The sequence below is a fragment of the Artemia sp. Qi Xiang Cuo genome, chromosome 21 (assembly GCF_049724085.1).
Source record: "Artemia sp. Qi Xiang Cuo chromosome 21, ASM4972408v1, whole genome shotgun sequence".
NCBI classification, from domain to species: domain Eukaryota; kingdom Metazoa; phylum Arthropoda; class Branchiopoda; order Anostraca; family Artemiidae; genus Artemia; species Artemia sp. Qi Xiang Cuo.
In genome coordinates this window covers 44,028,638-44,100,726 of record NC_142814.1, presented here as the reverse complement: position 1 = coordinate 44,100,726, position 72,089 = coordinate 44,028,638, and positions in this window count along the sequence as shown.

Here is a 72,089-nt window from a genome sequence, read left to right as displayed (position 1 = left end):
GGACAACCCCCCCCCCCCCCAACAAAATGTGCATACTTCCCCATAACAAATACTACGTGTAAATAATGGACGAATTTCATAACTTACAGGCCTCTCCTTACGGATTATGGGGGTCATCTTACAGCTAAAGATATATGATAGTTGTTTGATCTTTCAAATATACTGAACAAAATGGCTATCTCAAAATTTTGATCAGATAATTTTGGGGGAAAATGAGCGTGGGAGGGAGTCCAGGTCCTCTCCAATATTTTTGGTCACTTAGGGCACTAGAACTTTTAACATCCGTTCGAGTGAGCCCCGGTAAATATTTACCAAATCATATTATTGAATTACAACTAAAGTGAATATACCACATGATGCCTTTTTTTATGCTATATTAAAATATATTAATAAATTTTTTCTTATTTTGTTTATAGCCCCCATCCATATATATATATATATACCACTAAAGGGTATATTTATGATCAGTATGGGGGGGGGGGGAATTTTATTTCTGATGTAAATGAGAGGTAAGTTTAAACTTCCCCCCACCCCCTAATGTGCAAATATATACCGTGAATTGGTATATATCGGGGTGGGGGCTAAAATTCATTACCGACAAAAACGATTATTATATTCGTAAAGAGAATAAAAAAGCCATCAAATGGTATATTCACTTTAGTCGTAACTCAATAATATGATATGGTAAATATTTACCTGAGCCCCCTCCGAATATTATAGGACCTAGCACTGTAAATCTGATTAGCCTACTCTAATAGAAACTTCTTGAATCTAATGATGCAAGAATTTGCTTATTATAGTACATAGGCTAGTCCAGGATTAGTAATCTATAAGCTTGTTACACAATTAGCCTATGTTTGATTACAGAAGCGGTACTTATGCATTATAACTAAACACCAAAGAAGTCAAGTTTGGTTAATGCTAATGAAATAAAATAGGATGAGTATATAATAGCTTAGAAACAAAGGTAAAATTCTACTTTAGTTACTTTTGGCTATCTTGGAAAGGGGTTGGGTTAGGAAAATGAAACATTATGGTAAACTGTAAAACAACAGGGAATTTACTTCAGACAGTGAAATTTGTTTAGACCTTAAAACTATTTTGGCTCTATATACAACAGCCGTCCACAGCGACCTACGTATATAAGCTAAATAAAACCTACAATTAAATGGGATCTTTAAAACTGAAATTGAAAAATTAAAACAGTCCTAAGTTTGTTGATTCTATGATCGAAAAGCAATCTGTTCTTCGACGTTATTTAAAGATTGTGGATGTGTGTCGTATTTTTATTGTTTCCCTCAGGGATGATCATATCAAACCAAGGATCCTAGAAGATCGGGAGAGTGCTTGTTCGAACAAAAACTAAAAATTTAAGCGACCAATCAGGATGGGGGCAACTAGAACCTTTCCCTTGTCCCTTTTCCCCTGAAGATAATCCGGATGAAATTCTGGATTAGTCATTTGGTTCATACTAAAAAACTTAAAAAAAAAACGTATCCAAATCTCAAATTGATATTTAATCTCTTTTGATTTCTGGGAATATTTCCGGTCAACAGTGTTTTTATGAAAGTAAACAGTAACATTAAATTATAAAACGAGCAAAATTTATTCCGTGTGGAAGGGGGACTGTCCCTTCCTAATCCCCACCTCCACCTCGTGGTCGCGGAAACTTAGGAGGGTGCTCATTACATGAGAAACTGAGACTTCTAGTCCTTTTGTCGCATGTCAGAAGTATTGGAGACCAAACAGCTGTGAGGGAGGGGCGGGGGGTAAAATTCTACTTTAGCTATTTTTGTCTTTCTTGGAAAGGGGTTAGGTTAGGAAAATGAAACTGTCATGGATCGGTGTACAGGCCAAAGTATGTCACGGGAAGGTGTTTCGAAGTACCCGCCTCCCCTCCTTCTCCCTCTAGGGCGTACTGAAATTTGACCATGTGACATCTGTATTACTTATTTAAATTTTGACAAAACAACATTCTACCTTAATTTTTAGGTATTAGTTTCTTTTTCGCTGGCTTTAGTAATGAAAATACATTTCCTGTTTTTTGAGCAGAATTTTAAACCATATCAATGTTGCGTTTTTTTTTCAAAACTTAGGAAATGTTTTTGCATATCTTTCAAACCTTATAAATTGGGATTGAGCGAAGTTGCGAAGCCGAAAACAATTTTGTTGTACTTCATTTAAGCAGAAGATCTATTTTTCAAGGTTTCACTTTTATAACACACATATTTTTAAAGGTCATCAAAGGTCAGGTCCCTCTAGGGGGAGAAGGATAGGAGGTATGTACTTCAAAATACCTCCCCGCAACATACTTTAGCCTGTAGACCCATCCCTGCAAGTTTTAATTTCCTAACCTAACCCCTTTCCAAGATAGCCAAAGTAGCTAAAGTAGAATTTTACCAGGAGGGGTGTATATCAGGGATTAAACTATGGATTCCATCTATTGATATCAAATTTCGTTTTTAGAGTTTTGGTTGCTATTGAGCCGCGAGGCGGCTTATTTACAGATCTCTACAACCAACTCTTTTAAAAACAAGTTTTGAACTAGCTAAAAACCAAATAATAATAAACGATATTATAATACGAAAGTTTCGTAGCAACGACAGCAGAAAGGTAATGAAAACATACTCAACTAGATCCAAAACTAGAATCTTTTCCCAAAACATGTTATATTACCTGGTACTTGAAACGTAGGTTATGCAAAATAACAGTTTTCCAAAATTTGCTTGGCAAAACGGCAAAACCAACTAATTGAAAAATTTCATAGATGCAAGGTTTGGTTTAAGAAGTGAACACAATTGACAGGTGACCCAGATAAACGGTGTATATAGTTCCTCTTCACGGAAATGAATTTGAATTTTGTCCTGACAAACTAATCTACAGCATTACCCTGAGGGAAAACCCTCACTTCATTTTGTCATGATCAAAAGGTTCCTGGAACTAACTGTAATTAAGGAGCGAAACGGTTCAATAGTGATTGAAACTCTAAAAAATATAATTTTGGTATCAATAGATATATCAAAAGAATCGACTTGTTATGCTAATTCCAGATATAGAAGATTACTTAAGTTTTTGATATTTTTATCTTAAACTTTCCTTGATCATAATGATACATGTCGAAATCGGCCCACTTTTTCTGTATTGATTATTCTCTAATCCCCCGCACCATAACATTTTATAACTTGGCGACTCTTTAAGTGAAACCTATGATTCTATTTATAAGCAGATGAAGATTTGCTAGATGTTTTCCAGAGAAATTACTTAAGGATTGTTCTGGGTACCCGGCTGACTGACCATATTTCAAACAATAGGCTATACGGAAAATGTGGTTCAATACCGTTCTCTAGGACTATAAGCCGCCAACCGTCTAGGGCTAAATGGAAAGCAGGTCATCCTCGTTTGGGGTGGGATGAAGTCATAAAAGAAAGATTTAAAGGACATTGGAACTTCGTGGGCAGATGTAAAAAGGGAGGCTTTGAATAAATTGGACTGGAGGAGGAGCATGCGTAGCTGTGTTGGCCTCAGGCGACTTGGTGCTGCGGTGAGTTGTTAATAGTAGTAGTAGTAGTAGTAGTATGATTTTATTTGACCTATGTCATCTCTATAATTCTCTGTAAACTTACATATCTGTGAGCATTTTGCATGATATCATCACACCGTATAGAACGTCGCACAGATTACAACATGAAATAGTTCCAAAAATTACCAAAAGTGTTTTGTCAAATATCACCTTTTAATTTAGTGGTATCAAGATTAGTTTATAATTAATGCGTAACAGCATTTCTATAAGAAATTTGTTTATAATTTATTATGGAAAAATATTTTTTATAAGACGTACTTTAAAAAAAAAAAAAAAAAACTCGATTCTAAATGAACCATTAAACATTTCGGGGATCTTACTGGAAATTCTGTGTTGTGTTTTCTAGCATGACCCTTCCAATATTATACCACAATTTTGGCTTGCCGACATTTTGGATGGTTTAAGCTCATTTTTAATTTTTTTTTCATAATAAACTTGCTATTAAAATAAGCCTATATGATATTTCCTGTTACGGAATCACTATAAAACGCAATTTTGTTTTTTAAAACATGGTTTTAAAGTTTTTGTTACTATGACCTGTCTATCTTTTTTACTAGGCTGCAGGTGTTGCTCTGCCAATTATATAGACTCATTCAATTAAGCATTTAAAACTAGCTTTTGACAATTCCTTTTGAATACATTTCCAGTATATTATATTTTAATGAAGTTAAAGTGTTCAAATTTAACTATTAGAAGCGCTGAGGTTTCACATCTATATTTAATGATTTTCTATTGCCGTGGCTTCTAGTGTCCTTAACTTTTTTCTATGACTTGCTTTTTACTCTTGAAAAGTTTTCTTTAAGGGCTTACCTATCCTGCTCCTTGGCTATTCCGCTTTTTACATCTTCATTGCATCTAGCGTTCCCATCTTCCTAAGAATAAGTGTCCCCGTCCATGGTTACTCCCTTAGAGAATTTTTTAAAGCAAAGGATATGTTTCCTGGCCGGTTCTGTGTATTTTAACGTGTTCTTCGTACTTGAAATGCCATCTTTAATTTTTCTCAGAAAGTTTTTGTGATATTTACTGACTAATTTCCTAGCTCAAATAAACTTAAGTTTGGAGATGAAAAACAGCGAATATAAGAAAGGAGGAAAAAAGAAAAGTGCTAACAATAAGAAAAAAAAACAAGGTGTAATCTTTCAACTCTAGATTTCAAATAGATAGTTTTACCAGCAAACAGTTTGAATAAATGACTGATGGAGCTTCAAAAATCTCCCTGTCGTCGTCCAAGGACTCTCGGCTCCAATCGGGTAATTGAAAAAACTAAAAGTAATTGTCTTTATACTTTTTTTGGACTTTTTTTTGGATTTTTTTGTAATTAAATGTCATTATGATTGGTCGTTGAATAAATTTTGTAAGTTTTTCTTCATAAATTTTAAATTACATGTTAATCTCAATCAGATAAGCAGTTTTCAAAACAATCTTCAAACTATTTCAAATTTATTTCATATTATATCATTATTTATTTTTTCAGTGCATCTTCCAGTATCTTAAATCTTATTAAACATCTTATCGTTTGTCTTATTTTGTTAAAGTTCGGGAGAAAATCTAAGGGTACATAGCTTATCAATAGAAATTGTACTAGCCTTGTCATAGACCCTACCACGAGGCAATTGCCTCTATTATAACGGATTTTTCACTTCTTTCAAACTTTTGGCCCTACTGGCTAAAGTAAGTTAAATGTGAAAAGGAACCATATTGAAAAATTGTTTGGTTGTCGACGGCCCTAGCTTTTAACCAAAAATAAATGAAAGAGCTACTTCTGTGATGTTTATTACCTCAGCCAGAAACGTAGTTTTTATCAATGCTGTGATAACGAAAAGACTCTTCTAGCTTCCGGCTGCAATGACATAGAAGATGAGACGGAGGTCAAACGAGAACCTGGGGAAATCAATGCAAGTAAAATGTCCAGGAGTATTCTCAGATTATACATGGGTAATGTTTGCTTCATGAACCGCTTGTAATCGTTTTGAGACAGTTACGAATAAGTAGAGTATGCGTCACTTTCATCGTGTTGTAGACGCAACAAGTACAAATGCGTTCGAAGTGTTGAATGGTTATGACCCCAAAGTTTTAGGTGAAAAAGAGCTCATCGGTTTTGGTTTCATTGTTCCCGGTTTTTTTCTCAAAGCTCAAAACCTCGAAATCAAGATAATAGCGAGGAACAAATCTTGAGTTTAACTGAGAGTCGGGCCTTGGGAACAGAAAAATCAAAATTCTAATTTGTCCAGACTACCAGGATTTAAAATTTCAATATTGATGAGAGTTGAGCTTTATTTGAAAAAACCCAGTTCATTTCAATAAACCCAGTTTATAACCATTTATCGTACCTACACGAGAAATGATCTCTTTTGAATTTTCGATTCATTTTCAAGTAATGAGTGGCTTTTGTATTTGGGGAAAGATCAAATAACTCTCAACGCCTAAGGGCACATATCTGTTGAGCTAGCAAAATTTGCCACAACTATGTGTGGATGTGCAAAGCTATCCGATAGGTACCAAGGATAGGTTAGGTTACGCATTTAATATATGGTATGCTTTACCCCCCACTCCCCTAATCTGCAAATATATAGCCCAAATTTGTTTCTAAACTATTATATATTCGTCCTAATTTATTTTATTTCATTGACATTAACCAAACTTGACTTCTTTAGCAGTACATAAAAGAGTATGTTTAATACGCAAGTACCACCTTTTGTGTCGAAGCTACACGCCTGGAGCTATTTTCTTAAGTGCTACTAAATTTGCTTTTTTTTAAACGGCTGCCTCCCCCCCCCCCTCTCCGGAAAAATAAATGATGATTGCAGTGTTGCTTCTATATTAAATTTAAATTAAAAATGGGAAAAAATTAATCTTAAAAAAACAAAGTTTTTCCGAGGGAAGTAAAGAATAAGTTGAAACTTAAAACGAACAAAAATTATTACTCCACAGCCGATTTAACATATATCGATAAAACTAGTGCAAATAAACCAACTGGATATCACCAGTTGGATTATTTTTACTAGTTTTATTGATATATGTTAAAAAGGCTATGAAGTAGTAATTTTTTTTTCGTTTTAAGTTTTAAATTCACTCTCTACTTCCCTAAGAAAACATTTTTTTTTAATTTGTCATAGGCAGCGCAATAACGCTGCTTAAGTAAAGAACGATGTTGGCACAATGTATTATTTTGTTTTTGTTTGCATACCCGGGCACTTCGTATCGAAGGAGTTGTCGTAGAAACTTCGAAAAGCGCTCATTCGATTGGAAATTGGAATGGCTAGTGCTCTTTTTAGTAGTCCCAAACACATCCAATAAAAATTTTGAGATAGCCATTTTGTTCAGCGTAGTTGATTTCCAGATAGAAAAAAATATTTTTGAGGAGGACACTTCCCCACAACCCTCAGGGCAAGGGTTTTAAGTTATGCCCTGGTTTTAAGGCATATAAGAACGATATTGGCACAATGCATTATTTATTATTTTTTTTCCTTTAGAGCAGTGCACTTCGTATAGAAGAAGTTGTCGTAGAAACTTCGAAAAGGGCTCATTCAATTGGAAATTGGAGTGGCTTGTGCCCTTTTTAATAGTCGAAAGTCATTGGAAGGTAACTAACACCCCTTCCACGCCCACCATTTCCACAAACACATTCAATCAAAATTTTGAGATAGCCAATTTGGTCAGCGTAGTTGATTTCCAGATAGAAATTATATTTTTGAGGAGGACACCCCCCCAGAGCCTTCAGGGCAAGGGTTGTAACTTGTGCCCTGAGGACATATAAAGTTTTTATAGAAGGCGTTGTCGTAGAAACTTCAAAAAAGGCTCATTCGATTGGAAATTCAGAGGACTAGTTTCCTTTTAATATTCGAAAGTGATTTGGGGGCAACTATCTCCCTCTCTCGCCTACCTTTTCCCCAAACATATCCAATCAAAATTTTTATATAGCCATTTTGTTCTGCGTTGTTGATTTCCAGATAGAAATTATGTTTTTGAGAAGGACACTCCCCCAGAGCCCTCAGGGCAAGGGTTATAAGTTATGCCATGGGGACATATAAGGTATTTATAGAACGCGTTGTCGTAAAAACTTCAAAAGGGGCTCATTCGATTGGAAATTGAAATGGCTACTGCCCTTTTTAATACTCGAAAGTGATTGGAAGGCGACTAACACCCCTTCCACGCCCACTATTTCCCCCAACTTATCCAATAAAAATTTTGAAATAGCCATTTTGTTCCACGCAGTTTAAAGTTCAGGAAATTATACCGTTGAGTAGGACACTCCCCCCACAGTCTTCATGGCAACGGTTATAAGTTATGCCCTGGGGGCATATAAGGTTTTTACTGAAATCTTTGTCGTAGAAACTTGAAAAAGGGCTCATTCGATTGGAAATTCACAGGGCTAGTACCCTTTTTACTAGTCGAAAGTGATTTGAGGGCAACTAGCCCCCCTCTCTCACCCACCGTTTCCCCAAACACATCCAATCAAAATTTTTATATAGCCATTTTGGTCTGCGTTGTTGATTTCCAGATAGAAATTATGTTTTTGAGAAGGACACTCCCCCACAGCCTTCGACTTCCCCAAACATATCCAATCAAAATTTTGAGGTGGCCATTTTGTTCCACGCAGTTTAAAGTTCAGGAAATTATACCTTTGAGCAGGAAACTCCGCCCACAGTCTTCAGGGAAAGGGTTATCAGTTATGCCCGGGGGGTACAAAAGGTTTTTATTGAAATCTTTATCCTAGAAACTGGAAAAAGAGCTCATTAAATTGTACATTCACCGGTTGAGTGGCCTTTTTACTAGTAGAAAGTGATTTGAGGGCAACTAACCTGACTCTCATGCCTACCTTTTCTCCAAACACATCCAATCAAAATTTTTAGATAGCCATTTTGTTCAACGTAGTTGAAAGTTTTGGAAATTAGATCTTTAATGATGAAAACCCCTACCCCCACAGCCCTCAGAGCAAGGGTTGTAAGTTATGCCCTGGGGGCATATAAGGTTTTTATTTTTGCTCATTCTTTGTTTAATGGAGGTCTTTACTTTTCTTTGAAAAACTTATTTTGTGGAAAAATTTTTTTTTAATTAATATATATCAAGACTAATGCTATCACTTGCACCATGGAGGAACTGCTGGAATGGTACTTTAATTTTCGTCAGTATCTAGTCTATTTTGATAGAGAATCTTATCGACTTTTCCTACTCTGTCTTAACCCTTTCAGACCTGAACATTGAAGGAGTGCTTAAAAAATTCTGAAACCTTGCAGGAATAACCAACGTAAGCTTCGTTTCAACTTAATTTCAACTCTTCAATTATTTATTTCATTCACAAACAGAAATGGTTACTATATGGTCACCTTAGGATAAAAAAATTCATTTCACTTAATATGGAATTTCATAAAATGGCACACTTCTCGTACCGGCAGCGTCCCTTTTCGACTGTGTCATGTTGATGGCCAGCAGTGTCATATCGCACCAATTCTGACGGCTTGCCTGCTTCTGTAGTTTTTTTTTTTCGCTTTGTAGAAGAACTGACAGAGGGTTGACCAGCATGAGGACTATTGGCAAGTCCTGACACTATCAAGGATCTGCAAATATCCATCTTGAAGTACATCAAGGACATATGCTGTCTACCCAGGTCTTTGCATTCTCGCCTATGTAGAAGCCAAGCATTGTTCATAGCTAAGTCAAGGAAGAAATAGACTACCCGCATGTACCATTTCTTGGACCGTATGTCAGTGCGGTAGAGCTCCAGAAGCATATCAGACAAATTTATGCCACCCATTGACTTGTTGAATTCATGGACAACACATGGGTGATGTACCTCAACATGGCTACGTCCATCCCACCTTTGACACGGGTCGACTGGAGCTACGGCACAGAACAATGAGGCCATATGCACTGGTTTATCGTCGAGCCACTTCACACTCGAGACTTCCGAATGCCTCTCAAGCCTGTAATCAGAGCTTCCACGCCCTTTCTTTTTCAATGACGCATCACTTTCCAAAATTACACCTTTCATACGATTACTCCTTATCTTCCCACATGATTCAATACCATGATTGGTGCTTAAGGCATAAATAAGGTCAATAGATGTGTAAAAATTGTCGAAGTACAGCTTGAAGTTCATTCATCGTGGCATATTGTCATTCAGTCTAAGGACAACGTCAGCACCCATCCCCAAACGACTAGCCAGAACTGAGCCTTTTCCTGTGTAGATTTCAAGATCATTGACAATCCCACTCATGCCCGCTCTCGTAAATACTTTTACACCCTATGAACGAGGCTTGTTTTTCAAGTACTGTTTGAAACTTAGCCGACCATTGAAGGGAATCATCTGTTCGTCTACACTTTGTCTCTCCTCTGGCCGTATGCTTCTTAAATTTTCTCTGAGTTCGTCATACATTGGTCTCATTTTGTGCAGCTTATCATGACCAGTTTGATAAGATGGCACTGCTAAGCTATCGTCATTGATGTGAAAAAACTGCCGAATCATGAAAAATCGGTCACGGCTCATAGCCTCTGCGATTGGAATGTATCGGAAAGTGCACTCCCAGTACATCCTCATGTGCTCCCATTAAAGCTGGTAGCTTTACAATACTCATCAGCATCTGTACTCCAAGGAACCGGTTCATCTTTTGCTGGGTCAGCTTTAGGGGAATCTTAGCGTTTGTTTTCCTCGTTGCATTCAGATTGGTTTGGTCAACTAATGCAGCAACGATGCTATCTGTGATAAAAGTTCTGAATAAATAAATGGGTAAGTGAATTTCTGTTGCTTTCGGGAGGGAAGCTTTCCAGGTGATATCATGGGGATCAATCTCTTTTCTTAGCCACTTGTATTCTTTTGTGGCATCTTGGTTTTTCATTGATGCGGTGGGGACGGTTGAAGAAGAAATAGGCAACAATCTTGTCAATTGGATGGGAGACGGTTGAGCTTCAGTAGCGGGGAATGTAGTGGCTTCTCCAGCATCGAATTGGTCATTTGCACTCGTAAAAATTTCGAAACAGTTCAACATGCTGAGATTCAGGTTCAGGTTTTTTTATTTAGAGTATTCATTCACAGTTCAAAGAGAGAACACCTAAGAGGATTATAAATTGAAATCCAGTTGGCTTTGAACTTGACCTAGTTTTCGATATCAGTTAATTAAGAGCTTCTACTTGCCAAGTGACCTTGTTTGCTGGCGTGCTGACTACAAGCCTAAGGAATATTGCCAATTAAAGTTAAATTACAGCTGCATTTTTTTTGGAAAAGTGGGGGGTTTAATATTGCCCCCTTGCATGTAAGTCTTCGTTTCATGTTTTTCTAAGCTACATTATCTCCTGAGCAGCTATTATAGCAAAATTAATCAACAATGGCGATAACCCAATCATCGGTAGAATAAGCAATTAAGGACTTGAAAGAACGCCTGGTTTCACTTTCTAATGATCAATCTTCGATCAAAGCCCACCAGGCTGGAGTGTCTTCCGAGCTCGATACAGTTATGTCCGACATACAGTCACTCAGGCAAAGCTTAGCAGATAAAGATGCTGAAATAGTTGAAATACGATCTTCTATTGAAAGCCATCTAGCTGAACGTGTGAAACTCGAAAAAAGGTTGCTTGATCTAGAAGTTAAAGATCGTCAGCTGAATTTAATTATTCACGGCCTGCCAAAAGAGAAATCAGGCCAATCTCTTACCGAAAATATTAAGACTTTATTCAAAGAGAAATTAGAGATTGAAAAAGACATTCCTCTTAAAAAAGTGTACCGCATAAAGATTGTTAGCCCCATTACAGTTAGAAACAACAAACAAGCTGGAGTATCGCCTGTTCTTATTTCTTGTGCGAATAATTTGGACTTGCAAATGTTATTGGGCAATGTAGGCAAACTTTGCCCAATATCTCTTCTAATATACTATTCTATTCTAATTAACCACCTTTGTGATTCAGGGGTTTGTGATTCGAACAAAATTCTCAACTTTAGCGTAAAGAGCGAGGTATTGACTAGCGAGCGAACTTTCTAATATACGTAATAAAAACTGACGAACATAGAAATTCGTTACGTAAATTAATTCGTAAGTTACGTCAGAACAAATTTCGAGAAAGCCAATTAGCCAAAAAAAAGTAAAATTAATATGCAAATTTCGTTTTAATTATTCATGTACGGTAAGCCAAAATCAAAGCTGCATTAATTCAAAAACGTTCAGAAATTATCTAAAAAGAAGTTTTTTTTAACTGAAAGTAAAGAGTGACATTAAAACTTAAAACGAACAGAAATTATTCCGTATATGAAAGGGGCTGTCCCCTCCTCAACACCTCACTCTTTACGCTAAAGTTTGGCCCTGCCTCACAACTTTATTTTTTAAAACAATAAAAAACTTTAGCCTAAAGAGCGAGGCGTTGAGGAGGGGACAGCCCCTTTCATATACGGAATAATTTCTGTTCGTTTTAAGTTTTAATGTCGCTCCTTACTGTCAGTTAAAAAAACTTGTGTTTTTTAGTTAATCTCCAATATAGATTCTGTTGTTTCTAGCTTAAATCTTTTTTCGGATGAGTTAAGTGGATTTGTTGCACTTGATTCTGAGCACACATAGTGATTACCTCGATTAGTCATTTAAAATTACTCATTTGCCTAATAGTAGGACGAATCCCACGCAGTATTACTTTAACCCTTTCATTCCGTAGGGAACCATATGGTACCCGTTCTTTCCACGTACCTAGTTTTTTTTTGTAGTTCATATACCGCTTTTGAACTTAAGACCGTCAGATAGCACAAGGTCGGCCCTCCTTGTTGCGATACATTTTGTTCTCCTAGACGGCTCCGTAAGACGTCAGCTGATCAGTGAAAACAGTAGTTTTTTGCCATGGCTAAAAAACGAAAATTAGCTGATTTTGACGGCGATGATGAAAATGATGCAGGCGAGTTTTTCTAGTTTTTATTATCTTATTTTGTTCCTTAAAGTCTCTACTTTTAGCTTGCATTTATGAGAATCTTATTTAGTTTTATCTTCATCTCCCATTTTTGTGTTTCTTTTCTACAGTTACCATATGGTAACTTTAGGTTTTGAGACGGGTATTTTTTGAAGATGCTTCTAATATACTATTTTTTTTACTTGTTTATTATGCTCTATATTCTTTCTTTTGCTTCACTTTTTTTTGTTCCGTGAAGTACTTCATTCTGATTGTTCTCATTTGAAGAAGCACCCATGCACTCTTGGTCTGATCACAATTTTCTCTTCCAGAGACAACGAGCCTCTCTGATTCCGACAAAAACTCCAAACCAAGAAAAGAGGAAGAAAATATTTTCAAGGAGAGGAGCAAACGTGTAAGAGAGAAGCTCACCCAAGAACAAGCTGCAGTGATGGTTCTGCTACCAGACAGTGAATCTGAGATGGAAATCATGTCTTATGATCACGACGAGTCCGATCCATTATGGAATCCAACCCCGGGTGCCAGTTTCACATACGCCACCCTACAGCCTGTTCAGCCGGTTGACGATCCTACAGAAGACTTACCTCTCAGCATGTTGAACTGTTTCGACATTTGTACGAGTCAGATGACCAATTTGATGCTGGAGAAGCCACTACATTCCCCACTACTGAAGCTCAACCGTCTCTCATCCAATCGACAAGCTCGTCACCTATTTCTTCTTCAACCGTCCCCTCCACATCAAGGAAAAACCAAGATGCCACAAAAGAATGCAAGTGGCTAAGAAAAGAGATTGAGCCCCGTTATATCACCTGGAAAGCTTCCCTCCCGAAAGCAACAGAAATTCACTTACCCATTGATTTATTCATAACTTTCATCACGGATAGCATCGTTGCTGGATTAGTTGACCAAACCAATCTGCATGCAACGAGGAAAACAAACGCTAGGATTGCCCTAAAGCTGACCCAGCATGAGATGAACCGGTTCCTTGGAGTACAGATGCTCATGAGTATTGTAAAGCTACCAGCTTTAATGGGAGCACATGAGGATGTACTGGGAGTGCACTTTCCAATACATCCAATCGCAGAGGCTATGAGCCGTGACAGATTTTTCATGATTCGGCAGTTTTTTCACATCAATGACGATAGCTTAGCAGTGCCATCTTATCAAACTGGTCATGATAAGCTGCACAAAATGAGACCAATGTATGACGAGCTCAGAGAAAATCTAAGAAGCATACGGCCAGAGGAGAGACAAAGTGTAGACGAACAGATGATTCCCTTCAATGGTCGGCTAAGTTTCAAACAGTACTTGAAAAACAAGCCTCGTTCATAGGGTGTAAAAGTATTTACGAGAGCGGGCATGAGTGGGATTGTCAATGATCTTGAAATCTACACAGGAAAAGGCTCAGTTCTGGCTAGTCGTTTGGGGATGGGTGCTGACGTCTTCCTTAGACTGAATGACAATGTGCCACGAGGAATGAACTTCAAGCTGTGCTTCGACAATTTTTACACATCTATTGACCTTATTTATGCCTTAAGCACCAATCATGGTATTGAATCATGTGGGAAGATAAGGAGTAATCGTATGAAAGGTGTAATTTTGGAAAGTGATGCGTCATTGAAAAAGAAAGGGCGTGGAAGCTATGATCACAGGCTTGAGAGGCATTCGGAAGTCTCGAGTATGAAGTGGCTCGACGATAAACCAGTGCATATGGCCTCATTTTTCTGTGCCGTAGCTCCAGTCGACCAGTATCAAAGGTGGGATGGACGTAGCCATGTTGAGGTGGATCACCCATGTGTTGTCCATGAGTTCAACAAGTCAATGGGTGGCATAAATTTGTCTGATATGCTTCTGGAGCTCTACCGCACTGACATACGGTCCAAGAAATGGTACATGCGGGTATTCTATTACTTCCTTGACTTAGCTATGAACAATGCTTGGCTTCTACATAGGCGAGAATGCAAAGACCTGGGTAGACAGCATATGTCCTTGATGTACTTCAAGATGGATAATTGCAGATCCTTGATAGTGTCAGGACTTGTCAATAGTCCTCTTGCCGGTCAACCCTCTGTCAGTTCTTCTACAAAGCGAAAAACAAAAACTACAGAAGCAGGCAGGCCGTCAGAATCGGTGCGATATGACACTGCTGGCCATCTACATGACACAGTCGAAAAGGGACGCTGCCGGTACGAGAAATGTGCAAGGGGTGCAACTAGCCAAATTTTCTGCGTTGAATGTAAGGTTCGGCTGGGTCTGAATGGAGGCAGAAACTATTTTATGAAATTCCATATTAAGTGAAATGAATTTTTTTATCCTAAGGTGACCATATAGTAACCATTTCTGTTTGTGAATGAAATAAATAATTGAAGAGTTGAAATTAAGTTGAAACGAAGCTTACGTTGGTTATTACTGCAAGGTTTCAGAATTTTTTAAGCACTCCTTCAATGTTCAGGTCTGAAAGGGTTAAGACAGAGTAAAAAAAGTCGATAAGATTCTCTATCAAAATAGACTAGATACTGACGAAAATTAAAGTACCATTCCAGCAGTTTCTCCATGGTGCAAGTGATAGCATTAGTCTTGATTTATATTAATTAAAAAAAAAATTCCACAAAATAAGTTTTTCAAAGAAAAGTAAAGACCTCCATTAAACAAAAATGAGCAAAAATAAAATCAAATAATCTACCAAGCATGAAACTACCACAAATCAGCATAAATAAAGAAATGAAACCCGAAACGAACAGAAATTACAATAATTAACCGAGTCAAACTCAAAACAAGCAGAAATTAACATAAGTTGGGCGCATAACCCCTAGGACTTCCCAAAGCCAGAATAAAATCTGCACTTTACTAAAAAATATAAATGTTTTTACTTTTATAACTTTAATAAATCAAATAATATTAACATTTTGATTATTAAATATCAGTATATGTATATTAAACTGACATTGCACATTCATTTTTATTTTCTTTTCAGTAAAGTACAAATTTTAATCTGGCCTTTGAAAGGCATAGGGGTTTTCAGCCCAACTTATGTTAATCTCTGCTCGTTTTGAGTTTGACTCGGTTGTTTATTGTAATTTCTGTTCGTTTTGGGTTTCATTCATTTATTGATGCTGATTTTTGGCAGTTGCACGCTTGGTAGATTATTTGATTTTATTTTTGCTCATTTTTTGTTTAATTGAGTTCTTTACTTTTCTTTGAAAAACTTATTTTGTGGAAAGTTTTTTTTAATTAATTTCTGTTTGTTTTATATTGACATAGTCTTTTCAGGGAAAAAGATAATAATGGTTTAAATCGTTTCGTTTTTTTAAGACTTTATAGTTTGGCCTGCTATTTGTATGCTGGAGAAAAATTTTCAGCAATTTTTCCTGTGTAGATTTCAAGATCATTGACAATCCCACTCATGCCCGCTCTCGTAAATACTTTTACACCCTATGAACGAGGTTTGTTTTTCAAGTACTGTTTGAAACTTAGCCGACCATTGAAGGGAATCATCTGTTCGTCTACACTTTATCTCTCCTCTGGCCGTATGCTTCTTAAATTTTCTCTGAGTTCGTCATACATTGGTCTCATTTTGTGCAGCTTATCATGACCAGTTTGATAAGATGGCACTGCTAAGCTATCGTCATTGATGTGAAAAAACTGCCGAATCATGAAAAATCGGTCACGGCTCATAGCCTCTGCGATTGGATGTATTGGAAAAAGCACTCCCAGTACATCCTCATGTGCTCCCATTAAAGCTGGTAGCTTTACAATACTCATGAGCATCTATACTCCAAGGAACCGGTTCATCTCATGCTGGGTCAGCTTCAGGGGAATCCTAGCGTTTGTTTTCCTCGCTGCATTCAGATTGGTTTGGTCAAATAATGCAGCAACCATGCTATCCGTGATAAAAGTTCTGAATAAATCAATGGGTAAGTGAATTTCTATTGCTTTCGGGAGGGAAGCTTTCCAGGTGATATAACGGGAATCAATCTTTTTACCTAGCCACTTGTATTCTTTTTTGGTATCTTGATTTTTTATGCATGCGGTGGGGAGAATTGAAGAAGGAATAAGGTACAATCTCTTTAATTTGATGGGAGACGGTTGAGCTTCAGAAGTAGGGAGTGTAGTGGCTTCTATAGAATCAGATTGTTCATCTGACTCCTGTTAAAATTGCGAAACAGTTCAACATGCTGAGAGTCAGGTTCAGGTTCATACGGTTCAGACCTTGTTTGCTGGCGTGCTGACTACAAGCCTAAAGAATATTGCCAATTGAAGTTAAATTACAGCTGCATTTTTTTTGGAAAAGTGGGGGGTTTAATATTGCCCCCCTTGCGTGTAAGTCTTCGTTTTATGTTTTTCTAAGCTAGATTTTCTCCTGAGCAGCTATTATAGCAAAATTAATCAACAATGGCGGTAACCCAATCATCGTTTGAAAAAGCAATTGAGGACTTGAAGGAACGCGAAGTTTTTTGTTACTATGACCTGTCTATCTTTTTTACTAGGCTGCAGGTGTTGCTCTGCCAATTATATAGACTCATTCAATTAAGCATTTAAAACTAGCTTTTGACAATTCCTTTTGAATACATTTCCAGTATATTATATTTTAATGAAGTTAAAGTGTTCAAATTTAACTATTAGAAGCGCTGAGGTTTCACATCTATATTTAATGATTTTCTATTGCCGTGGCTTCTAGTGTCCTTAACTTTTTTCTATGACTTGCTTTTTACTCTTGAAAAGTTTTCTTTAAGGGCTTACCTATCCTGCTCCTTGGCTATTCCGCTTTTTACATCTTCATTGCATCTAGCGTTCCCATCTTCCTAAGAATAAGTGTCCCCGTCCATGGTTACTCCCTTAGAGAATTTTTTAAAGCAAAGGATATGTTTCGTGGCCAGGTTCTGTGTATTTTAACGTGTTCTTCGTACTTGAAATGCCATCTTTAATTTTTCTCAGAAAGTTTTTGTGTTATTTACTGACTAATTTCCTAGCTCAAATAAACTTAAGTTTGGAGATGAAAAACAGCGAATATAAGAAAGGAGGAAAAAAGAAAAGTGCTAACAATAAGAAAAAAAAACAAGGTGTAATCTTTCAACTCTAGATTTCAAATAGATAGTTTTACCAGCAAACAGTTTGAATAAATGACTGATGGAGCTTCAAAAATCTCCCTGTCGTCGTCCAAGGACTCTCGGCTCCAATCGGGTAATTGAAAAAACTAAAAGTAATTGTCTTTATACTTTTTTTGGACTTTTTTTTGGATTTTTTTGTAATTAAATGTCATTATGATTGGTCGTTGAATAAATTTTGTAAGTTTTTCTTCATAAATTTTAAATTACATGTTAATCTCAATCAGATAAGCAGTTTTCAAAACAATCTTCAAACTATTTCAAATTTATTTCATATTATGTCATTATTTATTTTTTCAGTGCATCTTTCAGTATCTTAAATCTTATTAAACATCTTATCGTTTGTCTTATTTTGTTAAAGTTCGGGAGAAAATCTAAGGGTACATAGCTTATCAATAGAAATTGTACTAGCCTTGTCATAGACCCTACCACGAGGCAATTGCCTCTATTATAACGGATTTTTCACTTCTTTCAAACTCTTGGCCCTACTGGCTAAAGTAAGTTAAATGTGAAAAGGAACCATATTGAAAAATTGTTTGGTTGTCGACGGCCCTAACTTTTAACCAAAAATAAATGAAAGAGCTACTTCTGTGATGTTTATTACCTCAGCCAGAAACGTGGTTTTTATCAATGCTGTGATAACGAAAAGACTCTTCTAGCTTCCGGCTGCAATGACATAGAAGATGAGACGGAGGTCAAACGAGAACCCGGGGAAATCAATGCAAGTAAAATGTCCAGGAGTATTCTCAGATTATACATGGGTAATGTTTGCTTCATGAACCGCTTGTAATCGTTTTGAGACAGTTACGAAAAAGTAGAGTATGCGTCACTTTCATCGTGTTGTAGACGCAACAAGTACAAATGCGTTCGAAGTGTTGAATGGTTATGACCCCAAAGTTTTAGGTGAAAAAAGAAGAGCTTACCGGTTTTGGTTTCATTGTTCCGGGGTTTTTTCTCAAAGCCACGAAGTCAAGATAATAGTGAGGAACAAATCTTGAGTTTAACTGAGAGTCGGGCCTTGGGAACAGAAAAATCAAAATTCTAATTTGTCCAGACTACCAGGATTTAAAATTTCGATATTGATGAGAGTTGAGCTTTATTTGAAAAAACCCAGTTCATTTCAATAAACCCAGTTTATAACCATTTATCGTACCTACACGAGAAATGATCTCTTTTGAATTTTCGATTCATTTTCAAGTAATGAGTGGCTTTTGTATTTGGGGACAGATCAAATAACTCTCAACGCCTAAGGGCACATATCTGTTGAGCTAGCAAAATTTGCCACAACTATGTGTGGATGTGCAAAGCTATCCGATAGGTACCAAGGATAGGTTAGGTTACGTATTTAATATATGGTATGCTTTACCCCCCACTCCCCTAATCTGCAAATATATAGCCCAAATTTGTTTCTAAACTATTATATATTCGTCCTAATTTATTTTATTTCATTGACATTAACCAAACTTGACTTCTTTAGCAGTATATAAAAGAGTACGTTTAATACGCAAGTACCACCTTTTGTGTCGAAGCTACACGCCTGGAGCTATTTTCTTAAGTGCTACTAAATTTGCTTTTTTTTAAACGGCTGCCCCCCCCCCCTCTCCGGAAACAAAATGATGATTGCAGTGTTGCTTCTATATTAAATTTAAATTAAAAATGGGAAAAAATTAATCTTAAAAAAACAAAGTTTTTCCGAGGGAAGTAAAGAATAAGTTGAAACTTAAAACGAACAAAAATTATTACTCCACAGCCGATTTAACATATATCGATAAAACTAGTGCAAATAAACCAACTGGATATCACCAGTTGGATTATTTTTACTAGTTTTATTGATATATGTTAAAAAGGCTATGAAGTAATAATTTTTTTTCGTTTTAAGTTTTAAATTCACTCTCTACTTCCCTAAGAAAACATTTTTTTTTTTAATTTGTCATAGGCAGCGCAATAACGCTGCTTAAGTAAAGAACGATGTTGGCACAATGTATTATTTTGTTTTTGTTTTTTGTTTGCATACCCGGGCACTTCGTATCGAAGGAGTTGTCGTAGAAACTTCGAAAAGCGCTCATTCGATTGGAAATTGGAATGGCTAGTGCTCTTTTTAATAGTCCCAAACACATCCAATAAAAATTTTGAGATAGTCATTTTGTTCAGCGTAGTTGATTTCCAGATAGAAAAAAATATTTTTGAGGAGGACACTTCCCCACAACCCTCAGGGCAAGGGTTTTAAGTTATGCCCTGAGGGCAGATAAGAACGATGTTGGCACAATGCATCATTTATTATTTTTTTTCCTTCAGAGCAGGGTACTTCGTATAAAAGAAGTTGTCGCAGAAACTTCGAAAAGGGCTCATTCAATTGGAAATTGGAGTGGCTTGTGCCCTTTTTAATAGTCGAAAGTGATTGGAAGGCAACTAACACCCCTTCCACTGCCACCATTTCCACAAACACATTCAATCAAAATTTTGAGATAGCCATTTCGTTCAGCGTAGTTGATTTTCAGATAGAAATTATATTTTTGAGGAGGACACTCCCCCACAGCCTTCAGAGCAACGGTTGTAAGTTATGCCCTGAGGGCATATAAGGTTTTTATAGAAGGGGTTGTCGTAGAAACTTCAAAAAAGGCTCATTCGATTGGAAATTCAGAGGACTAGTTTCCTTTTTAATATTCGAAAGTGATTTGGGGGCAACTATCTCCCCTCTCTCGCCTACCTTTTCCCCAAACATATCCAATCAAAATTTTTATATAGCCATTTTGTTCTGCGTTGTTGATTTCCAGATAGAAATTATGTTTTTGAGAAGGACACTCCCCCAGAGCCCTCAGGGCAAGGGTTATAAGTTATGCCATGGGGACATATAAGGTATTTATAGAACGCGTTGTCGTAAAAACTTCAAGTTTTGGAAATTAGATCTTTAATGATGAAAACCCCTACCCCCACAGCCCTCAGAGCAAGGGTTGTAAGTTATGCCCTGGGGGCATATAAGGTTTTTATTGAAAGCGTTGTCGTAGAAACGTCAAAAGGGCTCATTCAATTGGAAATTGAAAGAATAGTGCCATTTTTAATAGTTGAAAGTGATTGGAGAGTGACTAACGCCCCTCCCAGGCCCACCATTTTCCCAAACACATCTAATCAAGATTTGGAGATATCCATTTTGTTCAGCGTAGTAAAGTTCTTGAAATTATATCTTTTAGGATGATAACCCCCTCAGAGCCCTCAGTGCAAGGGTTGTATGTTAAGCCCTGGGGGCACATAAAGTTTATATAGAAAGTTGTTGAAAAAATTTCAAAAAGGGCTCATTTGATTAGAAATTGAAATTGCCCAGTTTAATAGTCGAAAGTGTGTGGAGAGTAATTAACCCCCCTCTCACGCCCACCATTTCCCCAAAACATTCAATCAAAGTTTAGAGATAGCCATTTTGTTCAACGTAGTTGAAAGTTCTGGAAATTATTTATTTAAGGATGATAAACCCCCCAGAGCCCCAAGGGCAATAGTTGCAAGTTATGCCCTGGGGACATTTAAGGTTTTTAAAGATAGAGTTGTCCTAAAACTTCAAAGGGGGCTCATTCAATTGAAAATGGAGAGGGCTAGTGCCCTTTTTAATAGTCGAAAGTGATTTGAGGGTAACTGAACCCCCTCTCACGCCCACCATTCCTCCAAACATCCCTCCAACATTCCTCCAACATTTTTAGATAGCCATTTTGTTAAACGTAGTAGAAATTTCTGGAAATTAGGTCTTTGAGAATAACTCCCCCCGCAGCCCTCAGGGCAAGGGTTGTAAGTTATGCCCTGGGGGCATATAAGATTTTTATTAAAAGTGTTGTTGTAGAAACTTCAAAAGGGCTCATTTGATTGGAAAATGAAAGGGCTAGTACCATTTTTAATTGTTGAAAGTGATTGGAGAGCGACTATCGCCCCTCTCACGCCCACCATTTTCCCAAACAAATCCAATCAAAATTTCGAGATAGCCATTTTGTTTAACGTAGTTGAAAGTTCTGGAAATTAGGTCTTAGAGGGTGACAACCACCCTAACAGCCCTTAGGTTAAGAGTTATAATTTATGTCCTGGGGGCATATAAGGTGTTTATAGAAAGCGTTGTCGTTTCAAAAAGGGCTCATTTGATTGGAAATCAAAAGGCCTAGTGCCCTTTTTAATAGTCGAAAGCGATTGGAGGGCTTGACATTTTTATAGTAAAGATCGATGTGGGTATAATGTATTATTTTTGTTGTTGTTGTTGTTTAGACCAAGGCCCTTCGTATCGAGGGAGTTGTCGAGCAAGGGTTGTAAGTTATGCCCTGGGGGCATATAAGGTTTTTATTGAAAGCGTTGTCGTAGAAACGTCAAAAGGGCTCATTCAATTGGAAATTGAAAGAACTAGTGCCATTTTTAATAGTTGAAAGTGATTGGAGAGTGACTAACGCCCCTCCCATGCCCACCATTTTCCCAAACACATCTAATCAAGATTTGGAGATATCCATTTTGTTCAACGTAGTAAAGTTCTTGAAATTATATCTTTTAGGATGATAACCCCCTCAGAGCCCTCAGTCCAAGGGTTGTATGTTAAGCCCTGGGGGCACATAAAGTTTATATAGAAAGTTGTTGAAAAAATTTCAAAAAGGGCTCATTTGATTAGAAATTGAAATTGCCCAGTTTAATAGTCGAAAGTGTGTGGAGAGTAATTAACCCCCCTCTCACGCCCACCATTACCCCAAAAAATTCAATCAAAGTTTAGAGATAGCCATTTTGTTCAACGTAGTTGAAAGTTCTGGAAATTATGTATTTAAGGATGACAAACCCCCCAGAGCCCCAAGGGCAATAGTTGCAAGTTATGCCCTGGGGACATTTAAGGTTTTTAAAGATAGAGTTGTCCTAAAACTTCAAAGGGGGCTCATTCAATTGAAAATGGAGAGGGCTAGTGCCCTTTTTAATAGTCGAAAGTGATTTGAGGGTAACTGAACCCCCTCTCACGCCCACCATTCCTCCAACATTCCTCTAACATTTTCAGATAGCCATTTTGTTAAACGTAGTAGAAATTTCTGGAAATTAGGTCTTTGAGAATAACTCCCCCCGCAGCCCTCAGGGCAAGGGTTGTAAGTTATGCCCTGGGGGCATATAAGATTTTTATTAAAAGTGTTCTCGTAGAAACTTCAAAAGCGCTCATTTGATTGGAAATTGAAAGGGCTAGTACCATTTTTAATTGTTGAAAGTGATTGGAGAGCGAATATCGCCCCTCTCACGCCCACCATTTTCCCAAACAAATCCAATCAAAATTTCGAGATAGCCATTTTGTTTAACATAGTTGAAAGTTCGGGTGACAACCACCCTAACAGCCCTTAGGTTAAGAGTTATAATTTATGCCCTGGGGGCATATAAGGTGTTTATAGAAAGCGTTGTCGTTTCAAAAAGGGCTCATTTGATTGGAAATCAAAAGGCCTAGTGCCCTTTTTAATAGTCGAAAGTGATTGGAAGGCTTGACATTTTTATAGTAAAGATCGATGTGGGTATAATGTATTATTTTTGTTGTTGTTGTTGTTTAGACCAAGGCCCTTCGTATCGAGGGAGTTGTCGTGGGAACTTCGAAAAGGGCTCATTCGATTGAAAATACAAAGGGCTGCCCTTTTTAATAGTCGAAAGTGATTGGAGGGCAACTAATCCCCCTCCTATCCCCAACCTCCCAATATGTTTAAAAACTAAATGTTTGCCTCAAGATTAAATCAAAATGTACTGCGTTAATGCTAAATCCCAATAAGGCTTCTCAGGATTATCCCAAGAACGACTGAGGGTATTATGTTCAAACTTTCGGGGCTACTTTTGCACTTAAAATTTAACCAATCAAAATAAAGTAAGTGTATCCAAGCTATCAAAGAAAGTAAACAGATTTTTTTGTGAATGGTATCAAGTTTTCCATTTCACGTCAACTAGAGGAGGTATGAAACTATATTAAGCACTACTATTTGTGTCCAGATTTTTAAAAGGGTGTATGTTATTAAAAATTTCTGAAACTTTTTCTCCAGCATACAAATAGCAGGCCAAACTATAAAGTCTTAAAAAAAAGAAAAGATTTAAAGCATTATTTTCTTTTTCCCTGAAAAGACTAAGTCAATATAAAACAAACAGAAATTAACTAAAAAAACATTTTCCACAAAATAAGTTTTTCAAAGAGAAGTAAAGAACTCCATTAAACAAAAAATGAGCAAAAATAAAATCAAATGATCTACCAAGCGTGCAACTGCCAAAAATCAGCATCAATAAATGAATGAAACCCAAAACGAACAGAAATTACAATAAACAACCGAGTCAAACTCAAAACGAGCAGAGATTAACATAAGTTGGGCTGAAAACCCCTATGCCTTCCCAAGGCCAGAATAAAATTTGTATTTTACTGAAAAAAAAATAGAAATGAGTGTGTATTGTCAGTTTAATATACATATGCTGATATCTAGTAATCAAAATGTTAATATTATTTGATTTATTAAAGTTATAAAAGTAAAAACATTTATATTTTCTTCAGTAAAGTGCAGCTTTTGTTCTGCCCTTGGAAAGGCATAGGGTTTTGAGCTAACTTATGTTAATTTCTGCTTGTTTTGAGTTTCACTCGGTTAATTATTGTAATTTCTGTTCGTTTTGGGTTTCATTTATTTATTGATGCTGATTTGTGGTAGTATCATGCTTGGTAGATTATTTGATTTTATTTTTGCTCATTTTTTGTTTAATGGAGGTCTTTACTTTTCTTTGAAAAACTTATTTTGTGGAAATTTTTTTTTTTAATTAATATATATCAAGACTAATGCTATCACTTGCACCATGGAGAAACTGCTGGAATGGTACTTTAATTTTCGTCAGTATCTAGTCTATTGTGATAGAGAATCTTATCGACTTTTTTTACTCTGTCTTAACCCTTTCAGACCTGAACATCGAAGGAGTGCTTAAAAAATTCTGAAACCTTGCAGTAATAACCAACGTAAGCTTCGTTTCAACTTAATTTCAACTCTTCAATTATTTATTTCATTCACAAACAGAAATGGTTACTATATGGTCACCTTAGGATAAAAAAATTCATTTCACTTAATATAGAATTTCATAAAATAGTTTCTGTCTCCATTCAGACCCAGCCGAACCTTACATTCAACGCAGAAAATTTGGCTAGTTGCACCCCTTGCACATTTCTCGTACCGGCAGCGTCCCTTTTCGACTGTGTCATGTAGATGGCCAGCAGTGTCATATCGCACCGATTCTGACGGCTTGCCTGCTTCTGTAGTTTTTGTTTTTCGCTTTGTAGAAGAACTGACAGAGGGTTGACCAGCAAGAGGACTATTGACAAGTCCTGACTCTATCAAAGATCTGCAATTATCCATCTTGAAGTACATCAAGGACACATGCTGTCTACCCAGGTCTTTGCATTCTCGCCTATGTAGAAGCCAAGCATTGTTCATAGCTAAGTCAAGGAAGTAATAGAATACCCGCATGTACCATTTCTTGGACCGTATGTCAGTGCGGTAGAGCTCCAGAAGCATATCAGACAAATTTATGCCACCCATTGACTTGTTGAACTCATGGACAACACATGGGTGATCCACCTCAACATGGCTACGTCCATCCCACCTTTGACACTCGTCGACTGGAGCTACGGCACAGAAAAATGAGGCCATATGCACTGGTTTATCGTCGAGCCACTTCAAACTCGAGACTTCCGAATGCCTCTCAAGCCTGTGATCATAGCTTCCACACCCTTTCTTTTTCAATGACGCATCACTTTCCAAAATTACACCTTTCATACGATTACTCCTTATCTTCCCACATGATTCAATACCATGATTGGTGCTTAAGGCATAAATAAGGTCAATAGATGTGTAAAAATTGTCGAAGTACAGCTTGAAGTTCATTCCTCGTGGCACATTGTCATTCAGTCTAAGGAAGACGTCAGCACCCATCCCCAAACGACTAGCCAGAACTGAGCCTTTTCCTGTGTAGATTTCAAGATCATTGACAATCCCACTCATGCCCGCTCTCGTAAATACTTTTACACCCTATGAACGAGGCTTGTTTTTCAAGTACTGTTTGAAACTAAGCCGACCATTGAAGGGAATCATCTGTTCGTCTACACTTTGTCTCTCCTCTGGCCGTATGCTTCTTAGATTTTCTCTGAGCTCGTCATACATTGGTCTGATTTTGTGCAGCTTATCATGACCAGTTTGATAAGATGGCACTGCTAAGCTATCGTCATTGATATGAAAAAACTGCCGAATCATGAAAAATCTGTCACGGCTCATAGCCTCTGCGATTGGATGTATTGGAAAGTGCACTCCCAGTACATCCTCATGTGCTCCCATTAAAGCTGGTAGCTTTACAATACTCATCAGCATCTGTACTCCAAGGAACCGGTTCATCTCTTGCTGGGTCAGCTTTAGGGGAATCTTAGCGTTTGTTTTCCTCTTTGTATGCAGATTGGTTTGGTCAACTAATCCAGCAACCATGCTATCCGTGATGATAAGTTTTGACTAAATCAATGGGTAAGTGAATTCCTGTTGCTTTCGGGAGGGAAGCTCTCCAGGTGATATCATGGGGCTCAATCTCTTTTCTTAGCCACTTGCATTCTTTTGTGGCATCTTGGTTTTTCATTGATGTGGAGGGGACGGTTGAAGAAGGAATAGGTGACAATCTTTTCAATTGGATGGGAGACGGTTGAGCTTCAGTAGTGGGGAGTGTAGTGGCTTCTCTAGCATCAAATTGTTCATCTGCACCTTTAAAAATGGCGAAACAGTTCAACATGCTGAGAGGTTAGTCTTCTGTAGGATCGTCAACCGGCTGAACAGGCTATAGGGTGGCGTATGTGAAACTGGCACCCGGGGTTGGATTCCATAGTGGATCGGACTCGTCGTGATCATAAGACATGATTTCCATCTCAGATTCGCTGTCATGTAGCAGAACCATCACTGCAACTTGTTCTTGGGTGAGCTTCTCTCTTACACGTTTGCTCCTCTCCTTGAAAATATTTTCTTCCTCTTTTCTTGGTTTGGAGTTTTTGTCGGAATCAGAGAGGCTCGTTGTCTCTGGAAGAGAAAATTGTGATCAGACCAAGAGTGCATGGGTGCTTCGTCAAATTAGAACAATCAGAATGAAGTGCTTCACGACAAAAAAAAGTGAAGTAAAAGAAAGAATCTAGAGCACAATAAACCAGTAAAACAAAATAGTATAGGCTTCTTCGAAAAATACCTGTCCCAAAACCTAAAGTTACCAAATGGTAACCGTAAAAAAACACATAGAAATGGGGGATGAAGATAAAACTAAATAAGATTATCATAAATGCAAGCTAAAAGTAGAGACTTTAAGGAACAAAATAAAATAATAAAAACAAGAAAAACTCACCTGCATCATTTTCATTATTGCTGTCAAAATCAGCTAATTTTCATTTTTTAGCCACAGCAAAAAACTACTGTTTTCACTGATCAACTGACGACTTACAGAGCCATCTAGGAGAACAAAATGTATCGCAACAAGGAGGGCCGACCTTGTGCTATCTGACGGTCTTAAGTTCAAAAGCGGTATATGAACTACAAAAAAAAACTAGGTACGTGGAAAGAACGGGTACCATATGGTTCCCTACGGAATGAAAGGGTTAAAGTAATACTGCGTGGGATTCGTCCTACTATTAGGCAAATAAGTAATTTTAAATGACTAATCGAGGTAATCGCTATGTGTGCTCAGAATCAAGTACAACAAATCCACTTAACTCATCCGAAAAAAGATTTAAGCTAGAAACAACAGAATCTATATTGGAGATTAACTAAAAAACACAAGTTTTTTTAACTGACAGTAAGGAGCGACATTAAAACTTAAAACGAACAGATATTATTCCGTATATAAAAGGGGCTGTCTCCTCCTCAACGCCTCGCTCTTTAGGCTAAAGTTTTTTATTGTTTTAAAAAATAAAGTTGTGAGGCAGGGTCAAACTTTAGCGTAAAGGGTGAGGCGTTGAGGAGGGGACAGCCCCTTTCATATACGGAATAATTTCTGTTCGTTTTAAGTTTTAATGTCGCTCTTTACTTTCAGTTAAAAAAAAACTTTTTTTAGTTAATTTCTGAACGTTCTTGAATTAATGCAGTTTTGATTTCGGCTTACCGTATATGAATAATTAAAACGAAATTTGCATATTAATTTTACTTGTTTCTGGCTAAATGGCTTTTTCGAAATTTTGTTCTAACGTAACTTACGAATTAATTTACGTAACGAATTTCTATGTTCGTCAGTTTTTATTACGTATATTAGAAAGTTCGCTCGCTAGTCAATACCTCGCTCTTTACGCTAAAGTTGAGAATTTTGTTCGAATCACAAACCCCTGAATCACAAAGGTGGTTAATTAGAATAGAATAGTATATTAGAAGAGATATTGGGCAAAGTTTGCCTACATTGCCCAATAACATTTGCAAGTCCAAATTATTCGCACAAGAAATAAGAACAGGCGATACTCCAGCTTGTTTGTTGTTTCTAACTGTAATGGGGCTAACAATCTTTATGCGGTACACTTTTTTAAGAGGAATGTCTTTTTCAATCTCTAATTTCTCTTTGAATAAAGTCTCAATATTTTCGGTAAGAGATTGGCCTGATTTCTCTTTTGGCAGGCCGTGAATAATTAAATTCAGCTGACGATCTTAAACTTCTAGATTAAGCAACCTTTTTTCGAGTTTCACACGCTCAGCTAGATGGCTTTCAATAGAAGATCGTATCTCAACTATTTGAGCATCTATATCTGCTAAGCTTTGCCTGAGTGACTATATGTCAGACATAACTGTATCGAGCTCGGAAGACACTCCAGCCTGGTAGGCTTTGATCGAAGATTGATCATTAGAAATTGAAATCAGGCGTTCCTTCAAGTCCTTAATTGCTTTTTCAAACGATGATTGGGTTACCGCCATTGTTGATTAATTTTGCTATAATAGCTGCTCAGGAGAAAATCTAGCTTAGAAAAACATAAAACGAAGACTTACACGCAAGGGGGGCAATATTAAACCCCCTACTTTTCCAAAAAAAATGCAGCTGTAATTTAACTTCAATTGGCAATATTCCTTAGGCTTGTAGTCAGCACGCCAGCAAACAAGGTCACTTGGCAAGTAGAAGCTCTTAATTAACTGATATCGAAAACTAGGTCAAGTTCAAAGCCAACTAGATTTCAATTTATAATCCTCTTAGGTGTTCTCTCTTTGAACTGTGAATCAATACTCTAAATAAAAAAACCTGAACCTGAATCTCAGCATGTTGAACTGTTTCGAAATTTTTACGAGTCAGATGACCAATTTGATGCTGGAGAAGCCACTACACTCCCCACTACTGAAGCTCAACCGTCTCCCATCCAATCGACAAGCTCGTCACCTATTTCTTCTTCAACCGTCCCCACCACATCAAGGAAAAACCAAGATGCCACAAAAGAATACAAGTGGCTAAGAAAAGAGATTGATTCCCGTTATATCACCTGGAAAGCTTCCCTCCCGAATGCAACAGAAATTCACTTACCCATTTTTTATTCAGAACTTTCATCACAGATAGCATCGTTGCTGCATTAGTTGACCAAACCAATCTGAATGCAACGAGGAAAACAAACACTAAGATTCCCCTAAAGCTGACCCAGCAAGAGATGAACCGGTTCCTTGGAGTACAGATGCTGATGAGTATTGTAAAGCTACCAGCTTTAATGGGAGCACATGAGGATGTACTGGGAGTGCACTTTCCGATACATTCCAATCGCAGAGGCTATGAGCCGTGACCGATTTTTCATGATTCGGCAGTTTTTTCACATCAATGACGATAGCTTAGCAGTGCCATCTTATCAAACTGGTCATGATAAGCTGCACAAAATGAGACCAATGTATGACGAACTCAGAGAAAATTTAAGAAGCATACGGCCAGAGGAGAGACAAAGTGTAGACGAACAGATGATTCCCTTCAATGGTCGGCTAAGTTTCAAACAGTACTTGAAAAACAAGCCTCGTTCATAGGGTGTAAAAGTATTTACGAGAGCGGGCATGAGTGGGATTGTCAATGATCTTGAAATCTACCTAGGAAAAGGCTCAGTTCTGGCTAGTCGTTTGGGGATGGGTGCTGACGTTGTCCTTAGACTGAATGACAATGTGCCACGTGGAATGAACTTCAAGCTGTACTTCGACAATTTTTACACATCTATTGACCTTATTTATGACTTAAGCACCAATCACGGTATTGAATCATGTGGGAAGATAAGGAGTAATCGTATGAAAGGTGTAATTTTGGAAAGTGATGCGTCATTGAAAAAGAAAGGGCGTGGAAGCTCTGATTACAGGCTTGAGAGGCATTCGGAAGTCTCGAGTATGAAGTGGCTCGACGATAAACCAGTGCATATGGCCTCATTGTTCTGTGCCGTAGCTCCAGTCGACCAGTGTCAAAGGTGGGATGTACGTAGCCATGTTGAGGTACATCACCCATGTGTTGTCCATGAATTCAACAAGTCAATGGGTGGCATAAATTTGTCTGATATGCTTCTGGAGCTCTACCGCACTGACATACGGTCCAAGAAATGGTACATGCGGGTAGTCTATTTCTTCCTTGACTTAGCTATGAACAATGCTTGGCTTCTACATAGGCGAGAATGCAAAGACCTGGGTAGACAGCATATGTCCTTGATGTACTTCAAGATGGATATTTGCAGATCCTTGATAGTGTCAGGACTTGCCAATAGTCCTCGTGCTGGTCAACCCTCTGTCAGTTCTCCTACAAAGCGAAAAACAAAAACTACAGAAGCAGGCAAGCCGTCAGAATTGGTGCGATATGACACTGCTGGCCATCAACATGACACAGTCGAAAAGGGACTCTGCCGGTACGAGAAGTGTGCAAGGGGTGCAACTAGCCAAATTCTCTGCGTTGAATGTAAGGTTCGGCTGTGTCTGAATGGAGACAGAAACTATTTTATGAAATTCCATATTAAGTGAAATGAATTTTTTTATCCTAAGGTGACCACATAGTAACCATTTCTGTTTGTGAATGAAATAAATAATTGAAGAGTTGAAATTAAGTTGAAACGAAGCTTACGTTGGTTATTCCTGCAAGGTTTCAGAATTTTTTAAGCACTCCTTCAATGTTCAGGTCTGAAAGGGTTAAGACAGAGTAGGAAAAGTCGATAAGATTCTCTATCAAAATAGACTAGATACTGACGAAAATTAAAGTACCATTCCAGCAGTTTCTCCATGGTGCAAGTGATAGCATTAGTCTTGATTTATATTAATTAAAAAAAAAATTTTCCACAAAATAAGTTTTTCAAAGAAAAGTAAAGACCTCCATTAAACAAAAAATGAGCAAAAATAAAATCAAATAATCTACCCAGCGTGAAACTACCACAAATCAGCATCAATAAATAAATGAAACACAAAACGAACAGAAATTACAATAAATAACCGAGTCAAACTCAAAACAAGCAGAAATTAACATAAGTTGGGCTCAAAACCCCTATGCCTTCCCAAAGTCAGAACAAAATTTGCACTTTACTGAAAAAATATAAATGTTTTTACTTTTATAAGTTTAATAAATCAAATAATATTAACATTTTGATTACTAAATATCAGTATATGTATATTAAACTGACAATGCACATTCATTTGCATTTTATTTTCAGTAAAGTGCAAATTTTGTTCTGGCCTTCGGAAGGCATAGGGGTTTTTAGCCCAACTTATGTTAATCTCTGCTCGTTTTGAGTTTGACTCGGTTGTTTATTGTAATTTCTGTTCGTTTTGGGTTTCATTCATTTATTGATGCTGATTTTTGGCAGTTGCACGCTTGGTAGATCATTTGATTTTATTTTTGCTAATTTTTTGTTTAATGGAGTTCTTTACTTCTCTTTGAAAAACTTATTTTGTGGAAAATTTTGTTTTAATTAATATCTGTTTGTTTTATATTGACATAGTCTTTTCTGGGAAAAAGAAAATAATGCTTTAAATTTTTTCTTTTTTTTAAGACTTTATAGTTTGGCCTGCTATTTGTATGCTGGAGAAAAATTTTCAGCAATTTTTAATATCACACACCCTTTTAAAAATCTGGGCACAAATAGTAGTGTTTAGTATAGTTTCATACCTCCTCTAGTTGACGTGAAATGGAAAACTTGATACCATTCACAAAAAAATCTGTTTACTTTCTTTGACAGCTTGGGTACACTTACTTTATTTTGATTTGGTTAAATTTTAAGAGCAAAAGTAGCCCCGAAAGTTTGAACATAATACCCTCAGTCGTTCTTGGGATACTGCTGAGAAGCCTTATTGGGAATTAGCATTAACACAGTGCATTTTGATTTAATCTTCAGGCAACATTTAGTTTTTAAACATATTGGGCAAATGGGAGGGTGGGCGTGGGAGGGGGATTAGTTGCCCTCCAATCACTTTCGACTATTAAAAAGGGCAGCCCTTTGTATTTTCAATCGAATGAGCCCTTTTCGAAGTTCCCACGACAACTCCCTCGATACGAAGGGCCTTGGTCTAAACAACAACAACAACAAAAATAATACATTATACCCACATCGATCTTTACTATAAAAATGTCAAGCCCTCCAATCGCTTTCGACTATTAAAAAGGGCACTAGGCCTTTTGATTTCCAATCAAATGAGACCTTTTTGAAACGACAACGCTTTCTATAAACACCTGATAAGCCCCCAGGGCATAAATTATAACTCTTAACCTAAGGGCTGTTAGGGTGGTTGTCATCCTCTAAGACCTAATTTCCAGAACTTTCAACTACGTTAAACAAAATGGCTGTCTCGAAATTTTGATTGGATTTGTTTGGGAAAATGGTGGGTGTAAGAGGGGTGGTAATCGCTCTCCAATCACTTTCAACAATTAAAAATGGTACTAGCTCTTTTAATTTCCAACCAAATGAGCGCTTTTGAAGTTTCAACGAGAACACTTTTAATAAAAATCTTATATGCCCCCAGGGTATAACTTACAACCCTTGCCCTGGGGGCTGTGGGGGGATGTCATTCTCAAAGACCTAATTTCCAGAAATTTCTACTACGTTTAACAAAATGGCTATCTGAAAATGTTGATTGCATGTGTTTGGAGGAATGGTGGGCGTGAGAGGGGGGTCAGTTACCCTCAAATCACTTTCGACGATTAAAAAGGGCACTAGCCCTCTCAATTTTCAATTGAATGAGCCCCCTTTGAAGTTTTAGGACAACTCTATCTTTAAAAACCTTATATGTCCCCACGGCATAACCTGCAACTTTTGCCCTTGGGGCTCTGGGGGGTTTCTCATCCTTAAACACATAATTTCCAGAACTTTCCACTACGTTGAACAAAATGGCTATCTATAAACTTTGATTGAATGTTTTGGGGACATGGTGGGCGTGAGAGGGGGGTTACTTGCCCTCCAAACACTTTCGACTATTAAACTGGGCAATTTCAATTTCTAATCAAATGAGCCCTTTTTGAAATTTCTTCAACAACTTTGTATATAAACTTTATGTGCCCCCAGGACTTAACATACAACCCTTGCACTGAGGGCTCTGAGGGGGTTATCATCCTAAAAGATATATTTTCAAGAACTTTACTACGTTGAACAAAATGGATATCTCCAAATCTTGATTAGATGTGTTTGGGAAAATGGTGGGCATGGGAGGGGCGTTAGTCACTCTCCAATCACTTTCAACAATTAAAAAAGGCACTAGTTCTTTCAATTTCCAATCGAATGAGCTCTTTTACGTTTCTACGACAACGCTTTCAATAAAAACCTTATATGCCCCCAGGGTATTACTTACAACGCTTGCCCAGAGGGCTGTGGGGTAGGGGTTTTCATCCTTAAATACCTAATTTCCAAAACTTTCAACTACGTTGAACAAAATGGCTATCTCAAAATTTTGATTGGATCTGTTTGAGGAAAAGGTGAGTGTAAGAGGGGGGTTAGGTGCCCTCCAATCACTTTCTAGTATTAAAAAAGGCACTAATCGTTTCAATTTACAATCGAATGAGCCCTTTTTCAAGTTTCTACGATAAACATTTCAGTAAAAACCTTATATGCCCCCAGGGCATAACTTATAACCCTTGCCCTGAAGACTGTTGGCGGAGTTTCCTGCTCATAGGTATAATTTCCTGAACTTTAAACTGCGTGGAACAAATTGGCCACCTCAAAATTTTGATTGGATATGTTTGGGGAAGTCGAAGGCGGTGGGGGAGTGTCCTTCTCAAAAACATAATTTATATCTGGAAATCAACAACGCAGAACAAAATGGCTATATTAAAATTTTGATTGGATGTGTTTGGGGAAAAGGTGGGTGAGAGAGGGGTGTTAGTTGCCCTCAATTCACTTTCGACTATTAAAAAGGGCACTAGACCTTCGAATTTCCAATCAAATGAGCCTTTTTCAAGTTTCTACGACAAAGATTTCTGTAACCATTATTGTCTTCTTTTCCTATACGAAAATTACCTAGGTGGAGATACCATCTATCTCTATTCTTATCCAGCTGGACGTTAAAATCCCCTAATAAAAACACTATGTTTTACCTGGGATGCAGTCCATTATTCCTGTAACTGCCGGTACAATCTATCAAAGTCAATACAGTCTCCATTAGTCGGTTTTACAGGGACAGATACTACAATGACTGATGCCTTGTACTTTTTAAGTGTAAAATAAGTACACAGAATTATATTGTTAAGTCCTTCTCAATGTTGGCAACACCTAGAAGCTTCTTTGTTTATCATGAGCCCTACTTTAATATTATTATTATTCAATTATTACCCGTCAAAAATAGGTACAATAGACGGAGTAATCATTAAAGAAAACAAAAAGAAAGAAAAAAAGGACACAAACTTATATCAAAAATTAAAATAGATAAAAAAAAACCCAGTACAATACATTATATTAATACGAACAAACTAATGCGAACAAATTGATGACCGAGGATAATGAAAATTTCTTTGAAAACAGGATAGCAATTTATTAATACTAATATTTGGGTCTGCAAGCTTATAAAAATGGATAATTTTACCGTACCTTGTCCAAGGAGGCAAATGTAAAATATATTTAGCAAATCTGAAGAAGATTGATCGTAGGTGATTTTTAAATGAAAATATAAAAAACTTCCAGAAAGGTGCAATGTAAAGCAGATGTGGAAGGGCTGTGGCGTTATAAATGGATGCTAGAAGGTGACGATCAAATCGTAATTTGTTTTTTACGATTCCACCGGAAGAAATACTAATTTTACGCTCAACATGAGATACCAGCAAACGACATGTGTGGCCGATAGATGCACCAATTGGAAGGCCTTAGTATATAATGTGGTCTGCAGACTGATAAGAGAACCGTCCATATTTAGGAGAGAAATGAGGGATTTTGCCAATTGAAAAGGACAACTTCGGTTTTCTCAGGATTAAAACAGAGTCCGATTTTTGAATATTCATCTTTGGAAATTTTGATATTCTGCTCAATGCAGTGAATCGTACGGCTGAAATCCAAGATGCCATCAGCATAACAAACAAGAGACACATCGATTCCCCAAGAATGCAATGCTCCCTGACAATGCACGCCATCCTTCTTGCATGAGTTTAAAAATTGAATATCACATAATTTTATGCTTCTTACCCATTCGAGATTATCTTCTGAAATTCAAAATAATTCCTGTTTACTCAAAATAATTCCATTTAACTGGAAGCTCAAATAATTCTAGTTACCTAACCTGAATTTGTCAGTCAAAATCTCATTTCAACACCTTTTGCTTTTACATTGTAATATTTCTTGTCACTATTTTCAAATTATTTAAATTGTTGACATTATCGCGGTCTCGGGAAATACAATGAGTCCTAGGAGTGCAGGTCAGAGACTAATACATCTTCTCAAATCTCGCCTGTTGGCCAAAAATATTATATTTGTACTATATTGTATTATATATTATATTATAATACATATAATATATATTATACTCTTTTACTATATATTCCACTATATTATATTCTTCATTTACTCAAAAGAGGTAGGTGCTTGATCCGAAATCCTAAAACTATTCTCAGGTATAAAATCTGAATAAACTTGGAGGTTTTATTGACATTCCAGGGTTAATGTACAGAAAGAGAGAAATGAATAATACCTCGTATCACAGAGTCCATTTGGTTTGGAGTTTTCAGAAAACCAGGTCTGTTGAACCAGTCTCTTAATTTGTGTTCTGTCCAATGTCCAGATTCACTCACGGAATGCCAGTCGCCCTGGATAAGGGAGTGACCCATTCGGAATGCTGCAGTGGTAAACTCGTTTGTGATTGAGGGATTGATGAATTCATTGTAAGTGTTGGAATATCCACCACTTAACGGATACAGGCTGTATACTTCAATTACTCGGTTTCCTGAAATGTAAGATCATTTGAATAATAACACTTTTCAATCAGTGAAAAGAATCCCATGGGTAAAAAACTTAATTTTATGATTGAATGGGCTTGTCCTGTGTAATTTTCCAGAGTACAAGAAACCCTTTTGGCGTCTTAAGGCAGAATTAGGTATCCAATACAGCATTGAAGGTCATCAAGATAGGACTAAATGATCAAAAATACTTTACTAAGAAATTTAAAAAATTGGGATCACAGATTGAATCAAAAAGCCAAAAAATTTTTAAGCTAAGAGTAAATCCCTCCCATCTCCAAATATAAATCCTGCAATAGGCCACTTGCAATCTTATTTTCTGAGGTTTAAAATAATAAACTAATTCCGGCATATATTTGAAGAAATGTAACCTACGATGGAAGAAGGAATGAATGAGAATTATTTCCTGTTTTTCAGCAAAAAATTTTCATTCAGAATAATAAAAAGTTGAGAAAAATAGGGGGAAAAAATGTTTACAGAATATAGCGTAATGCACACAGACAGCAAAAAAGCACCAAGCAGACACTGGTAGATCCAGGAGGGCCAGGGGGTTCTCCCCTCCAAGATTTTTGCTGGCGCTATCTTTCCCTTTGATTTTTAATGTTTGTCACTCTTTTTTTAGAATAAATTTTTCAATTATTGGCCACTTTGGCACATTGACCACGCCCCCCCCCAAGATTTTGATCTAGATCCGTCCCTGCAAAGCAAATTAGGTAAAAAAAAAGAGATTATATTTTAAGAAAATCATGCTAATATCGTGGTTCAAATTAATTGAACTTCTCTATGTTTTTCAGCTTCTTGGGAATCACGTGTTATAGGTAAATGATTAAAAAACTGCTTATCAGTGGTATCAAATACAGTGAGTGGGGTTCTTTTCATAAATTTATGTTCACTGAAAATACGTTTTTTGGTGTTATCAATGAAGGATAACAATGTTACATTTATTTATTAATACTGATTTATGGTAGTTGTGTGCTTGGTGGATAATTTGATTCTATTTTTGTTCATTTTTGGTTTAATGGAGTTCTTTACTTTTTTGTAAAATTTATTTTGTGCAAAAAGTTTTTTCGATTAATAATAAAAAAAGATAGAGGTTAACTCAATGTTGGCTAAATTAAGAGTAGTACTAGAAAAAATACATTTTAAGGTGAAATAGCACAAGTAAAAATTTGTTCCAAAAAGCAGAAGAGTAATTCCTAAAGTTAGGGTTTTACACAATGTGTAAGGGAAGTCGTAGAAAAAAAGAAACTTCCTCGGGTATGGCAACTAATAGAGATAATGGTAACTAAAGCCTTGATTAAGTCTATGATAGAAAAAATTCCAAAATAGCATACTGGTGGACATGGCCGTATCCAGGATTTTTTTTGGGGTGGGGGGGGGGTACACAAAAAACATCAAAAACGCTTAAAAAATTTGTTTATATCCATTTTTGTTACGTTTTTACGAGTCAGACCAACATTTCCTGGGGGGTAGTGTTTCTCCAAGTTTTTTTTCTGATCTTTTTCATTTTAGACTATCACTGCTTTTAAATATTTCAGTTGTGATTTAAATTATATATCTTCATACTAATTTCCTTATGAAAAAATTTAATTGTGTATTTTAGTTTGTTACTATTTGGATTTGGCAGGAGTAGCATATGTTGGTTGTTGTTTTTTTTCTGATATTTACTATTTTTAAGTTTTGCTTTTTAAAAATTCTTCCGTTTTTATCTTCCCTGCTTTTTTTTACCTTTATGGACCTCCATTTTTTGTTTTCTTATTGTTTTTTACTCTGTTTCTTTTAGTTTTCATCTGTGCCAAATTTTTTCTTAGTTTTTCCATTATGATAATAGTTTACATCAGTGTATGTAGTTTTGTATGATGTTAAAATCGGGTGTATGTAAAATCGGTTTTATATGGTATTAAAATCGGGTGTTTGCTACCTTTTCTTAAATACAGGTTGGTGTATGGGTTTCTTTTTTCCTTTTTTTTCCAATGAAGATATTTTTGATCTTAATAAGGTACGCAGTAGTCAGCAAACAAGGAAACTGTCACAAGCACAATTCAATTTCAAGTCAATCTAAGGTATAAGAGACATACACAAAATAAGAAAAATTCACAGGCATTAATATACAAGTGACTGTAGAGATAAAAAAATAAAGAAAATATCATTTTACTCAAAACTAAATTGATTTATTATTTGATATAACTAATGAGCAGAAACCAAGTGAAAAAGAGAGATACTTGTCGTATGATTCGATATTAAAAAGTTTACTTTAATTCCAATGATTTATTTTTGCGACGTGCTTTCGTAAGATAATCTACTTGTTTAAAAAAAAATACTATGTTCCCACTTAATTCACATTTAAATTCATATCAAATATAAAAATTGATTGTTGAGCCATAGCATTTCTGGGAATCAACTGTTTTTCTGTGGTAATGACTTGGGAAGATGGAATAACAAACAAAACTGAGGACTTAAACTAGACCTAAGCTTATTTTTCTGTTTGATAGCCTAACACGTTCTCATACCCAAACCCAAAGGGTGCGTCTGGTAATTGAACAATTAAAAAAAGTTAAAATAAGGATTTAATCTTTTTTTTGGGGGGGGGAGGATATATTTTCAAAAAGATGGTTTAGCAAAAAAGAAATTTAAAAAAATTACTGCCGCTAAGTGGTTTTCATTCCTTTGGTACTTACTAGCATTGCTACTAAGAACTCACCTCAGCACCATGCCACCTGAGGCCAACACAGCTCATCCTCCATCCAAATCTGTTAAAAACCTTCCTCCTTATACTCTCGTAGTAACTTCTCATTTCCCTTAGATCTTTCCTTACGATGTCATCCCACCCCAACCAAGGAGGACCTGCTTTCCGCATAGCCTTAGTGGCTTGGGCGAAAAGGACCATCTTTGGCAATCTGTGATCCTTAATCCTCAGATAGGACTGTAGCCATCTTAACCTTTCTCTTATTATAACCCTAGAAAGTGGAATTGTGAGTCGGGTACCCAAAAAATCCGTAGGCAATTTCTCTGGAAAAAATGGTATCTAGTAAGTAAAATTCCATTAAATGGTAGATATCTAAACGTCTGAAACCTTTTTTTCCTTATTTTAGTTTGTCTAGTTTACCATTCTTTCCCCTCTAGTTAATCTAACATATTCATATATTTTATCTAAACCTCTCTATGCCATCTTCTATGGCACATTTATATGTGTATGGCATATACATTTTCCTCTATAATTATTATTACTGGATGCAAATCCGATTTCTTTTCTCTTTCAAATTTATCTTCAACAACAAGGGGAAAACAAATCTTTCCTTTATGGACAGGAAAATAATGATAAAAGAATTTATAATGACACTTAACTTCTAGGTCTTGTTGAGCAGCGTTGCCAATCAGCTGATGAATTGGTTTCAGAGGAGGTGTCAAACCATTTATTCCAACGGCCTGGAAAAAAACATGGCTTTGATTTGATATCTATCAATATCAGAAGAGGTCGTGACCATGGTCTTGATGGTTACACTGCATATCGCCAAGTTTGTGGGCTCAGAAAAGTGCGAAGGTTTGAAGATCTTACGGATGTAATGAATAGTGATGTAAGCATATCTTAAAAATTCTACAAATATAGAGCATTAAGCATAAATTAATTATCCGAATAGATATCCGATAATATAAGAAAAATCTATTCTAATGAGATAGAAGATTGACATCCATCAGCCATCTAATACGAATAATAGTAATCAGCCAGGCAATAGCGAAGATTGGCAGCCAGGCAATTGGCAGCCAGACGAACTAGATATTTGCTTTTTCCGGCTTCAGACGTGTAAAGGCAATCCAATTTATCAAACTGTGAAAATAATTTAACCTACAAAAGGCCAACAAAAAATAAAAAAGTGATAAAGATACCCCCCCCCCCCCCTTCCTCTCCAAAAAAATGAGGCGTGATTTTTAAAGAATTTCATTGCAATGGCTAAGAGTACATACGCGTATCGGAAATTCCAGCAGTATAAATATTGCTTTCAGCGATCAAGCATTATTGATTAGCACTCCTAGGCTTCGTTTAAAGATCGATAATGAACAATATCGATTAATAAAGATCAATATTTCAGTCTCTGAATTTTAAAGCACTCTGATTTTGTTGCTGCATTAAGTGTCAAGGTCTTAACCGTCTTATAGGTTACTGCACAAGTACCGTCTTTAAATGTGCATAGTGTTCTGGTGTACACAATCTGATGAAAGACTTACCTTGTAAAAATCTTGTAGAGTATACACATTACGGTGGGGACATGTGGCTTTTTGTTTGCACTCCTCAAAGTAGCAAGTCTATGTCAAGCCCACAGCAGTTAGATCGACTTGAGGAAATATTGTAGAATCCTGGTTTTTGTGTTTTGTGTGTAAATATAACTAATGAAACATCGTTTGGCATGGAGGACTTATTGAGAAATTTGCTGTTTCGTTTTTATAAAAGAATACTGCTTTATTCTTGTGTGTTTTTTTCCCTAGACGAAGCGCTGATCAATTTTTTTTAATTTAATATCTATGCCAAACGCGCGTGTGTCTAGCCTCTCTCTGAGATCACCTATTTTTATCACTATTAGATGACTTTTTAGCCGTCGTTCTTGATGATATAATTTTGACAAAAGTGTACTAGCCTCAAACTAAAGAGATCGATGTTTCTTTTTAAGGCTTTGCCAATTTATAAATCAAACTTTAGTCTCTGATTTCTTGGATTGAACCTTTGGTTACATGTGGCTCTTTGCAAGTGATTTAAACAGCGATATGTCCACACAAAATAGCCCATATCAAAGACAAATTGCCCTTATAAAAAACCTCCCCAAACATACAAAATGCTAAAAAAGACATTAACTACTTTCTTATACATAACCACGGACCTTGATCCTGAAATTGGCTTGCCACTCATTGAAATATCCGAAATTCATCCATAAATTTTTACTCCGAAGTAAATCTTTTAGTGATTCTGTGAGATTCAAGTATTGAAGGTAAAAATTTTACCAGCTGCTGGCTTGTGGGATACTTATCATCTCTTCTTATGTTTAAATACAATAATAGTTCACGTTTGTGCTTCCCATGCATATCTCAGGTTACGCCTGATTGCCACAATTACAATACTCACACAAAAAGCTGTCAGCTCCAATTGCCATCATTGTAAAGTCTTAATTTTCTTTTATTTATCGGGGAATAAATTATAGGAAAGTAATGATAAGACAATCAAGGAAATAAAAAGGTTTGAAGAATTAACAAATAAATTCAAGGAAAAACGTATTCTAACTATGAGTTTTTATTTGTGTGTCTTTTGATTTCCTTTTCATTGTTGCTTGAGCTACTTGAAGGAACATAGTGGAATGTTTGGACTGTTATTTTGTTGGTTTGTTTTTCTTTGTCCAGACGAGTTCAGCAGCAACTTAGCAAGGAATTAAGTATATTTTTGTTTGGATAATCAGTAATTGTTGTATAATTAGTTCATGCTTATTTCCTCTATTAAGGAATTCTCATTTATGGCACGCCCATAGAACATGCTTAGCCCATAAGTATCAATGAAAGTTGATATTTATATCCGCATTTTGTGGTCACCGGGAGATAGCTATGTGGGAGAACTCAGAACTTGTCAAAAAACTCTCAAAACTTTTAATTTTTATTGGTTTAAAGTACTAAAGACAAAGAGCAAGAGATTAATTATGGTTTGGTTAAGTGAAAGCTTTGACAACCATATACATGTTAAGAAGTTAGGAAAAATACATAAATGCAATATAAATTTCAATCAAAAAGTCATTTACACACATTTACCCAGTTCTTGGTTAAAAAAGCTTGGTAAAATAAGTGAAAAAGTAAGTTGTAGGGCAAATGACCTCAAACAGCTTAAGTAGGGTGTAAAAGGGTGTTCTTTAAGGGTGTAGTGATCTTTCAGAATCAACATATTGTTAATATAGGGATTTTCACGGAGTGAAAGTGCTACTAACGAGGCCATAGCCATAATTTTTACTGGAGGGGGATATTTTTCAGGGGAAGACGGGTAGTACAATAAAAACCCTATTAAATCCAAAATTCGTTGCATTCTTGTAACGTATTTAGGAGTCAGACAAGAATTTTGGAAGGGGATGGTTGAAAACCCCCTTGATATTGCCTTTGCTGCTCAAATTAGCAAGTGAGTGTGTTTATTTATGTTAATTATTCAACGTGACAAGATTAAACATAATGAGTAAATGTTTTGAAAAATTCCAATCCTGGCTACAACCAATACAAAAATATTAGAAGGTTCTGTTTATCAGATATGAATATACCTAAGATTGGTTCAGGGCAAAGGGTCAAAAATGGTTTATTTTAAAATCACTAGCACTTTAGCGGTTATGTTTCTTATGAGAGATTTTGGTATAGGCTATTGTTTTTCTGTAGTCTTAAAATTTTGATTTTTCAACGTATCACAACAGTGTTACTATTTTATTATAATCTGTCCCTTGAATCCAAGATTTGTTTTCTACTTAATACCCATAATAGCCAAAACACATGGGAGCCGGCATTTAAACTCTCTCCCTCTCGATAAAATACCCCGCCCCGCGAAAAACGCCCCCCGCCAAAACACCCTTGGAAAACACCCCCCCCCCCCTCTCCAGGGCTGGTTGGTCTCTAATCACTTTTAACTTATAAAAATCGGACTGGAACTTCAACTTCCTACGTAATGAGCACCCTCCGAAGTTTCAGCACATTAAGTAGGGTTGGGGACGAAGAATGGGCAGTCCTTCTCCAATACGGAATAAACTCTGCTTATTTTGAGGTTTAATGTTATTCTTTAGTTTTATAAAAACAGCATAGACCAGAAATATTCCCAGAAATCAAGAGTAATTAAATATCAATCTCACATTTTTGATTTTTTTAAAAGTTATTTTGTACCCTCCCCCTAAGCAAAAGTTCTGGATATGACCTGGGGATTATACATCAATTAATACCTCCATCTCCCCTTGCCTCTTCCTTAGAACTAATTTTGTATCAATCTTTATCTGTCAAAGGATAAAATAAAAGTTCAAAATAGGGACAAAATCCTTTTTCCGAAATTATCTATATCCTTATCTGTGTCAAGACTCGATGAGAGCAAGCATGTTTTGATATTAAAATGCACCTTATGAGGCTTCTTCCTCCCTCCCTGACTACAGAACAATCAGAGAACCCCGTTGTAGAATTTTAAAACCCTTATATGCAAATGTTTGGAATTGTGAAACAACAGGAAATTTACTCAAGACAGTGAAATTTGCTTTGACCTTAGAAATATTGTGGTTAGTTAGAGAGGGATAGAGATACTTCAAAGGATGTATTTTAATGCCAAAATTTCCGAACTTTCATTGAGCCTTCAGATCAATACATATAAGTCCTAGAGAAGAGATGAGGGGAGGATGTAGTTAGAAACTGACAAATAATGCCCAGGGCTATATCCAGGACTTTTTTTTGGTGGGGGGGGGTATTTTTTCAGGGGTGAGGGTACAAAAACTTTAAAAACACATAAAAAATGTGAAATTGACATTTAATCCTTCTTTATTTCTGGGAATAGTTCTGGTCTACGCTGCTATTATGAAAGTAAAGAGTGACATTAAACCCCGAGAATAGCAGAACTTATTTTACATAGAAAGGGGACTGTCCAATCCTCATCCCCACCTCCACCTCATGGTCTTAGAAACTTCGGAGGATGCTCATTACATAAGAAATTGAGAGTTCTGGTCCTTTTCTAATAAGTCAAAAGTGACTGGAGAACAAGCAGCCATGGGGGAGGGGTTATTTTATGGAGGAGTGTGCTCCACAGGGGGGATATTTTCCGGAGGATTTTTTTCCGTGGGAGGGGGATTATTTTTTGGGAAGAGGATAGACACTTAGACCCAAAAATACATTCAAATAGACTCGAAAGGTTTGAACTAAGCTCAAATTGAAGACTACCTATAGTCAAATAAGTTTTATCAGCCAGCAAAGGACACAAATAGAACAAAATCAAGGGAGAAAAAAACAACTTAGCATTCGATTTCTGAAACGTAACATTTTCAATGAACAGAGTTGAGTTACTAAGGTTTGGTTTGAGTCTCTTAGATCGAGAAGTAAATTGATCAATACAAAATCGAAAACATTTAATTTTTAAGGAAGCTTTTAATGTGATTTAAGAAAAAAAATTATTCCGGCCTAGGGAATGAATATATCCGGTCCTATTAGTGCCACTTATAGAGGTTGAGGGGTTATAAAAATATGTGCTTTAGAGGGAACATCAAGAATCAATGGAGTAAAATACTGTCTGGATACGTAAGCAGTGAAGTTCTAGACCTCTTTATTTGAAACATCAGTCATTTTCAATGGTTCCCATTAATTTAACCTAGTTTACAATATTCAAAGCTGTTTTAACAGCTTTGATTCCTCAGGATCTCTTTAAAATTCATTCTTGATTATTAGTCTTTTGTAAGACTTGTATGTAGGGTATATAGGTATATGTATATAGGTATAGGTATAAAGGCATATATGGCGGCTTTGAATCCATACCTCCTTCCGTTCCCGTAAAATCATAAAATTTATCTTTTTTCTATAGTTACCAGTTTCTTGATAGATTTGTAGAGGGGTAAAGGATTAACTTCTATTTCTGCACCTTCCCCCGAAATCTCAAGCTGTTTTTCTTTAATTTCATATTTTTCCGTAGCTTTTTTTAAACTTTTCCACTTTTTTTCAAATCTATGCCTACAAAATATATTACTACGTATGTAGCTGTAAAATGCTATCCTGTGAATAAGTTTGTCTGATGAATTGAAGAATAGACTGTTATTGCAGAGTAGCATTATGTTATTGCAGTATAGTAGCAATTTGGCCTAGATTTAGTTCAGTAAGAATGAAATGTTAGCTTATATTTAGTTATTAGCAAGTTAAGTAATAAAGGAGCATGTATCAGAGTCTGGAAATTCCAGGCACAATTGATCGATATATATAAAAAAGACAACAATGAGCATTAGATAAAATAGAACGTAAATGAATCTAAAGGACAACATTGAAACATAAAACGAACAGTCAGCCAGAAATCCTCCGTTATATGAAAGAGGTCATTACCCTTTTATATCCCCTACTTTTTAGGCTAAATTTTAGATAAATATAGATATTAATTTAAATGTCAATAAATAATAGGCAAAACTTACAACTTATCACTTTTACACCTAAAAGCGGAAAATGACAAATTTTTATTTTCATTGGAGACTGAAAACAAGGCTTTGACTTTATCTTGAGATCAAACTAGGTTCATTTTTGTTTATTTTGTGTTGAAAATGACCGCCTCAAAGTCGCAAAAACTTAAGAGTGTGCTAGTCCTTTTTTTAAAGTCCAAAAGGATTTGAGATCAACCAGCCGTGTGGCGGTAGTATTTTTTGCGGAGGGGGGAGGTGTTTTCTTTTGTGTATTATCCACAGGGGAATAATTTTCGGGGGGGGGGGGTATTTTCGGGGAGGATACACGCCGGCCACGGGCAACGCTATAGTGTTGCCTCTGAGAAAATAAGTTATTAAATATTTTCATCCTACGTTGATAATAATATATACATATTTATATTTAGGTCGTAGCAAGATTAAAATCAATGTATGCAAGTGTTGAAGATATAGACCTGTATGTCGGTGGTTTATCCGAAAGACAAGTGCCTGGAGGAATGGTTGGTCCTACTTTCACATGCTTGATTGCAGATCAGTTTGCTAGGCTGAAAGAGGGAGACCGATTTTTCTACGAACATGGAGGTCAACACGGATCTTTCACTCCAAGTAAGGCGTTTTTCTTTGTGATTGTAAAAGCAGCGATATGTAGCATGCATTTTTGAGTGGTATGATAGCGATTTAAATAAATGAAAACAATATAAAATATGACTCTTGTGTCTTTAGGATGTTGAACTATAGAAAACAAAAGGCCTTGAGCATTTTTTTTCCGATTTATAATAAAATACAAAAATTTAATAGACATAATATTATTGGAAAGAGTTTCTGAATATTATTTTGAAAATACTTGATTTTATTTAAACCAGCCAACATTCTCTAATTCATTTTAATCCTGAACCACGGGACTTAAGTGTGCTCCTGGTATAAAATTTTATTTTTTGTTTTTCAACCTGTATTGCGTTTGACTTTAGAAGAAAAGCAAGAAATGCCATGTGCTTCATTTGTTTTAATCTTTGAATAGTATTTTTTTTATTTAAACACTTATGCTTAGTTTTTTTTAGTTCTAAGCCTAAAATTCTTAAACATAAAACAGATATGAGATTTTAGACAAAACACAAATTAGATACAAGTGCTCTCACATGAAAGTTAATAGTGACATTAAAACTTAAAACAAACAGAAGCTACCCTATATACGAGGAAAGTTACTATCCCGCTTAACCCATCCCTCTTTATGTTGCTGCTTAACTTAAGGGCTTGAATTAAATGACTGAATTCACAATTTCTATCACATAACAAGAAATTAATTGTATTTTCACATTGGTATGAAGTTGCACTGTTTTCAATATCGAAGAATGTTATAAGAAGAGTTGCATGACATTAATTGTGCAACGCAACTGCTATGACTACAAACTTCACAGCTTGCTTAAAATACAAGTAGACTTCTCATAGGTATCCTTCAGTGCGGCGTCGGGTATATTTGGTTCCAGGGGTTCTATGGAAAATTCAGATTTCCTGGAAGGTGAGGTGGTTGAAAGCCTTCTTGATTTCATTGTGTATTTCCCAAGATCAGTAAACCACGAGGAAAAAAAGCTCTTGAACAGTTAAAACAAAACTCAAGCATCATTATCACCAGGGCTCAATCAATCAATCAATCATTTTATCAATACTAAAACACTAGTACAAACTTAAAACGGTTGTTCGCCCCAAGAAGCTTGGCCTGTTATAAGCCAGACAATACAATAATAAATAATATTAATATAAGTAGTAATATAATATATAATAATGATATAAATAATAATAATAATTAAACACTGAAAGAACCATTAACGATACGGTAAATCCCACAATGCATATAAAACAAAGATAAAGCAGAATAAACACTAGAATACAATAAGAAAAAAAATTTAAAAAAAGGGTAGTACAGAAACCAAGAAAGTAGATAAAACAGAAAGGACAAAAATGGCAATAAAAACATGAAACAAAAAGAAGAAATAATTGACACGAGGACTTTAACTGTTAGGAAGGTTCCTGAAAATAACATAAAATAAAAGGAGTGAGATGATGCTTGCTCCTGGGACCGTTTGAGCCAGGTACATAAATGAGCAAACGAATAGCTTTTGGGTTTACCAAGTTTTACAGTATTTCGCCCTATATATGTACATAATTTGTTTCTATAGAAACTGCCTGTCCCCTCTCTTATGGCATTTTTATTAAAGTATAGACTTCTAAGACTTCTTTTTCTCTCTTACAAATATTATTTCCCATGGAAAAAATCCTATTTTTGCTCTTGGTTTAGACTTAAAAAAGCTATTCGAGAGTTTTAATCAATTGAAAAAGAGACTGATCTTATAAAATCTATTTAGAAGGTTGGCCTTCATTTTATTGGCAGAAGAAAATACTCAGACGCAGAGGCTTTGAAGCTTGACAACTTAACCTTCGTGTTTTCGTAAAGGTAAACAGACATCAAACATCTAACTGGAATTGTGGCAGTCAACTAGATACGGGGAAGCAGACTTGAATAACCAGTTTTGTCTGTCTCAAAGACTTTAGGAAAGTTTTCTCAGTGTTATGAAATAAAAGTGCAGGGAGATTGCTAGAACACTATCTGACTATAGTCCCCTTTAAGTTAATATATCTATGGTGCAAATATTCATTGATTATTTTTGATTGTTTCTTTTATTTCTTAATTCGCAGAATAAGGAACTTTCAAGTATTGAATTTGTCAATAGTCTTTTAGAATTCTCTATGACGAGACTTTAAGTGACTGTTGAATATTATTTGATGCAGTCAACAGAGGAAGGTAAAAAGAAAATTAACGTAGGAGGATTTATTCATGTCGAACTGCAATGTCAAACGGTGTTGTTATTCATGTACCCTGCTCTCGATGGGTCAGCTTTAAAGTAATTGAACAGAACTTCCTAAGAGGGAGGTAAATTTGTGTACATGCAAAAAGCAGACATCGATGCTGCACCAAGCCTTCAACTAACAGACCAGAAAGTCAGAAACAGGGGAGAATGGAGAGGGAACCTTTCTTATCGTTCCTATTTGGATCTTATGAAGTGGAGGGATCAACGTAGGTGTCTGATACAAGACTTGCAAAGTGGAATGTTCTAGCTGGGTTGTTTTCGAAAGTTTTTTAGAGATTTTCAGAGAGATTGTTGAGAGAGGTTTTCGTTAGTTTTTTGAGGGGAGGGGATTTTTTAAGAAATCAGTCGATCGAGCATGGCAGTTCAAATTAATAAGACACTATTTTATGACTATTCTTACTTGACATTACACACACATGGCCAATCAGATTTCCAAACGTGGTGTTATTTGCTTCCCTTTCAAGAAAAGGGATAAGGAATAATCCTAATAAGATATATAAAGAAATCACAAAGTTGAACCAATGAAATTGAGAAACTACTGCTGAAACACTCAGTGAGTGAAAATACGCTATGTATGGATTTTTACTAACTGAAACACACTTTTTGCCCAGAAATATAGAAGACTATATTTATCTTACTATATACTTCTTTTTTGTCTTTTTCTTTTAGGTTTGTGTATACATTGATAGGAATAGTACGTTAACTGAGGCTATTATAATGTGTAGGAAAAACATGCAAAACCTGTAGCAAAACATGTGTAGGAAAAACATGTAAAACATGTAAAAACATGTTAACAACTCAGTTTTGTCTTTTCTTGGTGCTTGTGTGTAATTCTGAAGGAGTAGCATATTAATTAAGGCTATATGTTTATTACATTAATTAAGTAGCATATTAATTAAGGCTATATGTATATTATTAATTAAGGTTATTATGTAAAGGAAACATTGAAATTTAATGAAAAGAGTGTTTTGAGTTTTTCTTTAGTGTTTGCGAGTGTTTTTGTGCAAGTAAAAAATTAATTGAGGTTTATTACGTTTAGAAAACGTAGGAAACTAATTACAAAACTGTTTGATTCATTTGTGGTGTTTGTTTGGATATTTTTTGAGTAGCATGTTAATTGTAGCTATTTTTATGTATAGAAATTTGAAAAAACTAATGACAACACTTTTTTCCAAGAGCATTGCTTTGTTTAAGAATAAATTTACAAAACATAAAAGCCAGGGATCCTTTTCGGTTCGTTGGGTCAATTCCAACCTCAAGCACATACATCTATGTAAATAAACAAATATCTATAATTCCCACCAAGGGGCTAACGACATAATTCAAGTAATTGTTCACTCATGGCATTACTAAACAAAATGAAAGAAACTGATAATTCAAATCAAAAAATTCCTCAAACTTTTCTAGAAAATATTTCAGTTGTACTCACCCAAACCACAAATAGTAAATGACTCCAAAAATTTGGTCAGACGTGCTAAGCAGAAAATATTGACCAGTTCGTTTCACTTTGTTGCCGTTGAAGTACATCTCTGCTTCAGCGGCACGTCTGTGCTGTACTTCTTACATTAAAGCTGTGAAGATCTAAGCCAGTTACAAACACAGGGTTCCCACAGAAATTTTGGGTTTGACGATTTCTCTTTGGCATTTGTTAGCAATTTTGTAGGAGAAACATATTAAGTGAGGGTCTTATTATTTTTTTTTATATTTGCATTTTTCATCTTTGACTGTTGCATGTTGGAGAGTTGGAACTATTTGCTGATTTTTCTTGCACTGGGTCTTTGGAGTCTGGTGGGTGATATTTTTATATTTTATGTCCAACACCCTTAGAATTGTAACTGAATTAAACAAAAATAATAATTATATTTTCAGATCAACTTGAAGAGATTAGGAAATTCACCCTGGCTCGCCTTATTTGTGATAATTCAGATGAAATAAAGATTCTACAGCCGATGGTATTTCGGGTACCAGGAAAATTCAATCCGAGACTCACTTGCTCCAGTAATGGCATACCTAAGATGGATCTAAGAGCATGGAAAGAGTAGCTAGTGTCAAATCAGCAATGATTAATTATACATCTTTTAATTCTTGTATTTATTAAATCTAACTAGAGTAAATATATCCTCTTAAATAAATTTTAACGTCATAAAAATTGCTCTAAGTTCACGCCTGTCTTCACACTACGGCTCTATTTAAATATGACAATGATTTTTATATTATACTAAGCAGATTGAGTTACTTTGTGACATAAGGCACAGAGTTGAGAAAGGATTATAATTTTATCAGGCTACCGCAAAATTTCTTTTGTAATATTTTCCAATACAAACCATCTACCATATAAATTGACAATTGTTTTTTTATTTTTTTTTTGTAAACAACGGATACAGCCATTTCGAGATACTGACTGATTCAAATTGCTGGCTTTTCTTGTTATGCTATGGACTAGAGTTCGCTCTCAATTAGGTTGCGTCTGAGACCGTTAATATGATAATAGACATTTTAAAATAATTACTAATTAATATTAATCATGGCCCTTGCCCAACAAATGTGGGGGCAGTGTTATCCATGAATATATTTTATTGGTCCTTCCAACTATTTTGAAAAGAATGGATTTCTCAAGGCTTTGATGGAATATCTGCGGAGCTTATGGAGGGAGACAAGAAAAAAAAGAATAGAGAAAGGGTAAAGCATTGAAAAGATAAAGAATGAGTAATATTATAAGGTAAATTTGAAAGTTGGTTTTGAAAACTACTTCTCTGATTGGGATAAACTTGTAATTAAAGACTTCTGAGCAAAAACTTGCAAAATTTATCAAACATCAAATCATAATGACATTTAACTAGACTGGACACTTGCCCTTCTTCTTCTTCTTCTAATTCCCGGCAGGGGGGCTTTTCAGTTGATACTATTTAGCCCTTTTCCTTTTGTTTCACTCTGTGGGCTACAGAGCTACTGGTTTGGCTGTCTCTTATTTATTAGATATTCTCAGATATCTTTCAGTAGATCTTTGGACTCACGGAGTTCAAATATAAGATGATAGATATCGATTCCTGTGCTCTGCGTGCAGGTATAGTTGGCTAGGCTCTTGGCTAATAGTGAGATTTTGTTGTGTTTGAAGCATTTTAACAGTTTACAAAGCAAGGTATGTTGTTCAGACGTCAACATATTACATTCAAATAGGCAATGGTCAATTGTTTCATTATTCATATTACAATGCCTGCAAAGAGGGGACAGGGGAATTGAACCACTTGAATTTGAAAAATTATACGAAAATGCAAGAAAATTTAGTCCATTTGTTCCAGAACGAATTCTATGATAAATTTTAGAAAGATACTTATTGGGAAGGGGGGAAAGGATAGGATTAATCTTATTAAAATAAATATCTGATAGCCTCCATCGGTAAATATCTCTAATCGGGATTGGTCTCCCACTTGGCTGGTCAATATTTATAGCATTTTTTGCTATTTCATCAACCTGATGATTACCACTTATGCCAGAGTGGCTAGGAATGTACTGAAAATAAGTTCTTATGCCACTTGATGCAAGATTATCTATAGTACTGAGACAATGATAAGTGTCAATGTCCAACTTATACTGAGGAGCTGAGGCCAGCAAGTCAAGGCTTGATAAAGAGTCGGAATATACAATAATATTATTTGAATTTGCAATCAAAGGTTGGTTTTCCTTAAGGTGTTCTAATGCCATGATTAAGGCTTTTAACTCAGCAAACATTATAGATACATTATTATATAATTTCTCGCCCATTGCAATTTTCAGGAGAGGACGGAAAGCACCACTTGCTACCTTCTCATTCATTTTGGACCAATGAACAAATATTTGGAAATGATTTTTATAGGTATTTGTATTCAGTTTAGCAAATTTTTTCTGGGCAGAAGTAATGTGGGTTAAATCTTTATTCCACTTAGAGAAATTAGTATTTATTATGGGAATTGATCAATTCCCGGGAGGGGATTGAGGGAAAGTGGGTGCAATAGACTTTGCTGGTATGGGGAACTTCTTCTGAATATTGGCATACTCGTCTGCAATGCCTCTATACATGGCTGGATTTCTTAAACAATTATGTAGGGTGTGTGAGCCATTTGATTCAATTTTTGTAAGATGTTTTGTCAAGAGAAAACTACGTCTCTCCCTTATTGTTGTTAATCCACTCTCCATAAGTAGAAACTTGGTGCTTGTAGGTTTCCTAAGACCAAATATGAGACGTATTACATCATTTTGTGTTGATTCAATTTTTTGCATCTGGGTCTTTACACATGCACCATAGACGATGAGCCCATAGTTAATATGGGGGTTTATATGTGATTTATAAAACTGGAGTAAGGTTTTCTCCTTACATCCCCAGGGTGTGGAAAGAAGTCTTTTTAGTATAATTGTTTTTCTATAGCATTTTTTTATTGTGTTTGAAATGTGTAGGTGGAAATTAAGTTTTTGGTTAAGCATGAGACCTAGGTAATTAATATGATTATCTTCTGGAATAGTTGTTTTATTTAGAGTTAGTTTTGCATTAACATGGTTTCGATTTCGGTGAAATAGGATTATTTTTGACTTGGTAGGTGCAATGAGTAAATCTGAATGTTGAGAGAATTTTTCAAACTGGAAAAGTGACTTTTGCGGATTTGATTGTGCTATCTCAAAGGTGTTGCCAGATGACCATAGCACCATATCATCAGCATATTGTAGATTCGTGTGGGGTAGGTTCATGTCCCAAAGATATAGGGCAAATAGGAAGCAACTGAGGACTGCTCCCTGAGGTAGGCCTTTGGTTATTGTCTTTTGGGGTCAAGAGGCTGAACCAACATAAACAATGAAACTTCGCACTTCTGTGAAGGATTTTATAAAAGATACTACCTTGGGGGGTAGTCCAAGGTTTGCAAGTTTGTTTAAAAGGATTTGGTGGTTCACATTGTCATATGCCCCTTCAATCTAGGAAAGCTGCAACTAGGACATTATTTTTTTAGAAAGATTCATTTATTGCATTTGTTAGCAAAATGAAAGCATCTGTTGACGAGTGGTGTTTCCTGAATCCAGTTTGAGTGTGAGGGATCATGTTATTTTTTTCAACAAACCAGAGGAGTCTGTGATAGATCATTTTCTCCATTATTTTACCCATCACAGGAGTATTCATTATGGGCCTATAGGACTCAGGGTTATCTTTGGGTTTATTTTTCTTTAGGATTGGTAGAAGGGATGAACATTTCCATATATTGGGGAACATAGAAGATGCCCAAGTGTGATTATAACAATTTAGCAGTTCCTGTTTATGTCAGAGAGTGAGATTAATTATCCAATTATGGCGTATATTGTCATAGCTGCTGCTAGTTTTGGTACAAATATGATGTATTGCATTATTAGTTTACTGGACAGAAAATGGGCTACTTGTGTACTTGTATTCTTGGTGTGGTTAGTAAATTAAAAAGACAACAATGAGCATTAGATAAAATAGAACGTAAATGAATCTAAGGGACAACATTGAAACATAAAACAAACAGTCAGTCAGAAATCCTCCGTTATATGAAAGAGGTCATTACCCTTTTATATCCCCCACTTTTTAGGCTAAATTTTAGATAAATATAGATATTAATTTCAATGTCAATAAATAATGGGTAAAACTTACAACTTATCACTTTTACACCTAAAAGCGGAAAATGACAAATTTTATTTTCATTGGAGACTGGAAACAAGGCTTTGACTTTATCTTGAGATCAAACTAGGTTCATTTTTGTTTATTTTGTGTTGAAAATGACCGCCTCAAAGTCGCAAAAACTTAAGAGTGTGCTAGTCCTTTTTTTAAAGTCCAAAAGGATTTGAGATCAACCAGCCGTGTGGCGGTAGTATTTTTCGCGGAGGGGGGAGGTGTTTTCTTTTGTGTATTATCCACAGGGGAATAAGTTTTGGGGCTGGGGGTATTTTCTGGGAGGATAAACGCCAGCCACGGGCAACGCTATAGTGTTGCCTCTGAGAAAATAAGTTATCAAATATTTTCATTCTACGTTGATAATAATATATACATATTTATATTTAGGTCGTAGCAAGATTAAAATCAATGTATGTAATGGAACATATAAAGTTTTTATAGAGTGTTGTCGTAGAAACTTAAAAAAGAGATAATTTTATTGGAAATTGAAAGGGCTAGTGCCCTTTTTAATAGTCAAAAGTGATTGGAGGGCAACTACCCCCCTCCCTCTCATGTTCACCATTTCCCCAAACAAATCCAATCAAATTTTGGATATAGCCATTTGTCTCAACGTAGTTGAACGTCCTGGAAATTATGTCTTTAAGGATGACCCCCCCCCATAGCCTTCAGGGCACAGGATGTAAGTTATGCCCTGGGGATATATAAGGTTTTTATAGAAAGCGTTGCTGTAGAAACTTCAAAAAGGGTTGATTTGATTGGAAATCGAAACGGCTAGTGCCCTTTTTAATAGTCAAAAGTGATTGGAGGGCAACTAACCCCCTCTCACGCCCACCGTTTCCCCAAACACATCCGATCAAAATTTTTAGATAGCCATTTTCTTCAACGTAGTTTAAAGTTTATGAATTAGGTCTTTGAGGATGACAACCCCCACTCCCGCCAGGGCAAAAGCTGTAAGTTATGCCCTTGGGAAATATAAGGTTTTTAAAAAAAGTTTTGTCGTAAAAACTTCAAAAGGGATAATTCGATTGGAAATTGGAGGAGCTAGTGCCATTTTTAATATCTGAAAGCTATGAGAGGGCAGCTAACCCCCCTCTCACACCCACTACTTCCCCAAACACATCCAATCAAAATTTTGAGATAGCCATTTTGTTCAACGTAGTTGAACTTTCTGAAAATTATGTCTTTGAGGATGACAAACCCCCCACACCTCTAAAGGCAAGGGTCGTAAGTTGTGCCCTGGGGGCATATAAGGTTTTTATAGATAGCGTTGTCGTAAAACTTCGAAAAGGGCTCATTCAATCGGAAGTTGAAAGGGCTAGTGCCCTTTTCAATAATCGAGTGATTGAAGGGCAACTAATCCCCTCTCACGCCCACTATTTCCCCAAATACATCCAATCAAAATTTTGAGATACCCATTTTGTTCAACGTAGTTTAAAGGTCTGGAAATTAGGTCTTTGAGGATGGCAACCCCCGAAACCCTCAGGGCAAGGGTTGTAAGTTGTGCTCTGGGGGCATATAAGGTTTTTATAGAAAGATTTGTCGTAGAAACTTCAAAAAGGATTCATTCGATGGGAAATTGAAAGGGCTAATGCCCTTTTTAAGAGTCGAAAGTGAATGGAGGGCAACTAATCCTCCTCTCACGCCCACCATTTCCCCGAACACATTCAATCAAAATTTAGAAAATTTTGTAAAAAGCAATCGGGTTGACGAATGCCCCCCTCACGCCCTTCATTTCCCCAAACACTTCCGATCAACATTTTGAAACAGCCATTTTGGTGAACGTAGTAAATGGGTCTGGAAATTGGGTCTTTGAGTATGACAACCCCACTACAGCCCCCAGGGCTAAGGTTTTAACATATACCCTGGGGGCATATAAGGTTTTAAAAGAAAGCGTTGCCGTAGAAACTTCAAAAAGGGCTCATTCGATTGAAAATTGAGAGGGCTATTGCCCTTTTTAATACTCAAAATTAATCGAAGGGAGAATCACCCCCCACCCACGCCCATCATTTCCCCGAACATTTACGATCAACACTTTGTTATTCCTATTTTGTTCAACGTAGTTGAAAGGTCCGGAAATAATGTCTTCGACGATGACAACCCTCCTCCCATAGCCCTCAGGACAAGGGTCGTAAGTTATGCCCTTGGGGCATATAAGGTTTTTATAAAACGTTTTGTCGTAGAACAAAAAGGACTGATTCGATTTGAAATTGAGAGTACTAGTGCCTTTTAATTAGTCAAAAGTGATCAGAGCGCAGATGCCTCCCCCACCCATCATTCCCCAAACACTTCCAATCAAAATTTGAGATAGCCATTTTGTTCAACGTATTTGAAAGGTTCTGGAAATTATGTTTTTGAGGACAGCAAATCTCCCAACCCTCAGGGCAAGTGTTGTAAGTTATACCCTGGGGGCATACAAAGTTCTTATAGAGAGCATAGTCATATAAACTTCGGAGGGGGCAAATTGGATTGGTAATCAGAAGCTCTAGTGCTCTTTTTAAGAGTCAAAGTGATTGGAGGGCAGCTACCCCCCCCCCCCCTCACCCGTCCACACACACGTCGTATTATCCAGAAATGTATCTAATAGAAATTTTGAGATAGCTATTCCATTCAAAATAGTCTAATTATCATATAACAAGGCTTTTGGGGTTGAAGAAATCCCAGAGATTAGGGGCAAGGGTCGTAAGTTATACCCAGGGGGTATTTAAGGTTTTAATGGAAGGGGTGGTTGTTTAACTTCACAAGAGGTTCAGTCGTTCTCTCTGAAAAAGACTATGTCGATATAAAACGAACGGAAATTAACCAAAAAAACTTTTTGCAAAAAACAAGTTTTTTTTTTAAAAAGTAAAGAAATTCATTAAATCAAAACTGAACAAAAATAGAATCAAACAATCTACCAAGCATACAACTACCACACATAAGTATCAATAAATAAATAAAAACCAAAAACAAACAGAAATTAAAATACATAACAGAGTCAAATTCAAAACGAGCAGAAATTAATACGAGTAGGGTTCTAGACCCTAAAGCTTTCTTAAGGACAGAATATAATTTGTAATTTACTGAAAAAATTATTTTAAATGTTTTCATTTTTATAACTTTAAGAAATCAAAAATTTCTTAAAATAAAAAAAAGGATTTTAAGGAACAAATATCAGCATATGTATATTAAACTGACAATACCTTTTTTTCAGGAAATTAATTAAAAAACTTTCTCCACAAAATAAGTTTTTTCAAAAAATGCAAAAACTCCATTAAACCCAAAAATGAACAGTAATAGAATCAAATAATCTACCAAGCATACAACTACCACAAATCAGTATCAATAAATAAATGAAACCCAAAACAAACAGAAATTAAAATAAATAACAGAGTCAAAGCCAAAACGAGCAGAAATTAATATAAGTAGCCGTCAGGGGCGGGCTGAATTTTGGAATGGGCGTGGGGGCCGTGGCACGGGAAAGTGGGCTTTTTTTGTACAAAAATGTGCTGATTTTGGGCTTATTTTGCCTGAAAGTTTCGAACCAGACAAAAATTCCAAAATCACGGTGGCTCAGCCATGGTAATGCACCAAAAAGACAAAGCCCTCCCTTAGCACGTAGAACGCTTTCTGTTCTGAAACGCTTCTCCAATATATTTATTTCTTAGTGGCTGAGATGGCTCTGCGTTAGGAGTCTTACAAGTTACAAGGAATTTTATTGCTGCTGAAATTAAGGCAAGACTTGAATTTTATACAGATCTATCCTTTTTTATATATTTGACAGATCTGGCCCAATCTTTTTGTGACCTAGGCTTAGTCTAGAATTGGGGTTGTTGCTAAAAAATCATGTCAAGAAAACAATTTATACTTTGTAATATGCATATTTCCCTACTTGTAATGGTATATACCTAGAGAAGAAACATGTTAAGAAAACAATTCATGCTTGATAATTAATATACAGAACTAATTGTTGCTGATATCTTGCTTGTAGCCCTGCTATACACTACCAGTAAATGTAATCATCCACTGGGACCACTGGGTCGATACGATCACCCCTGGGGAAAAAAAAAACAACAAAAAAACAAATAAACACGCATCCGTGTTCTTTTTTCTGGCAAAAAATGGAAAATTCCACATTTTTGTAGATAGGAGCTTGAAACCTCTACAGTAAGGTTCTCTGATACGCTGAATATGATGGTGTGATTTTCATTAAGGTTCTATAACTTTTAGGGGTTCTTTCCCCCTTTTTCCGAAAATCAGCCAAATTTTCTCAGGCGCGTAACCTTTGATAGATAAGATTAAACTTTATGAAACTTATATAATTGAAATCAGCATTAAAATTTGATTCTTTTGATGTATCTATTGGTATCAAAATTCTCTTTTTTAGAGTTTCGGTTACCATTGAGCCGGGTCGCTCCTTACTTACAGTTCGTTACCACGAACTGTTTGATAGGTTCCCGGCGTGATAGCCATAAGATAGTCAGACCAAGCTGTCTGTTATCATGTCTTTGTGTTGATTGGACGAAATAGTACATGAAAGCTCTAAAAGAATTGGTAAATTTATGTACTTGTAGGAAACAAACATCGATACTGCATCAAACCTTTCACTAACAGACTGGAAAAAGTTACAACGGTAACGAGGAAACCTTTCCAATTATCTCTATTTGGATCTTCTGAAGAGATGGCAACAAAATTTTTGCACAACTAGTCTCTGTTGCCAGATGGGCTTGTTTTCCACCCCGTGGGCTTGTTTTAGCCGTCAGGGGCGGCCTGAATTTTGGAATGGGCGTGGGGGCCGTGGGGCGGGAAAGTGAGTAGAGAGGGAGGTGCTACTCCGATCACTACATAATTTATGTATGTTTTTATGGTTTTCTCACTGAGAATGAAAAAAAAGCATTTTTCTCACTTGAAAAAACAGGAATTTTCTCACTTTTATGGATGTTTCTTGGACGGTTATGAGTGTTGGTCAATTTATTTGATGTTTTTCATGGATGTCAACATCAATTTATGTCTGTTTTATGGTTTTTGTCAGTGAGAATGAAAAAAGAGGAATTTTCTCACTTTTATGGATGTTTTTTGGACGGTTATGTGTGTTGGTCAATTTATTTGATGTTTTTCATGGATGTCAACATCAATTTATGTCTGTTTTATGGATGTTTCTTGGACGGTTATGAGTTAGTCAATTTATTTGTTATTTTTAATGGATGTCAACATCAATTTATGTCTATTTTATGGTTTTTGTCAGTGAGAATGAAAAAACATGAATTTTCTCACTTTTATGGATGGTTATGTGTGTTGATCAATTTATTTGATGTTTTTCATGGATGTCAACGTCAATTTATGTCTGTTTTTTTATTTTTGTCAGTGAGAATGAAACAGGATTTTTCTCACTTTGATGGATGTTTTCTGGATTATTGAGTCTAACGGGGATAGGGTCAATGACACTTCGTTCAAGATCAATTGATTTGTTGTTTTTGGTCAAGTGCAAGTTCGGGACGAATGTTAAGATCCAGGAATAGGAAACAGGATCACGCAATGACCTCAATTCCCCTTTCGTGAATCAATAATTCCCCTTAGAAACAACAAATTAATTCCCCTTTCTCGACAAATCAATCAACCATGACATCATCTGTCAGACATTAAAAAACTTCGCCATGGAAACAATTCTACTGGTCGAACTCCAAAGATATTAATAAACTTCGCCCTGGAAACAATTCTCCAAGAAACTCCGGCGAATGTTTTGATCTTAGAGATGAAGAGATTAACGTGGGAAACAGATTTCTTAGTAATTTGAAATGTGACAGCGCAGGGATGTCAAAAACAAAAGGAACACGCTGAAATTACGTTTAGGGATTATTTGAGCGAAATCGTTTTAGACATTTTAGGGAATTATTTCGGCGAAACAGTTAGAGACATTTAAAAGATGATTTTAGAAGATGTTTTAGAAGAGGTTTTGAGTGTGGTCGTTATAATACACAAGTTGTATTCGAAGAGTGTCGTGAGGTCCCCTACCCCAACCCCGAAGGAAGCCCCCGGCCCCCAAAGGTTCCCCCGGGCTCTCAAAGGGTCCCCCAGGCTACCAAAGGGTCCCTCGGTCCCCCAAGGGGCCCCCGGGGCCCCAAAGGACCACCCGGCCCCCAAAGGGCCCCCGGACCCCCAAAGGCCCTCCCGGGTCCCCAAAGAGCCCCATCCCCATTTTGTTAATACTTTTGTGCATTTGAGACACATATGGGTCCCCAAATTTCAAAAGGCTTTATTATATTTTTTCAGAACAAGTTTTTTTCTTAATGTCCTTCCTAAACCAATTTTACAAGATTAAGCACCTATCTTTCCTCCCAAAACTTTACTATAGGGTTTTTCAAATACCCCAACATTAAGCAATACTTTTCAAAAGGCTTTATTATATATTTCCAGAACAAGTTCTTTACGTAATTTTCTTCTTAAACCAATTTTACAAGTTAAAGTACCCATCCTTTTCACCCACAACTTTACTTTACGAGTTTTTGGATACCTCAACACCAAGAAATACTCTTCAAAAGACATTTCAGAACAAATTCCTTTCTTAATGTCCCTTCTAAACCCATTTTCCAACTTGAAGTAGCCATCCTTTTCACCCACAACTTTACTTTACAGATTTTTGGATACCAGAGCACCAAGAAATACTTTTCAAAAGGCATTTCAGAGCAAGTTCCTTTCTTAATGTCCCTCCTAAACCCATTTTACAAGTTGAAGCATCCATCCTTTTCACCCACAACTTAATTTACAGCTTTTTGGATACCACAACACCAAGAAATACCTTTCAAAAGACATTTCAGAGCAAGTTCCTTTCTTAATGTCCCTTCTAAACCCATTTTCCAACTTGAAGTACCCATCCTTTTCACCCACAACTTTACTTTACAACTTTTTGGATACCAAAACACCAAGACATACCTTTCAAAAGACATTTCAGAGCAAGTTCCTTTCTTTATGTGCCTTCTAAACCCATTTCCCAACTTGAAGTACCCATCCTTTTCACCCACAACTTTACTTTACAGCTTTTTGGATACCTCAACACCAAGAAATACTTTTCATTCAAAAGGCATTTCAGAGCAATTTCTTTTCTTTATGTCCTTCCTAAACCCATTTTCCAACTTGAAGCATCCATCCTTTTCACCCACAACTTTACTTTACAGCTTTTTGAATGCCCAACACGAATCAATACTTTTCAAAATGCATTTCAGAACAAGTTCTTTTATTAATGTCCATCCTAAACCCATTTTTACAAGTTGAAGTACCCATCCTTTTTCACCCACAACTTTAGTTTACAGCTTTTTGAATGCTCCAACACCAAGCAATACTTTTCAAATTCATTTCAGAACCAGTTATTTTCTTAATGTCATTCCTAAACCCATTTTACAAGTTGAAGTACCAATCCTTTTTACCCACAACTTTACTTTACGACTTTTTGGATACCTCAACACCAAGCAATACTTTTCAAAGGACATTTCAGAACAAGTTCTTTTCATAATGTCCTTATTAAACCCATTTTACAAGTTGAAGTACCTATCCTTTTCACACACAACTTTACAAAAGGCTTTCTATTATATTATTTCAGAACAAGTTCTTTACGTAATGTCCCTCCTAAACCAATGATACAACTTCAAGTACTCATCCTTTTCACCCACAACTTTACTTTATGGGTTTTCGAATATCCCATCCCCAAGCAATACTATCAAAAGGCTTTCTTATTAAATTTTTACTGAACGCACACAAATTCCGATTTGACATAATATTTTTCGTCAGTGATAACACTTTTTCTGTTCAAACTAGCCAATTTTCTGTCAAAGATACCAAATTTTTTCGTATAATTAAAATTTTTTTATTGTGATAACAACTTTTCTGTCAGAAGTAGCAAGTTGAGCTTAACAGTAACATACAGTCTCATCAAATTAACAGTACTTTACTATATTACTAGCGAAATTTTACGTAACAAAAACAAATTTCTCTTAGAAATAATATTTTTCGTCAATGATAACCCTTTTTCTGTTGTAATTAACAAATGTTCTACCAGAGATACCAAATTTTTTCGTAGAAGTAAAAGTTTTTTATTGTGATAACACTTTTTCGTCAGAAGTCGCAAGTTTAGCATAACACTAACAGACCTTCTCATCAGAGTAATGATATTTTACTTTAATACTAACATACTTTTGCTGAACACAAACAAATTTCTCTTAGAAATAGTATTTTTCGTCAGTGATAACAGTTTTTCTCTGTAAACTAGAAAATCTTCTGTCAAAGATCCCAAATTTTTTAGTAGAAGTAACATTTTTTTATTGTGATAACAACTTTTCTGTTAGAAAAGCAAGTAACAAGTTTTGCTTAACACTAACAAACATTCTCATCAAAGTAACGAAATTTTACCTTAATACTAACGTACTTTTACTCAACACACACAAAGTTCTCTTAGAAATAATATTTTTCATCAGTGATAACCCTTTTTCTGTTCGAACTAGCAAGTTTGCTACCAAAGATACCAAATTTTTTCGTAGAAGTAACATTTTTTTATTGTGATAACTTTTCTGTCAGAAGTTGCAAGTTTTGCTTAACACTAACAAACATTCTCATCATTGTAACGATATTTTACCATAATACTAACATACTTTTACTGAACACACACAAATTTCTCTTAGAAATAATATTTTTCATCAGTGATAACACTTTTTCTGTTTGAACTAGCAAGTTTTCTGTCAAAGATATCAAATTTTTTCTTAGAAGTAACATTTTTTGATTGTGATAACAACTTTTCTGTCAGAAATAGTAAGTTTTGCTTAACACTAACAAACCTTCTAATCAAAGTAACGATATTTTACCTTAATACTAACATACTTTTAATGAACACACACAAATTTCTCTTAGAAATAATATTTTTCATCAGTGATAACACTTTTTCTGTTCGAACTAGCAAGTTTTCTGTCAAAGATACCAAATTTTTTCGTAGAAGTAACATTTTTTTATTGTGATAACAACTTTTCTGTCAGAAGTAACAAGTTTTGCTTAACACTAACAAACATTCTCATCAAAGTAATGATTTTTTACCTTAATACTAACATACTTTTACTGAACACACACAAATTTCTCTTAGATTTCGAACTAGCAAATTTTCTACCAAAGATACCAAATTTTTTCGTAGAAGTAACATTTTTTTATTGTGATAACAACTTTTCTGTCAGAAGTAGAAATTTTTGCTTAACACTAACAAACATTCTCATCAAAGTAATGATATTTTACCTTAATACTAACATACTTTTACTGAACACACACAAATTTCTCTTAGAAATAATATTTTTCGTCAGTGATAGCACTTTTTCTGTTCGAACTAGCAAGTTTTCTATCAAAGATACCAAATTTGTTCGTAGAAGTAACATTTTTTTATTGTGATAACAACTTTTCTGTCAGAAGCAGCAAGTTTTGCTTAACACTAACAAACATTCACATCAAAGTAATGATTTTTTACCTTAATACTAACATACTTTTACTGAACACACACAAATTTCTCTTAGGAATAATATTTTTCATCAATGATAACACTTTTTTCTGTTCGAACTAGTAAATTTTCTACCAGAGATACCAAATTTTTTTTTACAAGTAACATTTTTTGATTGTGATAACAACTTTTTCTGTCAGAATTAACAAGTTTTGCTTAACACTAACAAGCCGTCTCATCAAGGTAATGATATTTTACCTTAATACTAGCATACGTTTATTGAACACACACAAAGTTCTCTTAGAAATAATATTTTTCATCAATGATAACACTTTTTCTGTTTGAACTAGCAAGTTTTCTATCAAAGATACCAAATTTTTTCGTAGAATTAACATTTTTTCATTGTGATAACTTTTCTGTCAGAAGGAACAAGTTTTGCTTAACACTAACAAACATTCTCATCAAAGTAATGTTATTTTACCTTAATACTAACATACTTTTACTGAACCCACACAAATTTCTCTTAGAAATAATATTTTTTGTCATTGATAACACTTTTTCTGTTCGAACTAGCAAATTTTCTATCAAAGACACCAAATTTTTTCTTAGAAGTAAAATTTTTTTTATTGTGATACCAACTTTTCTGTCAGAAGTAGCAAGTTTTGCTTAACACTAACAAACCTTCTCATCAAAGTAATGATTTTTTTACCCTAATACTAACATACTTTTACTGAACACACACAAATTTTTCTTAGAAATAATATTTTTCATCAATGATAACACTTTTCTGTTCGAACTAGCAAATTTTCTGTCAAAGATACCAAATTTTTTCGTAGAAGTAACATTTATTTATTGTGATAACAACTTTTCTGTCAGAAATAAAAAGTTTTGCTTAACACTAACAAAAATTCTCATCAAAGTAACGATATTTTACCTTAATACTAACATACTTTTACTGAACACACACAAATTTCTTTTAGAAATAATATTTTTCATCAGTGATAACACTTTTTCTGTTCGAACTAGCAAATTTTCTGTCAAAGATACCAAATATTTTCGTAGTAGTAACATTTTTGATTGTGATAACAACTTTTCTGTCAGAAGTAGCAAGTTTTGCTTAACACTAAAGAACAATTTCATCAAAGTAATGATTTTTTTACCATAATACTAACAAACTTTTACTGAAAACGCACAAAGTTCTGTTAGAAATAATATTTTTGATCAGTGATAACACTTTTCTGTTCGAACTAGCAAGTTTTCTATCAAAGATACCAAATGTTTTCGTAGAAGTAAAATTTTTTGATTGTGATAACAACTTTTCTGTCAGAAGTAGCAAGTTTTGCTTAACACTAACAAACATTCTCATCAAAGTAACGACATTTTACCATAATGCTAACAAACTTTTACTGAACACACACAAATTTCTCTTAGAAATAATATTTTTCGTCAGTGATAACACTTTTTCTGTTTGAACTAGCAAGTTATCTACCTAAGATACCAAATTTTTTCGTAGAAGTAACATTTTTTGATTGTGATAACAACTCTTCGGTCAGAATTAGCAAGTTTTGTTTAACACTAACAAACATACTCATCAAAGTAACTATATTTAACCTTAATACTAGCATACTTTTACTGAACACACACAAAGGTATCTTGTAAATAACATACTTTGTCAGTTATAACACTTTTTCCGTTTGAACTAGCAAGTTTTGTACCAAAGATACCAAATTTTTTTCGTAAAAGTAACATTTTTTGATTGTGATAACAACTTTTCTGTCAGAAGTAGCAAGTTTTGCTTAATGCTAACAAACATTCTCATCAAAGTAATGATTTTTTACCTTAATACTAACATACTTTTACTGAACACACACAAATTTCTCTTAGAAATAATATTTTTCATCAATGATAACACTTTTCTGTTCGAACTAGCAAGTTTTCTATCAAAGATACCAAATTTTTTCGTAGAAGTAACATTTTTTGATTGTGATAACAAATTTTCTGTCAGAAGTAAAAAGTTTTGCTTAACACTAACAAACATTCTCATCAAAGTAACGATATTTTACCTTAATACTAACATACTTTTACTGAACACACACAAATTTCTCTTAGAAATAATATTTTTCATCAGTGATAACACTTTTTCTGTTCGAACTAGCAAATTTTCTGTCAAAGATACCAATTTTTTTTGTAGAAGTAACATATTTTGATTGTGATAACAAATTTTCTGTCAGAAGTAGCGAGTTTTGCTTAACATTAAAGAACATTCTCATCAAAGTAATGATATTTACCTTAATCCTAACGTAATTTTACCGAACACACACAAAGTTGTCTTAGAAATAATATTTTTCATAAGTGATCAACCTTTTTCTGTTTGAACTAGCAAGTTTTCTACCAAAGATACCAAATGTTATCGTAGAAGTAACATTTTTTGATTGTGATAACAACTTTTCTGTCAGAAGTAGCAAGTTTTGCTTAACACTAACAAACATTCTCATCAAAGTAACGACATTTTACCATAATGCTAACAAACTTTTACTGAACACACACAAATTTCTCTTAGAAATAATATTTTTCGTCAGTTATAACACTTTTTCTGTTTGAACTAGCAAGTTTTCTACCAAAGATACCAAATTTTTTCTTAGAAGTAACATTTTTTGATTGTGATAACAACTCTTCTGTCAGAATTAGCAAGCTTTGCTTAACACTAACAAACATTCTCATCACTGTAATGTTATTTTACCTCAAAACGAACGAACTTTTGCTAAAAATACCCAAAGGTGTCATATAAATAACTTATTCTATCAATGATAACAGTAATTCTGGTTAAAAGCGCACGTTTTCTACTAAAGATAAAACAATGTTTTCATAGTAGTAAAAGTTTTTTATTCTGATAACAGCTTTTCTCTAAGAAGTAGAAATTTTTGCTTAAAAATAGCAGACCTTTTCATCAAAGTAACGATTTTTTAACTTAATACTAACATACTTTTACTGAACACATATAAATTTCTCGTAGAAATAATATTTTTCGTCAGGGATAACACTTTTTCTGTTCGAATCCAGCAAGTTTTCTACCAAAGATACCAAAATTTTTTCGTAGAAGTATCATTTTTTTATTGTCATAACAACTTTTCTTTCAGAATCAATAAGTTTTACTTAACACTAACAAACATTATTATCAACGTAATGATATTTTACCTTAATAATAACATGATATTACTGAACACACCTAAGGTTCTCTTAGGAAAAATACTTTTAATCAGTAATAACACTTTTCTGATCGAACAAGCAAATTTTCTATCAAAGATATCAAATTTTTTCGTAGAAGTAACATTTTTTGATTGTGATAACAAATTTTCTGTCAGAAGTAAAAAGTTTTGCTTAACACTAACAAACATTCTCATCAAAGTAACGATATTTTACCTTAATACTAACATACTTTTACTGAACACACACAAATTCCTCTTAGAAAAATATTTTTCGTCAGTGATAACACTTTTTCTGTTCGAACTAGCAAATTTTCTATAAAAAATACCAAATTTTTTCGTAGAAATAGCATTTTTTTATTGCGATAACAACTTTTCTGTCAGAAGTCGCAAGTTTTGCTTATCACTAAAGAGAATTTTCATCAAAGTAATGATTTTTACCTTAATACTAACATACTTTTACTGAACACACACAAAGTTCTCTTAGAAATAATATTTTTCATCAGTGATAACACTTTTCTGTTTGAACTAGCAAGTTTTCTATCAAAGATACCAAATCTTTTCGTAGAAGTAAAATTTTTTTATTGTGATAACAACTTTTCTGTCAGAAGTAGCAAGTTTTGCTTAACACTAACAAACCTTCTCATCAAAGTAAAGATATTTTACCTTAATGCTAACATACTTTTACTGAACACACACAAATTTCTCTTAGAAATAATATTTTTCGTCAGTGATAACACTTTTTCTGTTTGAACTATTAAGTTTTCTACCAAAGATACCAAATTTTTTCTTAGAAGTAACATTTTTTGATTGTGATAACAACTCTTCTGTCAGAATTAGCAAGTTTTGCTTAACACTAACAAACATTCTCATTAAAGTAATGATATTTTACCTTAATACTATCATACTTTTACTGAACACACACAAATTTCTCTTAGAGATAATATTTTTCATCAATGATAACACTTTTTCTGTTCGAACTAGCAAGTTTTCTACCAAAGATACCAAGTTTGTTTCGTAAAAGTAACATTTTTTGATTGTGATAACAGCTTTTCTCTCAGAAATAGCAAGTTTTGCTTAACACTAACAAACCTTCTCATCAAAGTAACAACATTTTACCTTAATACTAACATACTTTTACTGAACACATACAAACTTCTCTTAGAAATAATATTTTTCGTTTCTATGTCTGAATATATTTGTTTACATGTCTGGGTTGGTGTTTGGTTAGGATAGGTTAGCTAAGTTAGGTTAGGTTAGCTAAGTTTTGTTAGGTTAGGTTAGCTAGTAAACATTTCTCCATGTTTAAGTTACGTTAGGTTAGGTTAACTTATTTTTAGCGCTCATGATAAGCTAACCTAACCTAACTAAAGCATTGTACAAAGTCGACATTAGGGGATTTTCCGGCGAGAGTGGTTAGGTTAGGTTAGGCTAGATCAAGTTAGGTTAGGGTCATTTAGGTTAGCCTACGTACGCGCGCGTACGTAGGCTAATCTAACTTAACCTAACCTAACTTGATCTAGCCTAACCTAACCTAACCATACTCGCCAGAAAATCGCCCCAGTTCGACTTTGTATCATGCTTTTAGTTAGGTTAGCTTATCATGAGTGCTCATGATAAGCTAACCTAACCTAACGTAACTTAAACATGGAGAAATGTTTACTAGCTAACCTAAGCTAACCTAACTTAGCTGACCTAACCTAACCAAACACCAGCCCAGACATGTAAACAAATATATTCAGACATAGAAACGAAAAATTTTATTTCTAAGAAAAATTTTTGTGTTTTCAGTAATTGTATGTTATGATTAAGGTAAAATGTTGTTATTTTGATGAGAATGTATGTTATTGTTAAGCAAAACTTGCTACTTCTTACAGAAAAGTTTTTATCACAATCAAAAAATTTTACTTTTACGAAAAAAATTTGGTATCTTTCGTAGAAAACTTGCTAGTTCGAACAGAAAAAGTGTTATCACTGACGAAAAATATTATTTCTAAGAGAAATTTGCGCGTGTTCAGTAAAAGTATGTTAGTATTAAGGTAAAATATCATTACTTTGATGAGAATGTTTGTTAGTGTTACGCAAAGCTGTATCAGTCTGACAGAAGAGTTTCTATCAAATTAAAAAAATGTTAGTTCTACTAAGAAATACATTATCTTTGATACATAACTTTCTAGTTCAAACCGAAAATGTGTTATAACTGACGAAAAATATTGTTTTTAAGGGAACATTGTGTGTGTTCAGTATAAGTATGTTAGTTTTACGGTAAAATATTGTTACTTTGATGAGAATGTTTGTTAGTGTTAAGCAAAACTTGCTACTTCTGACAGAAAAGTTGTTATCACAATCAAAAAATGTTACTTCTACGAAAAAATTTGGTATCTTTGATAGAAAACTTGCTCGTTCGTACAGAAAAGTGTTATCACTGATGAAAAATATTATTTCTAAGAGAACTTTGTGTGTGTTCAGTAAAAGTATTTTAGTATTAATGTAAAAATATCATTACTTTGATGAAATTGCTCTTTACTGATAAGCAAAACCTGCTATTTCTGACAGAAAAGTTGTTGTCAAAATCAAAAAATGCTATTTCTACGAAAAAGTTTGGAATCTTTTACAGAAAATTTCCTATTACGAACAGAAAAAGCGTTATCATTGATGAAAAATATTATTTCTAAGAGGAATTTGTGTGTGTGTTCAGTAAAAGTATGTTATTATTAAGGTAAAAAATCATTACTTTGATGAGAATGTTAGTTAGTGTTAAGCAAAAGTTGCTACTTCTGACAGAAAAGTTGTTAACACAATCAAAAAATGTTACTTCTACGAAAAAATTTGGTATCTTTGACAGAAAATTTGCTAGTTCGAACAGAAAAAGTGTTATCACTGATGAAAAATATTATTTCTAAGAGAAATTTGTGTGTGTTCTGTAAAAGTATGTTAGTATTAAAGTAAAATGTCGTTATTTGATGAGAATGTTTGTTAGTTTTAAGAAAAACTTGATACTTCTGACAGAAAAGTTGTTATCACAATCAAAAAATTTTACTTCTACGAAAAAATTTGGTATATTTGACGGAAAACTTGCTAGTTCGAACAGAAAAAGTGTTATCATTGATGAAAAATATTATTTCTAAGTGAACTTTGTGTGTGTTCAGTAAAAGTAGGTTAGTATTAAGGTAAAATGTCGTTACTTTGATTAGAAGGTTTGTTAGTATTAAGCAAAACTTGCTACTTCTGACAGAAAAGTTGTTATCCCCAATCAAAAAATTTTACTTCTGAGAAAAAATTTGGTATCTTTGACAGAAAACTTGCTAGTTCGATCAGAAAAAGTGTTATCATTGATGAAAAATATTATTTATAAGAGAAATTTGTGTGTGTTCAGTAAAAGTATGTTAGTATTTAGGTAAACAAATCATTACATTGATGAGAAGGTTTGTTAGTGTTAAGCAAAACTTTCTACTTCTCACAGGAAAATTGTTATTACAATAAAAAAATGTTACTTCTACGAAAAAATTTGATATCTTTGACAGAAAACTTGCTAGTTCGAACAGAAAAAGTGTTATCATTGATGAAAAATATTATTATTAAGAGAAATTTGTGTGTGTTCAGTAAAAGTATATTAGTATTAAGGTAAAATATCATTACTTTGATGAGAAGGTTTGTTAGTGTTAAACAAAACTTGTTACTTCTGACAGAAAAGTTGTTATCACAATCAAAAATGTTACTTTTACGAATAAATTTGGTATCTTTGGTAGAAAATGTGCTAGTTCGAAGAGCAAAAGTGTTTTCACTGATAAAAAATATTATTTCTAAGAGAAATTTGTGTGTGTTCAGTAAAAGTATGTTAGTATTAAGGTAAAATATCATTACTTTGATGAGAATGTTTGTTAGTGTTAAGCAAAACTAGCTACTTCTGACAGAAAAGTTGTTATCACAATCAAAAAGTGTTACTTCTACGAACAAATTCGGTATCTTTGACAGAAAATTTGCTAGTTCGCACAGAAAAGTGTTATCACTGATTAAAAATATTACTTCTAAGAGGAATTTGTGTGTGTTCAGTAAAAGTATGTTAGTATTAAGTTGAAATATCGTCACTATGTTGAGAACGTTTGTTAGTATTAAGCAAAACTTGCTACTTCTGACAGAAAAGCTGTTATGACAATAAAAAAATGTTACTTCTATGAAAAAATTTGGTATCTTTGACAGAAAATTTGCTAGTTCAAACAGAAAAAGTGTTATCACTGATGAAAAATATTATTTCTCAGAGAAATTTGTGTGTGTTAAGTAAAAGTATTTTAGTATTAAAATAAAATGTCGTTACTGTGATGAGAAGGTTTCTTAGTGTTAAGCAGAACTTGCTGCTTCTGACAGAAAAGTTGCTATCACAATCAAAAAATGTTAATTCTAAGAAAAAATTTGATATCTTTGACAGAAAACTTGCTAGTTCAAACAGAAAAAGTGTTATCACTGACGAAAAATATTATTTCTAAGAGAAATTTGTGTGTGTTCAGTAAAAGTATGTTAGTATTAAAATAAAATGTCGTTACTTTGATGAGAATGTTTGTTAGTTTTAAGCAAAACTTGCTACTTCCGACAGAAAAGTTGTTATCACAATAAAAAAATGTTACTTCTAAGAAAAAATTTGATATCTTTGACAGAAAACTTGCTAGTTCAAACAGAAAAAGTGTTATCACTGATGAAAAATATTATTTCTAAGAGAAATTTGTGTGTGTTCAGTAAAAGTATGTTAGTATTATGGTAAAATATCGTTACTTTGATGAGAATGTTTGTTAGTGTTAAGCAAAACTTGCTACTTCTGACAGAAAAGTTGTTATCACAATCAAAAAATTTTACTTCTACGAAAAAAAATTGGTATCTTTGGTAGAAAACTTGCTAGTTCGAACAGAAAAAGTTTTATCACTGATGAAAAATATTATTTCTAGGAGAACTTTGTGTGTGTTCAGTAAAAGTATGTTAGTATTAAGGTAAAATTTCGTTACTTTGATGAGAATGTTTGTTAGTGTTAAGCTTGCTATTTCTCACAGAAAAGTTGTTATCACAATCAAAAAATGTTACTTCTAAGAAAAAATTTGATATCTTTGACAGAAAACTTGCTAGTTCAAACAGAAAAAGTGTTATCACTGATGAAAAATATTATTTCTAAGAGAAATTTGTGTGTTCAGTAAAAGTATGTTAGTATTACGGTAAAATGTCGTTACAATGATGAGAATGTTTGTTAGTGTTAAGCAAAACTTGCTACTTCTGACAGAAAAGTTATCACAATAAAAAAATGTTACTTCTACGAAAAAATTTGGTATCTTTGATAGCAAACTTGCTGGTTCGAACAGAAAAAGTGTTATCACTGATGAAAAATATTATTTGAAATATTATTGAAATGCCTTTTGAAAAGTATTTCTTGGTGTTGAGGTATCCAAAAAGCTGTAAAGTAAAGTTGTGGGTGAAAAGGATGGGTACTTCAAGTTGGAAAATGGGTTTAGAAGGCACATAAAGAAAGGAACTTGCTCTGAAATGTCTTTTGAAAGGTATTTCTTGGTGTTGTGGTATCCAAAAAGTTGTAAAATAAAGTTGTGGGTGAAAAGGATGGGTACTTCAAGTTGGAAAATGGGTTTAGAAGGGACATTAAGAAAGGAACTTGCTCTGAAATTTCTTTTGAAAGGTATTTCTTGGTGTTGTGGTATCCAAAAAGCTGTAAAGTATAGTTGTGGGTGAAAAGGATGGATGCTTCAACTTGTAAAATGGGTTTAGGAGGGACATTAAGAAAGGAACTTGCTCTGAAATACATTTTGAAAAGTATTTCTTGGTGTTGTGGTATCCAAAAAGCTGTAAAGTAAAGTTGTGGGTGAAAAGGATGGCTAC